At 45.1% G+C, this 71,513-nt stretch overlaps 1 protein-coding gene across 1 annotated transcript; it reads left to right on the forward strand.

The window, feature by feature from the left end:
* Positions 1-11,357: 11,357 nt before the first annotated feature.
* Kdr (kinase insert domain receptor) lies at positions 11,358-53,970 on the forward strand. Its single transcript, XM_048414882.3, has 30 exons — positions 11,358-11,700; positions 15,463-15,556; positions 17,432-17,628; positions 20,894-21,024; positions 21,254-21,422; positions 21,992-22,131; positions 23,047-23,224; positions 24,618-24,732; positions 24,819-24,982; positions 26,687-26,843; positions 27,772-27,883; positions 28,733-28,841; positions 29,652-29,993; positions 30,810-30,956; positions 31,540-31,671; positions 34,156-34,262; positions 34,687-34,822; positions 35,164-35,268; positions 36,728-36,841; positions 37,348-37,436; positions 38,009-38,162; positions 39,955-40,052; positions 42,419-42,541; positions 42,681-42,792; positions 43,069-43,168; positions 43,572-43,677; positions 45,029-45,180; positions 49,824-49,923; positions 50,387-50,472; positions 52,186-53,970. Exons 1-30 carry the CDS (start codon positions 11,634-11,636, stop codon positions 52,379-52,381), a joined length of 4,032 nt encoding a protein of 1,343 aa, XP_048270839.3. The 5' UTR covers positions 11,358-11,633; the 3' UTR covers positions 52,382-53,970.
* Positions 53,971-71,513: the final 17,543 nt, after the last annotated feature.

The following is a 71,513-nucleotide window of genomic DNA, read 5'->3' on the forward strand; positions in this document are numbered from 1 at the left end:
TACCAGGAACACCTACAATTTCCTAAGAAGATCTTTCAATTAAATGGCAGAACTCGTAAAAACTCAAGGGTAGTGTACCACATCAGTTTCAGCAGAAGTCCAAGACAGAGATATCTTTATCTCAAGGAGATTGACAGACGTGGATCTTGACTAACTGGGTGAAACCTCAAGAGGAATTATAGAATGACAGAGTTTTGCAAAGAATGATGTAGGCAGGAGTGTCACCAACCCTGACAGACAGCCAGTTAGTGTTTGGATTTCTCAGTTGCTCCACGCATTTTATTTCCACTTGAGGCTTGGGCTTGTGAATGCAAGAAAATGTGGGCTGCGATTCTGGTTCTTCCACCTACTAGCAAAGCTTCCTGTCAAGGATGCTTGAAGTTCTGAGCCCCACAGTGCTTTTGTGAGGAGAAATAAAAAATATATAAGAAATGAGTTTGTACCACAGGAGCATCGTGTTCTGGCTTTAGAAATTCATTAGTGTGGGCCAGGTGAGCTGAGCTGACACATGCCTTTAATCCCAGCACTTGGGAAGTAGCAACAGGAGGATCGTCACTAAATGTTCTAGGCCAGCCAAGGTAACATTGGAAGACACCGTCTTAGAGAGAGAGAGAGAGAGAGGGAGGGAAAAAAGGAGGGAGGGAGGAAGAAAGGAAAAGAAAGGGGGTGGGGAGTTGGGACTTCTTTGTGGTCATGATTAAGCTTTGTCAGAACCATAAATTCTATGGTAAAACCAAGAACATCCAACAGAACCGCGTCTAGACCCTTTGATGCTGTGTCTAGCCTAGTCTTTTAACACTGCAACATGACGTGAGTCATCCAGAAAGATTTTCTTGAGAACAATGTAATTTTCCAGTTACAGTGAAAATTGCAAAAAGAAAAAAAAACATAGTGTTGTTTATGAGCAAAGTTTATGATTTTTTTTTATGGACTACATGTGATGTGAGTGGTGGATTGGCCAAACACACCTGCAGAGGACAGGCAAGCTTGCCACTTCACACTCTCTCAGCACCCTGAGAAAATGAAAGGCTCACAAAGACACCTCCAGAGAGAAGTTGATGTCTTTTCGTGCCTTTTTTAAATTCAAGGTTTATCCTTACAAGTTTAACACATTATATTTTAAATTATCAATGAAAATATTTTAAAAATATAAAATAGTACAGATATTAAACAAAATCCTTTCTACTTTCTCATCTCCTATCCTGATTTTTAGGGGTAATTATATTTCATGATTGTTAAGATTTTCTCTCTGTTCTTACATATATTGAACATAAGTGATTCTTGCAAAAACTTTAAGCTGTTTATATTTTTTCACTGTTAGATTGGGATGGGTAAATATTTAGTGTGTAGTCTATACGCATTCAAACATAGACACTTTTCATCTTTTCAAATGCAAGCTCATTTTAGAGAGGGTTATAGTTTGGAGTCTTTATTGTAGACCCTGAAGAACCTTAACTACCTGTGAATGCTGCCTCCGCCTACTGCCCCCACTTGATTGGCATTTGACTCTGGAGGTTAAAAGCCAGAGAGGGCGGGACATGCACATCTTACACTGTGCTCAGCCCTGCCTGCGAATCAGAGAAACCAATTTCCATGATTTATCTTTCCCAAGACTCAGTTTTAGTGTCTTCCTCCCACGCCGCCTCTCAAGCAGTTCTTTCTGTCATAACAGAATTTAATAAGAAACATAGCAGGGAGAAAAAAAAAACCTAAAGAGTTACTTTTATAACCACCGAAGTCTTATCTCCTGTGTGAGGGAAGCTGTAATTTTCTATCAAGAATGTACTGGTGTTTCCAGACTGTTGATTTCCAACTTGTACTTCCTTAACATTTTTTTTTTAGTGGGAACTGGGAACATTCTGTGCTGTCAAATACTGAGCAGGAATGTGAAGCATTTGAAGATGCTTTCAGATCCGACTGCAGTGAGTTTTGCTGGAGAGCTGTCCTGAAGCCCGGCAGACACATTCAAATCCACTCGGGGCTGGACACTATTTAAAAGAGTCAATAATTTTGCCTGACTCAAAGAATAAATGATTTTGTTCTTATGAGTTACATTTGAAAAACATCTTACATTGTTTTTTGATGCTTATTAGAATGTTCTCTGAGCTTCTAGCACCAATGAATAAAACAATCCTGGAAGGCTTATGATTCCACACCCAAGTTTTAGAAGGATCATCCCGGGAACAAGAATTTTATGTGATGTCATAGAGTCACGTTAGAAAGCAAAGGGACAAACAAACCTCTCCAGCCGGCTTTCTTCCCGGACAGTTTAATTTAAATGTAGAAAGGTAACAGGAACAGGTGTTTTAAAAAAGTTCTACAGCCTAAGAAATCATGACATGTAGCCAGAATAGGGAAACTCGAATTAACATTAATAAATAGATCATCTAATAAATCATAAATAATTGAATACATTTAAAAAGAAATAACACAACAGCTATCTAATAAACTAATATAAAACCAGTAACAGTGTATCTAGTGCCTGAGTATTACTTTTAAAGCGTAAATTTCTGGTGTTTATGTAGATAAATCTCCAGTATCTTGCTGTCAAAAAGTAAACTAAGGCTGGGTGTGGTGACCTATGCCTTTAATCCCAGCACTCGGGAGGCAGAGGTAGGTGGACCTTTGTGAGTTTAAGGTCATCCTGGTCTACAGAGTGAGCTCCAGGACAGCCAGAACTACATGGTGAGACTCTGTCTCAAAACAAGCACAAAAAGTAAGTTAGGGGATGGTGTGGCCACTCTGTAGGGAAAGTCGCTTCCTCAGCAAGCCTGGCACCTAGAAGAACACCAAGCTGGAGAAGGGTGAAGGAAAAAGTGAAGGTAGGAAGAGCCAAAGAACTCTGCTTTGGACATTCTGGGTGTAAGCAACCGGAGAGAACCACCCACAAGGATGTCCAGAAAGGATCGGAGGTTAGAACTTGGAGCTATTGGAGGACTCAAGAGTTGGCCAGCTTCACTTATAGGCTATCTGCATACTGAAGATAAAGACACGGGATGTGGTCCCTGAAGAAGTTCTGAAGCCTAAGGTGGATGAACAAGATGTATCTGGTGAATCCTGTCCTTATGGTTGAGCTATAGAGTCAAAGCTAGTAAGGGGCACTGGCTGGATGGGTACATATACCTCAAGAAAAAAGAAAGAAAGAAAGAAAGAAAGAAAGAAAGGAAGGAAGGAAGGAAGGAAGGAAGGAAGGAAGGAAGGAAGGAAGGAAGGAAAAGAAAGAAAGAAAGAAAGAAGTTTATGCCCTGGCAATGCTGAAGCATACATGGGCGGCCTGTATATGGTGGTTCTGTTGAACTTGTCCACACTGGGTTTTATGGTCTAAGCTGATGAGGACGACTGACCAGGTCTCTTTCTTGCACGCACCTCAACTAAGGTGCAGTTCCAAGGCCGATAGACAGTGTGATGAATGCTGAGGCCACACTGGGCGGTGTGAAGACTGAGAAGAGGCAGCTACATTTGAGGAAAGAGGCTGAAGGATGACCTCTTCTCCTTCGGGAACCTTCCCCAGGCAGTGGGAAGCTTTCTGGAGAAGCAAGTCAAGTTTTGTTAGGAGGAGGAAACATGGGGGTGAAACGTACATGCCGAAGACCATTTTTCCCGTCCAGGACTTTTGATGCAGCGCTTTCCTACTAGGCTTGTGCACTCTGCATCTGGAACTTCTATTTATGTTATGTAGTCAGATGCGTGAAATGACTCCCCGGGGCTTTACATCTGCCGAGACCCAGCCTGACCTACTTCTGGCTGATTATCAACTACATCCAGAGCCGTGTTTTTCACTTTGAGCATGTCTCTCTGGGAGGCATTCCCCGATGAGTTGATTGGCTTATCACGTGCACGAAGGCAGTGAGACGTCAACAATGAATGTTCAGAGACACTGCGCAAAGAGAATTTTTATTTGTGCCTCAAGGGACCGTGCACCAACATTTTGGAAATTCTGGAGAGTAAGTAAATTTAGAGACAAGGAACATAAAACTTTCTGCTGCCATTGAGCAGCAAAGCAGGGGAAGCCACGTTACTGCAGAACAACATCTTTAGTCTGTAAAAACATAAATACTATTGCAAGGTAACAGAATGTCTTAGTTGCTTTATAAGTTGATGCATGTCCTTTACCTGACATTTTTGCATGTTCCTGCATGAACTTATGGGAGAAAAGGTTTATTGTGGCTTACAGTGCCGAGGAGATATAGTCCTTCATAGCAAGGGAGGCACGGTGGCAGGAGCATGACCCTGGCTGCATACATTGCATTTGGAAGAAAAGAATAGGAAATGGGGCCAGGCTGAGCTCCCAAGCTAATGATTTACTTTCTCTAGTGAGGCTCCACCTCCAACAGGCTCTACAATGTTCCCAAGTAGTGTCACCAGCTTAGGACCAAGTGTTCCAACACTTGAGCCTCAAGGGGGACATTTCACATTTAACTCACAGCGTGCAATTCATCTCTGAGTGTGTATGTTGCCTTATAAGGGATGTGAGCAAGATGGATGTGGCAAACCTTATCCTTACAGGTAACAGTGAGATGGAGGATGCTGGGGACAGTCTGGGCAGAGATTAATAACTGGTTGCTGCTTAGAATATAGAAGTTATCTCTGGGTATGTTTAGTCCTTTGAAGACCTGATAAGCTTTAAGAAGGCCGATGGGTAATACACTGGAAAACGGCTGCAGTCTGCAAATGGCAGAGACCTGAGATACAAATCGCATTTCTTATATAGTCCATATAAATACTACAATGCTGCTTTTTCTCATTTAAAATAAAAAGGCATTTCAACCTCCCCTTATTACTAATTACAAAGGCTCTTTATCTTTGTCGACATTGAACAGCTTCACATCCATCAACAGGTTGTTGTCATTAGAGACAGCTATGCTGGGCTCCAGAGGCATGTGATTTTGAGTGGCAGGAGACAGAGGAGAAACAAAGGGCGGCAGAAATGAAGGCGAGAACAAACACAGTCTCAGTGTTACTAATGCATCAAGAGGAATGGACCTGGCCTAAGCTCTGCTATTGAGAGAGAAAATTTCCCGAAACCTACAGCTGCATTACCACATATCATACAAGTGCTGGGTGTGTAGAAAAGGGACAGCCATCCCCTGGTTCTGTGACTAATAAAATGGTCTATATCAAGGTGTTTAAGATAAAGTAGAAACTCAGTACATGATTGGTTACACATGACTATCTTCTAAATGTGAATGCAAAGGTGACCATATGAAGTACATTTTACAAGACTATAACATATGATTTTAGACCCACAATGGCTTCATTTTTTTCTTTTACACATTTACTTATTCTATTTATTTTCAAAACTTTTTCAAGAAGCATGTTTAAGGTTTACTTATTTTATTTTATGTGTGAGTGCTTTGTCTAAATGTATGTAGTTCATCACATGCATGTCCGGTGCCCACAGAGATCAGAAGGGGACCTTGGAGTCGTGAGCCAGCTTGTGGATGCTGGGAACTGATCCTTGGTCCTCTCAAGAGCAACAAGTGCTCTTAACTGCTGAGACATCGCACCAGTCACTTCTCCCACTTTTGCATTTTATTTGCGTGTCCATACATGCATGCCCCCGTACATAGGTGGAGGTCAGGGACAGCTTGTAGGAGTCAGTTCCCTCCTTCTGCCGTGTGGCTCCCTGGGATCTAACTCAAACTGTTAGGTTTAATGGCAAATGCCTTTATTTGTTGAGCCATCTTGATAGCCCAAATTCCATAGTATCTTTATACCTCTGTTTAATTAGACATTTATAATAGGTTTTATAACATACAAAGGTAGATTTTATTAACATTCATTATTATGCCCTTTACCATTTTTTACTGTATATTAATAATCATCCTTTTAAATTTAATTACTTCCTTGGCTGATTTTATGGGAGAGTTCCAGGAAGACCGCTGGAGAGATGGTTCAACTGTTAAGAGCAACGGCTGCTCTTCCAGAGGGCCTAGGTTCCGTTCCTGGCACTTACAGGGTGCCTCACAACCATTTGTAACTCCAGTTCCAGGCGATCTGATGACTTCTTCTGACCTCTGAGAGCACCAAGAACGCATTCGGTCCGCAGATGTACATGCAGGTGAGTGGACTGATCCATACATATGAAGTAAGATAATAAGGTGTAAAAGAATGAGAAGAAGGAGGGAGGGAGGGAATAATTGAAAGAAAGAGGGGAGAGGGAAAGAGAGAGAGAGAGAGAGAGAGAGAGAGAGAGAGAGAGAGAGGAAGAAGAAGAAGGAGGAGGAGGAGGAGGAGGAGGAGGAGGAGGAGGAGAAGAAGAAGAAGAAGAAGAAGAAGAAGAAGAAGAAGAAGAAGAAGAAGAAGAAGAAGAAGAAGAAGAAGAAGAAGAAGAAGAAGAGAAAAGATAAGATAAGACAAGACATTACTTGGGTCTCACACTTCAGCTGGGTGTTAAAAGATGTCCAGGAGGACAAATGACGTTTTTGTCGTTGTTAATGTTTTTTTTTTTTTCAGAAAAGAAATGCACAAAGTTTGCTAGCGATTGCTCTTCTGTTACTGGGGAATACTGGTGATTTGAAGGCTAAGTGGGAGAGGAAGAGCTGACATGAATGTTTCCCTGGTGGAGGCAGCCTGAGACTTGCCTTTCTTTCTGGGTCCAGCATCTCAGAGTCCCTCTCCTAAGTCACTCTCGGCACACCATCTTTCTAGTAAAATGGATAGTTTTAAGGGAAGTAGTGGTTTGGACATGAATGTCCCCAATAGGCTCAGATAGTTGGATGCCTAGTCCACAGTGGGTGGAGGGAGGGTAGGAGGTGCAGCCTTGCTGGAGGAAGTGAGTTACCAGGGTGGGGCTGGGTGATTATAAAGCTTCACCTACCACCTCATTCTCCCTCTGTTTCCTGCTTGTGCTTGACCTGGTGAGCCCTCAGATTCCTGCTCCTGCCGTCAGGCCTGGCCACCATAGTAGATGCTCAACCCTCTGGAACAGTAAACTCAAAGTCTTTTCTGTAGGTTTCTTTGGTCATGGTGCTTTATTGCAGCAACAGAAAAGCTTACAGTCAGTCAGGTAAGAGGAAGTCAGAGGCACTGATTCAATCCACTTAGGCTTATCCTTGCGTGAGGTCAGTCATCTGTAAGAAACTATGAGCTTACAGGTCTTGAATGCTTAGCACCTATTTTAAAAAATCTTATTCAGCAACTTAGAACAGTGGAATATTGGAAAGCGACTTAAGTCTCCTAAATGCCTTCCCCCGTTCTATGAGATTATACGGTGCATTTTCTATTCGGTTAGTTTGAGCAGTAAACACGATCAATGAAGAAAAAATGCCGACCATGTCAAGAATGTTCCTAAATGCATTTATTTTGATATTGATTTTAAACGCACTGTATCTTGACTTTCATTGTTCTGATAGTGAGAAAAGAGGCTTGACGGAGCCGGGTAGATGGTTTAGTTGTTAAGGACACTTTTCCTTATGAAAGTCCTGGGTTCGGTTTCCAGCACCCACATGGCAGCTCACATCTGTAACTCTATAGTTCTAGGGTCTCCAACACCCTCTTCTGACCTCTGAGAACACCAGTCACATATGTACGTGAAGGCAAAATACACACTTAAAAATAAATCAATCTAAAACAGTTATTTGAAAAAATATATACACTTGATGTTAGAAGACTGGTGTGGCAATTCTTTCTTTTGCACAGCATTGAGAAGGGAGGGGGTCATGTTCTTACATCAATAATAATTTTTTCTTTTCCTCCATGATTGCTAATAGTGCTTGCTACCCTTGTGGACTATCCTAAGGATGAGGCAAGAATGAAGCTCAGCTTTCAGAACTATATCTGTCCAAATGCTGGCTACTTTTACATTTTCTGGCATACTTATCCGGTGCTATGTGGATTTTCAGTTGTTTAAGCTCCCCGTATCTTTTATATGCATTGTTAAAGAAACATTTATTTTATTATTTGTATTTGTATATGTGTGGGGGGGGCATGTATGTGTTTTTCCATGGAAACCAGGGCAACAAATTCCCTGGAGTTGCAGTTACACCTGGGCTGTGAGCTGCCTCTCTGGGAACAAAACTAGAGTCTCGTAGCAGAGCAGCAAGTAACCTGCATGCTGAGTCATCTCTCCATCTTTACTTTAAAATGTCTAATTTATCTTTATTCTTTTTGGAAAAGTTCCAAGTAACTATAAGAACGTGTTTGGTGGTAGGCACATGGGTGCATATGTCCCTAGTACCAACATTTTTCCTTTACAGGTAGCAAGTGATGAGACATTTTGTCTGTCCCACGAAAAGGATGGCAGGTCCTTAAAATGCTTGTTACACTGTAAGACATTACGAGTAGAATTGAGCTCTGATGAAACTTGTGAGGCAAGTAACTAAGTCTTCCTTTCCTCGAACATACAATGTATGCTTTAAGTGAAAAGTGGAAGCCTCTCAGGGAGTAAACTAGCTTGGGAAGAAAGAGAAGTCTGATAGTGAGAAGAAAACAGGGCTCGAGAACTTGCAGAGTGCAGCAGCTGCCAGCGTGGATAGGTTATAAACCGAGCCGGCAGCTGGCAAGGTGAAGTCCTATGCTCCGTTAAGTCCCAGCACACGAAAACATGGGAAAGTGATTAAACGAAGTAAACATAAGGAAGTGTCATGCAAATATGCAACTGACTAATGGCAATGCTTGAAACCACAGCAGACACAAGAAAAAAATAGCTTGTCACGTTTTAGTCGTGGAAGTGATTTCTTGGAAAAATATGCAAGAAGCAAATATTTCTTCTCTCCCACCTACCATTGCGGCAAGCACTTTCTAAATGTTGGAGTTTGTACAGTGTGATCTTTCTGGGTACTGCTTATGCTTATGATGTTTCCTGTTGTGCATCTATGTCTGCAGCCAAATAGGGAGTGTTATTGGACAATTGCTTGTGTGTGTGTGCGCGCGCGCTCTCTCGCGCGCGTGCACCGTGCGTGCGTGCACACCCACTCATGATGTGTGGAGACCCAGTGTTGATGGGGGTGGCTCATCCTACCATAGGTAAACTTTGACTATCATTTCTCAAGAGTTTCTGCTTTGAGACAGTGTCTCCCACTGGCCTGAGGGTCATCAGTTAATTCATCTAGTCTTGGGGTGGGGGATGAGAGGGTGGAGGGGGACTCGGGACTCCTGGTATTCCTGTTTCCTAGGCACTGGAATAGCAAGCTGGCACCATGCCCGCCTTTTTAAACATGAGTCTGGAAGCTCAAACTTGGGCTTTTATGCTTGCACAGCAACTCCAGAAAGGAACCATTCCCCTATCCTTCCCTCTGTGCTTTCCCCTTTCTTTCCTTCTTCCTTTTAAAACAGAACTTGTTCCTCTCTTTCTTTTCTTCTAACGAATGCAATACATTTCTCAGTGTGTGGGGGAGGGAATATGGTGGACTGACTTCACTCGGATTCTGTCAAATCTGGGTCCCATAGCCATCAAAGATGCCCCGTTTCCTCTAAGACTTCTAAAGGGGGCTATTGCCATGGGCCTGCGGGTTCTGGTTTGTATTAGAGGAGACACTATCTTCTTAAGTAAAACACGGAAGAGGAAGTATCCAGAATAGTAAATAAGGTTTCTAGAGAAGTCTTGTTTGGGGACCGTGATGGAGAAAGCCTACTTTGTCCAAGCCAGAATCCACCTTCACTTCCTTTACCCAAATCTGACACAGCCATTCCTTGATCATTTTCTGAGGTTTGCTTTAGTTCTTTTGCCTTACTGTCCAGGAAGAGAAGTTCCCTTCAGTGTTCTACCTTGTTCACAAATAAACGTGTCTCAGATAAAAGCACACCTGCACAGCAGAACACCATTAAGAAGAAAGGGCCAGAGCCTTGAACATGTTCTCCATGGGTGCCCTGTAAAGGGAAAGCAGGGAAGCCTCCAAACAGCCCTCAGATGGACTTTCCATTTGTGAACAAATAATGCAGTACATAGCCAACTCAACGTGCACAGAATTTGCATGTCTCCACCAAAGGAAGAAGCCCACACCAAGCATCTTCATGTTTTTCTAGCAGAATTCCACAATGAAGAACTAACTGTGTGTTGAAACATTTTTTTTTTACTGTGAACATGGGAAACAAAGAAACAGAAACAACAACAAAATCTCCCAGGCTTGGCACCTGCTTCTAGTATAATACTTCTGGCTAATGCACATTCATATAAAGGGGCAACGGTTTCTCCCCTCTTTAAAAAAGAAAAGTATCATGTTACATTAATTGTATATTTGTGCATTAATGTTACATTAATGTAGCTTGGATTAGATATAGAAATAATAATCTTATCTCTTTATTCTACCGAAGGACTGTCCTTTAGCCTGTCATTATAAAAGCATTTGGTTATAGTCAGGAATGAAAGATGTTATTGGATATTTCTTGTTACTTCCCAGGTGCGGAAGGAATGGGCAGAAAACTAGGCACGAATGTGGTCATGAGTGAACCGCAGCTCCTCTACAATCGCTACTTGAAGTCTACACAGATGGAGAAAGTAGGTTTGTTCTCCCAGGGACCGCTTGCCCCTTCGGTACTGCGGAGACACTCCAGCAGAGAAATGCCTGTTTCCCTTCCGCTACAAGGTATCTTGGCTGAAATATCAGCTCTGAAAAAGGCTCGGCCGAAGGTACCCTAGGGACCGTGGTCATGGAACCGGGTGGACCAAACAAAGTATTCTAGTAGCTGCAGAAGAAGGACTGGTGCTCATGGCTCTGCAACTGCCCGGAAGCCCTAGTCACTCCCAGTTCCCTGGGTCTTGCACTATAGGTTTTGTTTTGGACAGAGTCAGGCAGGAGTCCCCAGCCGAAATGCTTTCTAGAGATAAGCAGATAACTTCAGATTTGAAGTTGCCCGATGGGTGAGAAAACAGTAGGGGCGTTGGCAACCTGGATAAGCACCTATCTAATTAAGGCATTCGACGGAAATTTTAAAACTACGGCTCAGCTGGCCAATGCACCATAAAAACAAAACTCCCAAGTTCTGGCCAACTCCCTGCCAAGTTGGTGCCCTCAATATTTCTAGGTCCAATGTTCATATGCTCCAACCTGCCGCGGATTCTGGGTCCCGTGAGACGCTTAGCTACCGCGGCGATCTCAGTCCTGCTCTTGGAGGCGCCTAATGAGGGCTCAGTGGGCCTTGTGCTTCGGTGATGCTTCCCAGGTTCCTGGGGACAGCAAGTGTCCCAAAACCCGTTACTGGCGACATTTTACTTCCACCAGAAACCGAACTGCGTCCAGTTTTTCTCCCAACGGCGACTTGCCGACGGGCACAGTTCCGGGCTAGTGGGGGAGTGGGCGTGGGAAACCGGGAAATCCAAACCTGGTATCCAGGGAGGGGTGTGGCCGGACGCGGGGAGTCCCCGCCCCTCCCAGCAGTGGCCCCGCCCCTGTGTTCTAGTGTTTAGCCGGCGCTCGCGCTCTAGCCTGAGTCCTCGGGACCCCAAGAGAGTGTAGGTCGCGCAGGACGCTACCTGGCAGAACAGAAAGCTCAGATTGCGTCCCTCAGCCGGGATAACTTGGCTAGCCAGTGTCCACAGATACCGCTGCAGTTGTGGCCGGAGCCAGTGAGTCCCTGCCCCGCGCTCTCCCCGGTCCTGCGCTGCGGGGCGCGTATCGCTTCTTTGCGGGTCCAGGGATCGAGAAAGAGTTCGTGCTTGAGAACTGGGCTCTGTGCCCAGCGCGAGGTGCAGGATGGAGAGCAAAGCGCTGCTAGCTGTCGCTCTGTGGCTCTTCGTGGAGACCCAGGCCGCCTCTGTGGGTAAGGAGCCTGCTCTTTAAAAGTAAGGCGGCGAAGCAGGGTGCGGGCGGAAAGTGGGGATGTGAGACAAGAAGACCTAACTCGGGGAGAACTAGGGAGCTGCCCTTTGGTGTCCTTTCATTACCAACGAGAAAACAGGTTCAAAGACAGGCCCGAAAAGACCCAGCCAGTCGATAGTCTCCAGAGCTCTAGCCCCGAACTCTAATCCCCCCCGCCCCCCAGGACTTCGGTGGGAGCCTGTGACGTGGAGCCGACACAGCCTAGGGCGTTGGGGACGCGGGAATGGGAAGGCACTCTGAGCAGGGGTAAAAGATGCCCCCACAGGCAACTACAGGCAGTGAAACGCCTGCAAGCGAGCGCAAACGGGGCGCCCTGCGTGGCATTCTGCACTCCGGGCCCGGCGGAGCCTCCACGGAGTGGAGCGGGAACCCGCCCCCTGCTTTCTGGGCTTCAGCTCCCGCACTTGAGCGCACCGACTAAGAGAGGCGAGGTCTCTTCATAGGACAAAACTTTCTTCTCCCAGCTTTCTTTTGTGCAGAACATTACTTTCCTCGCAGGAACAAGAGGCGGCCCCCTCTTTTGTGACAGTTTCTCCGGGCATCTTAAAGTAACTATCCACTTAATACCCCAAAGCGTTTGGTCCAGGGGTAAACTCATAGTCAGAAACCGAACTTCAGAAATCTCTTGTGTTTGGCGCACTAAGCGCCACTTTTCATGCCACTTAATATTGCCCTCTGCTTCAAGGTTAGTAGCGCTCATGCTCTTGGGTTCTTGGTACAGCTTCTCTTCCCATCTATTCCCTTTCCTCCTCTCCTTTTCCCTCCCCTCCCATTCCCTTCCTTCCCACCCTTCTTCCTCTATTTCTGTCTCATTTCCTTCCTGTAGCTTCGTTCTGCAGTTTTCCCAGTCTCACCCGTTGGAGAACAGAGGGTCAGAAAATAAAAACTCAATTCTGTAAAAACATCCCTTGCATCAGAAGAGCATTGCATGCCTTAAAAACGCTGGCGCTGACATACAGTACCAAGATCATCTGTCTACAGTTATTGAATTTTCTTCATAATGACTCAGTTCATCAGACCGGCTCTGTCATGGGTGCTCATTTGTCCCTGACAAACCCTTCACTCTCCCCCTCTCTGGGAAGAGAAAGACAGTCTGGAACATGTGCTGGCCCTGTGTCCCACAAAGAAGTGAGCTGCTTTGAAGCCTGGGGTGTTCCTAGTGCAGCAGTTTAACAGCAGCCTGGCTCCCTGAATAAAACGGAGGCTGTCCTTTCGGATTGTGTGACTTGCTTAATTGGATTGGACTATAATTGGTGCCATCGAGTTCTAGAGACAGAGCTGCTGTTGTTTTTCCTTCTCGTCATTGAGCGGGAAGGATAACAGTGCACAAATTAATTAATGCTGGTTATGGGATTCGAACATAAAAGGGCTTTTATTGTGCAGTCGCATATGTACCTCTTCCAGTCAGAATGAACTTTCTAGGGGAGAGAAGCCAAACTTGCCAATAAAAATGAATGAGCTCCGATGGGGGGGGGGGTAATTAGTCATTGATGAAACTCTCCAATTATTATCGATAACCCTGTTGACTAGATTTGATTGTGGATAGATCCCTAGAATAGCGTGGGGTTGCCTTTGGCTTCTTATGAATGAGATGTCTTTTAAAGATGAACATAGCTAATATGCCCGCAGTCTAAGATAATCTCTGGCTGCACTTTACTATAGAGTCAATCAAGAGACTCTCATGGCTGGGGCATGTAGATCAGTGTAATGCTCAGCGTCCAGGTTTGCTTCCCAGCGCTGAAGAATAAAAGTCATTTACTGCAGAGGTGGGTGGATACATATTATCGAATGGCTAGTTATTTACTGCACGTTTTCCCTCATGCATCTGCCTAACTAATGGGTTCTATTTCATTTGCTCAACATGAGAACTGTATTCAGTTATTGTTTGGGGGCTAAGGTTTCTCAATCATGTTTAAAATCTACTTACCAAATAAACTGTTTTTATTTTCTGCTTCTCAAACAAAGTAGCATTCGATCATTGGAAGACTGGTTTATGAACATTTTAACTGCTTGCCTAGGTGAAGGGCAATGACACCTTCCGTACTGAAAAGTGTCGCACTGATGGGTTGAACGTTACTACCCCGTTCTGCAGTTGCCTCAGGGTGCTCCACAGAGCGCCCGTGACACAGTCATTTTAAATGTCATTTAAAATGCACGTTTGCAGATCTAGGACATCTGAACACTACGTAAAGTTCAGAACCATTGCCCAAATTCATGTCGTTAACACTGTCAACTAGCTTCTGAGATTTATTTATGTCATTTCATTTCCAATGTTTGAAAATATGTCATCAATCAATCCACCTAAAGTTATATCAGCAGCATGCATTGTACATCTGCTTAGGTTGGGTGTATGCGGGGTGCTTTGGCCATAGATTGTTTTGCACATCTGTGTATGTAGGTGTGCGAGAACCCGTGCTGTCGGTTAACTGCCTGCCTCCGGTTGTCCACATAGCGGCCACAGCGTCATGGCACTGGCTGTTTACCCTGGCTATTTGCCCGTGCTCTCTTTATTCACACGGCCTCGTATTTGTTCACGATCTCTTATTTGCCCAACAATGTCAATGCCAGCTGAGGCTTTAAGAGTCATCTGCTCTTGGTTGGTGTGAATCAGAAAGCCTGGATGGCTGCCTGGTATTAATTAGTTATTTTTTCTTTTCAGACAGCCGCACTATGTGGCCCACGCTAGCCTCAAACTTACGGTCCTCTTGTTTCGTTCCTCTGAAAGCTGGCCTTCCAGGTGTGCACCACCAGGCTAGGCAGGTCAGTTGCTTTTCACGCTGAGAGCTGGAAGATTTTGATGTCCCTTAACGTGGTGGGCAACTTTGCTTTTCCTCATGCTTTTAACGTGCCTGATGACACTTTACATCTAGGTGACTAAAAACGAGTTATCTTGCTGTGGAATGACCTGTAGAGATGTGTAGCTCTCATGATGTCTTTCTGCATTCTCATCTGTAGGTAGCATGTATCTTGTGTCTGGAGCTTTGTGCTGGGATGAGCTCAGAGCTTTAATTAATGAATTGAGAGCCCCCCCCATTGTAGCTCATTAGAGTTACACTATTCACAGTTTTGCTCAGAGAAAAATTATATTAATATGCATGTATACATGAACTTGAGAAACGTTTCTCTTCCTCAGTTTATTTTCCTTCATCTAAATGTGCTGTCTTTAGGAGCCGCCACCTCAGCGTTTGCAGCTCAGTCACCAAAGGAAATCTGCTACACAGCATGATAAAAGACAATGGGACAAGGTCACAGTGGCTCCTGTCCTTCTCGGGGGGTATGGGGATGAGCTGTGTAGACATCTCTCCGGGGAGTTTGCATTAATCAGCAATTTAGTCAGAGGTGTACATCCTATGCTTTACAAGAAATGTCAGCGGGTCCTTCCCCAAGGGCCTGAGATCATCAGATGGGGGTTCACCGGGTTTCAATGTCCCATATCCTTTTGTAAGACCTTGAAGTTGGCAGTGAGGGAAAACAGGAACTCCACCCTAGCGCCGTGCACTGCAGAACTGTTGTGTTGGTTTGTGACCATCTGCCCATTCTTCCTGTTATGACAGAGCTTGTGAACTTTTACTGGGAATGGGGCATGCAGCAAATTCCACTTTTATACAATGAATTGCTGAAGAGGCCATTTAAAACTTGGAGTGTGCATTGTTTATGGAAGGTGTTTCCTATTGGGTCCGACTCTTATCTAATTTGTTTCTAGTTTTGCCGGGCGATTCTCTCCATCCGCCGAAGCTCAGCACACAAAAGGACGTACTCACAATCTTGGCAAATAGAACCCTTCAGATTACTTGCAGGTAAGGATCCACTTTGGATTCAGATTTCCTGTGTGAAAGAACTCATTGTTTACTGAGGTCACAACAATTTCCATTACTGAAGAATTATAATAGTATTGTTGTAATTGTTTATAAGTCATGAGACTTCTAAGAACTCATGCAATAATGAAACAATGAGAAAGGTCTTTTCAAACTTTTGTACTATTTTGTTGGGCCTTTTCAACACGTACAAGCATTTTACGCAAATGCAACATGCACACACATACACACAAGCGTGCACACATGTAAATGTATGCCAAACTGACATGTGATAGACATTCACGACTATTGATCAATCCGTCACGTTAAGGACATATTGTTATGAAATAGAGTTGAAGTTTGAGCCATGTTCATATCAGTTAGAATGGCTTTTGGACATCTTTTTAGCCCTTTATAAGACCTGTATTCTATAAATGAAATTCTGTCTATAGTAGCAATTTAGTCTCTAGCCAATAATATTCCTGACCATATGTTCTGTTGAAAACATGAACTTCATACTCTGCCTTGATGTTCGGGGCCTCTTTTCCGCTTGCCAGCAAGAAGCCATGCTGCTGATCTGGATAAGCAGGGCAACAGCACTCTTTGACAAGAGGCCTTTGAAATTTGTGTTTCAACCAAGAGGCAAGAAAGGAAACCTAGAGGAGGTGTAGGTCTTTGTGGTCATGAGAGACCTGGAGGTCTCTGCAGAGCTGCCTGGTTTGGTGGAGATGGTGGTAGATACAGGCAATGGTGTCATCTAAGAAGAGTGCTTGGTGCCTCAAAGAGCCCTGGCGGCTTGTAGCCATTGCTTCATATTTGAAGAATACCAAGTGGTCCACAGAATAACTCAGGTCTGTTTTAGATTGTTGTATGTGGCCCAGGCCTCTTATCTAATGCCCAGTCTTTGGGGGTAAAGCAAAACCGAAAGTTGTAGCAGGAGCTGTTTACCTTCAATCAATCACGGCATTTCCAGAGATTTCCCTCTACCTAGTCTCAGACACAAAGGTTACTTAAGATCTGCAAAGGTTCCCGCCTCCCTTTGGAGATGGCAGAAACACTTCTTTTGTTCTGGGCAAACCCTAGAGCGAACAGGCAACGTCGTGAGTGTTCCAAGCTATTTGAACGAAGGCTCAGCGGGTCACGTTGTTTTATTCATATTGACTAGAAAGCAATAAAACTGTTGTCTATCTAATGCGACCCTTGCGAGGCACCACGAGTCTCTTCTCTCTGTGCCTCTCTTCTCACTTGCCCCCATACCTGCATGATGATTCTGTCTTCCCTGCTGTGTCCCCAACACTCCCGATGTGCACTGGTCCCTGTGCTCCGCATTTACTATTCTGCTTGAAATGCGGTTCCTGCTGATGTGCGTAGGACCAGCTTGGCCAAGTTCCTCCCTGGCCTTTGCTTCTTTCATATTTTTCTTCAAACACTAAATCACCACCTTTTATACAAGCACGTGTGCTCTCTTACTGTCTTTCTCCCCCGATTAGAGTGATGGTCCATAAAGGAACTGGTTGATTTCTCGCATTGGTGTGCCCTGGGCAAGTGCTCTAGCACTGAGCATCATCTCCCTGGTCCCTTAAAGCATCGGTTTTTGTCCTTAATGGTGCTCAGCAACCATCTATGCTTTAAAAATATTTACTGAAAGAATGAATGTGTGAACTAACAGAAAACACATGATCCTGTGGGTGACTTCTGAGATGGAGTGTGTGGTCTCTGGTGGCATGTCCATGCAGACTGTCTGTAATCGGTGTCTGTCAGCTGGAAAGTGTCTGGTGAGCGTTTATATACATGTGAGAACCAAACCTCCCGTTGTCTTCGACATAACCTGGAGCCACGGAGTGTCATATTAATACTTTCCTGGGATACTTTTCTCAGGGGAGAGAGGGACCTGGATTGGCTTTGGCCCAACAACCAGCGTGTTTCTGGGGAAAGGGTGTTGGTGACTGAGTGCAGCGACAGTATCTTCTGCAAGACACTCACAGTTCCAAAAATGGTCGGAAACGATACCGGAGCCTACAAGTGCCTCTACCGGGATGTCAACCTGGCCTCCGTTGTTTACGTCTACGTTCAAGGTAAGCAGTGGGCCGGAACATACTTCTCACGTCCACTCACCAGGTCTAAAACACAAGAGGCCCAAGAAAAGTTGAATCCAATAGGAGGCTTGTTGGAAAGGCTGCTTGCCAAGGAGTATAAAAGCTTCTCTCCCAGGCTTCCTCTGAGAAAGGACTCGCTGACAGTCTGGGCTTCGGTCTGAGCTGCGTTTCTCTTCTCCAGTTAGGTCCCTTTTCTGTGGGGCTCTGAGTTTCTCTGTGAGTCACCGTGGGCTATAGGGACTCAAAAAATGCCTTCAGCCATTGAGCCCCTGGGATCTTAGCGATGGAGGGAGATGGGAGGTGAATTATAGCAAGGTTTCTGTGACGAGATAGGTTATCTGTACCAAGGAGGAGCTTTCTGCAGGAATGCATCGCGCAATAGCCGAGGACTCTGGAGGCTGTTTTCCTTTTCCCCTCCCCCATAAGATCTTTCCTTTCCAGACTCACACTTTATAGAAAAAAATTCACATACCCATGTGCAAAGCCCAACACCCCCTCAAAGGAACCCTCGAGTACTGCATTTCTTGTCTTTGCTTGTGTGATCTGAGAGGACTTGGCTTTTGGAATCAGCTCCAGGGAGATACAAGAAGAGTCGTAGGGAGAGTCACTTCATAGTTAGAGCATGTGTTTTATGTGGGATTTTTTTGTATACTTCACCTTTGAGGGCTAATGATTTGGGACTGATTTATAAAAGCCCGCGTTTTATGTCGAAGGATTAACTTAGCTCTTGTCTCACTCACATCAAAGGGTTAGTTTAGCTCTGGGAGTAAGTTGTGTGACTTAACGCCTTTATAAGGAAAACTACAATGTAATATGTATTCAATATTTAGAGCATGAACTATGATCTCGTTTATATTTTATAAATGGCTTACCACCTTTTCTTGTGAAAATCCTGTCTTCACTTATGAGATGCCTGTAATATCATGCACTTCTCAGGAATATAAAGGTTGCATCTTGTATTATCTGTTTTTTTTTATTTTTGTGTGAATGAGAGTTGTGCATGTATGTATGTGTACGGTGTTTGTGTACTGTGTGAGTGCCTGCTGCCTGTGAAAGTCAGAAGAGGACATTGGATTCCACTGGAACTGGAGTTACAGATGGCTGTGAGCCACCGTGGGTGCTGGGAACTGAATGCAAATCCTCCACAGGAGCGGCCAGGGCACCTAACTGCTGGGCCACCTCTCCAAGTCTGGGTTGCATTGTGTTTGGCATGGGCAACCTGCGCTGTGTTTCTTGCAGAGAAGGATGAATCTTCAAAGGATTTATTTGTTCATCTGTATGCAACCTCCCTTCTCGGAGGATTTGAGACAGGTGAAAAATGACTTTGAAATTTTTTTCTGGAAACCACTATTACCAGACAGGAAGGTTCTTCATCAGGGTAGCACCCTTACAGATCTGCCCTTCCATTCCAGTAGGGACAGCCTATGGAAGAACACAGCCCATGACCCAGGGTACCCTGGGGATGTTCAGTGGTTGGGTATTCTTTTAGCCTAGGGTGAGGAAAGTCTAAAATGGAGTTCTTTGGCCTCCTCCTCACTCCACAGAGCTGAGGGAGACAAGGCTTGGATCTTGGGGGAATGTCTGGCTCCTTTTGATTTGGCAGTCTTGGGAGATGTGGCTCTCTCAGAAGACTGCAAGGATTTCCTGCTCTCGGCCTGTCTGGAAACGCTACAAGATGAGCCTCTCCCACAATATCTCGTTACTTCCTTCTCCCCACGTCAGGAAACCTGGAGACATGCAAAAAGTCATTTCATGGGTTACAGTAAATATTTTATTTTGAGAGGATGTGTGGTTGTTTAGTGTTCCTTTGTTTATTTCCCCTTTAGGGTTACTGAAATAGAATTGCGCGACCAAATAACTTTAGCCTTAAGTCAAGAGGTTAATTTAGATTCTCCAGGCTTGCCCTGAATGAAGCAAGTCATGTAATAGTCTGTCTGTTAACATGTGCAACGGGGTGGGGGTGGAGGGGCAGGCAATAGCAACAAGTGGTGGTCTCTAGCACTGATTGCCAGTGTACTCAGTGCCATTGGATGCACCGTGAAATTCTGTTCCCGCCTCAGCTTAGCCTTCTGTGTTGGGTAATCCAAGAGTTTGGTCATGAAGTTTAACAACAGGAAAGAAAGCATTGGATGTATTATTCCCTATGGACAGGTCCTTAATGTCCCCCTCTGATCCCCACCTCACTTCCTCCGTCCTCTGACCCATCTAGCGGTGGATGGAGCCAGGAGGTTGGCCTTGGCCTCGTACCATAATGGCTATGACATGTTGGGGGGCGGGTGGCAAAGCTGCGTGTCTATGCTCTCCAGCTGGGGAGGAAATCAGACCTTTGCTGTTGAAAGGAATTAGCTACTCTTCTACCCTTTGGTTTCATTAACTCTTTCTTCACCTCTGAAAAGGTTTGATCAGATGTGTGGGAGGCAGGAACTGAGTTGTTACCTCTGAGATTTGAAGTGATAACTCCAGGCCAGGTCCCCTGCCTCTGGGGGATGGAGAAAATTCCCAGCCGTGTACTGATGCTGTGTGAATACTCTCTGAAGGATAGCAAATCACTCTGGCTTTTGGCTCAATTGTTTGGCCTTGTGGTTTCCCAGATATTTATTGTCAGAGATGTTTGTAAGTTCTAAGTCTTGAACTAAATGCAGTGGCTATTAAACATTGGCACATAGCGACTCTTATCTTCGGAGCCTGCAGTCTCTAGGTATTACAGAACTCACTCTTTAGAATCGCTGGACCATCTAATTGTTCTTTTCTCTTAAAGATTCCAGTTTCTTCTCAGGTCATTTATATTATTTGCCTATTGAAAGAAATGAATTTTTGGCATCAGAAAACTCATAATTTCAGTGTATGGATTTAAAGTGTTTATTTTATAAAAATTATAATAATCTATTAAAGCATGGAATTTCTAAAATAGATTCTACTTATTAATGCTCCATGTGGAGAAGTTAAGATCATTATTGGAGTTTGCATTGAGATTTTCCTCTCTCTTTCTGTCTCTCTCTGTCTCTCTTTGTCTGTCTGTCTGTCTGTCTCTGCATGTGTGTCTGTGTGTATATGTTTCTCTCCCCTTCCTTGACCATAGCTTTGGAGCCAGATACCTACATGCAGACTCTAGTCAAAGATATGGGCATCTTTGCTCATGCCAATTGTCAATGACAATCATTCAGTCATTCAGTTAAGGTTCATGGACCCAGGAATTCCAACTGTCCTGCTAATAACTCACTGGGAGAATTCACTTTTCTTCCAGATTACAGATCACCATTCATCGCCTCTGTCAGTGATCAGCATGACATCGTGTACATCACCGACAACAAAAACAAGTCCGTTGTGGTTCCGTGCCGAGGGTCGATTTCAAATCTCAACGTGTCCCTCTGTGCAGTGAGTTGCCTCCTTTTCAGTCACCTCCTAAGTTTCCATGGTTGTAAGCCTCTTGGCCAATGTCCTTCCTGCTTCCGATGTATGTCAACAGTGAACTGCAAAGACCCTGTAGCGCGGGTCAACCGCACCATAAACAACTTACCTTCTTGAAAGTAAGATGGATCCTTCATGGGTCATCAAGTTCGGACGGCACTGGGTAAATGTTCATTGTTTCTTTGTTGTTATGCAGAGATATCCGGAAAGGAGGTTTGTCCCGGATGGAAACAGAATCTCCTGGGACAGTGAGACAGGCTTTACTATCCCCAGTTACATGATCAGCTACGCCGGTGTAGTCTTCTGCGAGGCAAAGATCAATGATGAAACCTATCAGTCTATCATGTACATAGTTGTGGTTGTAGGTAAGTGGGCATTTCCCTTCTGTTCCATTAGTACCGACTAATAAAAGCGGCTTTCTACATGAAGATCCTGGAGAGGAAGGTGTAGGGTGAAGGGCTAGGGATGTGGAAAAAGATGTTAGCTCAGGATGTGGTGCTGGTCAACTCATTACAAATGCTCTTCTCTACCAGACAAACCATTGCAGCAGGGGGACAGGGGGTATTCCTTCTTTCTTGCCAAGACCAAGAATGAAAAAATATCACCACCAAAGCTCATTTTATAAAAAATGCAATATTCAGATCACTGCTCTCTGCCAATTCCTTTAATTGTATCCATTAAATGGAAAGTTCAACAATTTACTCAAGTGGGCCCCATTGGCCTAGACTTTATTATTTGTCAGGTTCCATTGGCGAAAATGCTGGAGGTAGTGATTTGTGAGTCACCGTAAACCCTCTTCCTAAAAGCCATCTCGCAGCAGCGAGTCCCCCAAAGAGAAGTGATGTCACAGACTTCGCACCACTTTAAAGATGTGTGCCGAGCCCTAGATGTCTTTTCCATCTCACTTTCTGTTTTTATCATTTCCTTGTTCCAGGATATAAGATTTATGATGTGATGCTGAGCCCCCCTCATAGAATCGAGCTATCTGCGGGAGAGAAGCTTGTCTTAAATTGTACAGCAACAACTGAGCTCAACGTGGGGCTTCATTTCAACTGGCAGGTCCCTTCTTTGAAGGTAACACAAACCACGCAAAGCCAGACCTCTGAATACTTTGATTATAAGTCCTAATGAAGTTTGCTTAAGAGATATAGAGTCCCTTCTGGTCAGATAAATTATAAAGACTTTAAAACATATGTGCATGTGTGCATGCTCTCTCTCTCTCTCTCTCTCTCTCTCTCTCTCTCTCTCTCTCTCTCACACACACACACACACACACACACACACACACACAAAAAAAAAAAATGAACCCTGACTTTAATATAAAAAGCATGGCGGAATAAATAGCAACCATGAAAAGACACCTTACTAAGAATCCCAACCCACCCTTCTGCAGCTGGGTTGTGCAGATTGGTCTTCACTAAGTTATTAATCTTTTTTTTTTAAGATTTGTTTATTTATTATGTACACAGTATTCTCAGGATTTTGTCTGCATGTACGCCTGCAGGCCAGAAGAGGGCACCAGATCTCATTACAGATGGTTGTGAGCCACCATGTGGTTGCTGGGAATTGAACTCAGGACCTTTGGAAGAGCAGGCAGTGCTCTTAACCACTGAGCCATCTCTCCAGCCCCAGTTATTAATCTTTTGACATTACAGTCTTTCTCTGTTCTCTAAAGTCCTTGATCCGTTTGTCCCTTTAAGAGGTGAGCTGAGTTCCGTTTCTCTTTAAAGAGCTCTATTTGTATCCACACTCGACACACATCTCATTCTCGTTAGGTAAAGAAGGCTTCAAAATCCCCCCTCAGTTCCGTGTATTTCAACTTCCACTCATTTCTCCTGAATCCCAAAATATACGTTGATGTGGTGTTTAAATCCTCAATAGTAGGGTCCGCCAAGGGTCAGGACTGGATTCTGCAGGTCTCTAGGAGCTACTGGATAGTTAGTGTTCTACCGGGCTGTGAACTTTTACTAAAATCATTTTCTTTTTCAGCATCACCACAACAAGATTATAAACAGGGACGTGAAGCCCCTTCCTGGGATTGACTCGAAGAAATTTTTGAGCACCTTGATAATAGATAGTGTGACCAGGAATGACCAAGGGCTATACATCTGCATAGCATCCAGTGGGAAGATGACCAAGAAAAACAGCACATTTGTCCAAGTTCATAGTAAGCGACCTTTTCTTGCTAATACACTGTACCTGGGAGAGTCAGATGACGTACATCAATCTAGATTACCTTGTTCCTTCACAAGATACTTTTGAGTCCTTGTTAATGAGGACACAAGACCTAGAGGTCAGCAGCTTAGCTTTGGAGTCAGGGACTCGGGTTCAAAACCTCAACTTTGAAATGACCCATGATACATGCTCACTAGGCATTGCTCATTATAGCGGTTGCTGCGATTATTATTGTACGTAGAGTGTTAATATATATATATATATATATTATATAATATATATCTATATCTCTCTATATATACTAACCATTATATAATGGTCAAATGTTGTCAAAGATTTCAGTTTACTGCAAGGAAGGTTAAGGGCTTACTTGAATGAGCATGCACTTCTCCAACTGGGGAAACCCAGATTCAGTTACTTTCTGTGTGGTTTTAGGTAAATCATTTGAATGTTCAGTTGTGCCCTCGTATTTACATAGCTGTCTCAGTTTAGATCACTTGCAATACTAGAGCTCTCACTTATGCTTTTGCAGGGTTACTTTGTGGCTTACTGGGAATAGTTTGTTTGTGATATCAGGGGCTGGCAGGTGCTAGGCAAGTGATCTCTCATTATGTCCTTTAAAGGAAGTGAAGGCAGAAGTGTTGGGGGGGACACTTAGGAGTCTGATTGTTCAAATCCAGGTGAGAGATGGTAGAGGACTCAGGCTAGGGTATCTGTGGAGGAAGAAGAAGAAATGAGATCCTGAATCTATTCCTAAGACATAGTCAGTGTGACTTGTTGGTTGATTCGCTGTCAGTGATAATGACTTGAGCTTTCAACACAAAAGGATGGCTTGTACTTTACTATGAGCAATGAAGCAGTGGTGTTTCTAAGAGGACTGGGTGGGATAGGATTTGGAGAATGATGTTGAGTTCCTTTGGAGATGCCCATTAAACATCCCGGGAAAGATGTTTGATATGGAGACCTGGAACCCAGAGAAGTCAGGGCAGAGGTGGAAAATTTGTATGTATGGCAGATGTTTTGAATCTGAGAGTGGATTGAAGAGGGGACAGGTAAAGAGAGGAGGTCTGAGGAGTGAGTGCTGGGATGGTCAACTCTTGAGTGTGGGGAGAGGGTGTCACAGGAGCAGAGGATAAGGTGTGTCTGCTGCTCACTGGGGGATTTAGAGGAGGTTGTGTGGAGGAATGGATGCTCAAGGTTCATGAGAGTGCGAGTGAGGGGAGAATTCTGACAGCAGCGACAGGAGAGACAGTGTTGGACTCTTAGAATGGCGGTCTATCCATGTACCTCGACATTCAATTTTCACTTGACTAAAAATCCAAACCCAAAGGGTACTTATAGTAACTTGGCATTTATGAGAACTGTTGCTTTTTATTTTCTTCTAGCAAAACCGTTTATTGCTTTTGATAGCAGTATGGAATCCTTGGTGGAAGTCACAGTGGGCAGCCAAGTCCGAATCCCTGTCAAGCATCTTAGTTACCCGGCTCCTGATATCAAATGGTAACAACTGCGAATCAAAGCCTAACATTGGTCTGCTAGAAATAAAATCCCTAAGTTGTGGTAATTCCGGGGACTCTCTTCCATAGGTACAGAAATGGAAGACCCATTGAGTCCAATTACACAATGATAGTGGGCGACGAGCTCACAATCATGGAAGTGAGTGAACGAGATGCAGGAAACTACACAATTGTCCTTACCAATCCCATTTCAATGGAGAAACAGAGTCACGTGGTTTCTCTGGTCGTGAATGGTGAGTCCTTTCAGGGCCTCCTCTGGCCACAATTGACTAGGAAGGGAGAGAATGGGTCTTTCTTTGTCTCCCGGGCATCATTGCTTGTCTCCGGTTGCATCATCTGCATCAGTAACTGGGCCAACGCACGAAAAATGAAAAACGACCCAGGAAGGTGGATTTGGATTGAGATGTGGCATGGCATGCCCTGGCCACGCCTTCTTGATGAGTCAAGTGAATGTGCTGTTGGTGGTCGCATGCAAGGTCAAAGTTGATGGTACCCTCTAGACAAAGGCCTCTGGGGTCACTCTAAGCTTTGTGACTTCCCATTGCTCCTGCCCACAAAACAACACACTGAGCGAGGATTTGGGAGACTCGCTTTGTGTTTTGTGTGATGTTTTCGTCTGAAGCTTTAGCTTCTTTGCTCCCAATACATGGCAGAATCCACACAGGAGACCTAGGCTAGCGTCATTGGCTGAACTGCTGTCTGGTCAGAGGACATACTTTGAGTCTGTCCAGAAAAGATTATAAGCTTTTGATTTAAGAAGGATTCCATCTTTACTTTCCTAAAGTGAATGCTTTAATTAAGTATTTGGGGCTGGGGACAGAAAGGTACCATGGCCGGGTGAGTGCAGAAGGTACCATGCTATCTGCCAACTTGCTAAAGGACTTCTTAGAATCTTCACTATGCTCATGAATATGGCCTTCTCCAGTGGGAGAGAGAGAGTCCTGAGGGTTTAACTGGCTTATGTGACTAGAACACTCTTCCTCCCTCAGGAAACACATTAATATTTTGCTTCAAGCGCAGTTGCAGAAATGCTTCTAGGGTCATTTTTTGTGCTCCCTCCTGGCACCGGACATTAAAACTTCAAGATATTGTCTCACAACAGTAATGTACTTCCCACGTGTCTTGATCCTCCTCTGGGTGTCTGCCGAGCATGGCCTCGTTTCTTTTTTTTCTTTAGGGAGTATTTAAAAGATAACCGGTTCTGGGATGGTTGCTTAGAAGCAGCATGGGCAGAGGGGATTCGTGAGGGGAGTGGGGAAGACCAAAGGTGATAAGTACAATGAGAAGAAAATAATCAGACCACAAAAACAGAGAGACAGACGGAGTGCAACCCAATCGCTCGCTCCATGAGGTCACACACGCAGCGAACCTTAGCGTGTCCCTTGCTGTGTGCAGTAAACACAGACGTGAGGTCTGGATTCTGTTCAGAAGCAGAGTGTCTACCTTTGTCCTGGATTTTGCCATTGATTAACTGATGTCCTTGGGCAAGGCAAGTCTTTCAATGTTTGCCTCCTTTCTTCTCACGCCCATGGAATGAGAGCCAGAGCCATGGTTATGAGGACCGGCAATCAATGGAAATCATCTCAACAAGACATGGTGCACAAGAAATGTATTTGCTCTGTCATCCCGGTGGTTTTCTCTCTGTAGCCTCACCCCATTCTTGCTAGGCTGGAGGACATGGAGGGTAATATCGTTCATGCAGAGCGAGCGAGCGCCGCATGGGTGTGGGGAGTCTGCCTGAGTTCACCCAGCTTATCAGCGTTTAGTTTTATGATAGCATAAGAATTCAGGTTCTCTGTCTCCAAGTGTAGATGTTCCTTTGGAAAACAGGCAGAGGCGAAATCATCTGAGTACAAAGGGCAGAGCTGGACGCTGAAGTCCTCTCCTTGTTCCTCATAGCAATCGGGCAATTCACGGGTTGTCTTTTCTATGTCCAGTCCCACCCCAGATTGGGGAGAAAGCCTTGATCTCTCCCACGGATTTCTACCAGTATGGTACCATGCAGACGCTGACGTGTACAGTGTACGCCAACCCTCCCCTGCACCACATCCACTGGTACTGGCAGTTAGAAGAGGCGTGCTCCTACAAGCCCAGGTGAGCAGAGCCACGTGCTCCATTTTACTTGCCATCTTACATTCCTTCTGGCCAATCTATGCCATGATTCCATCTAAATCTACAAGGCTCTCTCCCAGGACATCACCCTTAAAACCGTACTTGGATTCTCCTCCCATTTTCCTCTGTGTCTTGAGTTTTAATAGGCACCTTGGCTTGGGGCATCCCCCTGTGTGGGTCAACTTTCTTCTTAGTTAGCCTTGATGCTGGCCTCTCCCAATGAACAATGGTTGCTTAGTTTTGCTAATTGCGGGTCTTTGGATCTTCATCTCTCTGTGAGCTGGGGGTACCACGTTGCTCCTCCTTATCTCTCAGAGGAAGTGCTGGTGGATGGGAGGCGGCGATAAACCTAGCCCAGGCCTCAGGAGCCTTAGGCCCAGCTTATCAAGTTCTACCACAAGTGCAGACATCCTTAATGAAAACAACAGCCCCCACCTTCAACCTACCACCCCAAACATTCGCCTTCCTGTTGTTGTTTTGAAACAGCAAGCACTAGTATTTTCCTCCGCTGCTGGCCGTTTCCTAAACAAAGGCCACAGCCCCAGAGAGATGGCTTTCAGGAGCCCATTGGCTTCCAAGTTTCCTTACCTTCCTTTGAACTGAATTAACTTGAATTGTCCTGTTGATCCGATTTATGAATGGAGACCTGAGTCGCTGATCCGATTTATGAATGGGGACTTGATCCCAAAATAGCTGCTTCCCTCCTGTCTCCGCAGTCAGCCAGCCACCTTGGGCCTTTCCACTGTCGTTGGCATCTATTTTTAATTGGCTCCAAGTCCTGTGAAGCGTTAACCTGTATCGAAAGTTATCCCTGAGAACATGATAGCCAAGGTCTGATCCTTTCCGGGGCTGTTGATTTGAATGGAAGAAAAGCCAAATCATGACACGCTATGCTTTCTCCCTCATACAGCCAAACAAACTCATATACTTGTAAAGAATGGAGGCATGTGAAGGATTTCCAGGGTGGAAATAAGATCGAAGTCACCAAAAACCAATATGCCCTAATTGAAGGGAAAAACAAAGTGAGTTTGATCTTCTTGATTTTGAATATCTTTCTTTCTAGTTCTCCCTTTGAATAGGAGGTGGTACAACATGCAAAGGTATGTTGGAGGTTATTAATCAAATAGTCTGCGTGATACCATCTATAATAGGCAAGTTATAGAATCATCCTGGTAGATAAAGAAGGTGTGGGTTTTACACACACACATACACACACACCACAAAGATTCATCCTTAAAGAAGAACAAATTATGCCATTTGCAGAAAGATGAGGATTATCACATTAAGCAAAATAAGTCAGACTTAGAAGTAGAAATATGTTTTCTCTCATATAAATCAAGATGAAAAAAAGACACAAAGTACTAGTACTAGAGTACTATTGGGAAGAGGAGAGGGGTCATTTGTATGAGGAGGGGGACCAGAGGAAGTAACTAGGAGCAAATTATGTACTGTACAAAAATGCCATGATGAAGCCTGTTACTTTGTACAACTGATACCTACTAATTTTTAAAAAGAAGAAAAAAGAACATAGTACTCGTAACTTACCCACAGTTTATTGAAGAGAAACAAAACCCACAATGCCATCCAGTGTACACACCCATTGAAAGGTAATTTTGATTCTGTACACGGGAAAAATGAAATATATGCATAACATTTCATTAAAGTGAATCCTTGAGGATTTCCAAAGCACGTCTGCATCCTATGTACAACTGCCTAGTTAGAGCTGCTTACCTCGGAAGGTGGGCAGCGTGCAGTATGAAAGGCAAAGGCAAGTCTTAGCGGCTGTGGGGACTGATGGATCCAGGCTCAGAGTGTGTGTGTGTGCATGTTCAGCCTGCATTGTTCATTTCTTAAAACTCATATGTCCACAGACTGTAAGCACTCTGGTCATCCAAGCCGCCAATGTGTCAGCACTGTACAAATGTGAAGCCGTCAATAGAGCTGGGCGGGGAGAGAGAGTGATCTCCTTCCATGTGATCAGTGAGTAGACCCTTTAGAGGGCAGTGGGGGGAGGGGAGTCCCTCGGGAAGTGGGTGCTGTGCTGTGGGGCCCTCTGTTGTCCTTGGGGTTTGTGTAGGTAGCCTGGTGTGTAGTTAGGACTTGAAGGAGACAGAAATCGAGACTGTTCAGGTGGCCTCCGGGCTTGCATCAGAGTTCACGCGCCTCCTCTGGCCTGAGAATGGAATGCTTCCACGTGCTTTAAGTCTCTAGCGCGATGCTGTGTGGGACTTGTCTTGCTCCCCAGTTAGTGTGACTCATGACTCACTGGAGTTCGTGATGTTATCTGTGGGTTTGTTAGAGAACAGCAGCGGGGCTGAGCCTTCTGGGGAAAGTGGAACGGCGTGAGAGCACTGTCCTCTGCCTTCCGATGATCCTGGTTTTGTCTATGTAGCCTGGTTTTGTGGGTAAACTTGAACTAATTGTGCTGGCTTAGATATTTTAGTGTGAGATAATTAGTCGTAATAAATGTAGTTTTACTGCCATGTGTTAATAAGAGGGCATTGTTAAAGTTTCTACATGATGATTAAATGCTTTGCCTTGGGTTTTAATGTTTTCAACTTGGAAACCATATCCAGAACTCAAAGTGGAGTGCAGTAAATACTTGGGGAAAATTAATTCTCACTTCTAATGAATAAGTTTTGGGAACTAAATTGTCTTGTTTGGCTCTGACCTTGTAGAAATGGCTGGGCAGTGCAAGACCTCTCCCTAACTTCTTCATAGCAGCAAAAAGACAGTGACGTCATGTACCAACTTAAGTCACCATCCTCAAACTATGGCTTTCCTTTTCAGAGGGTCCAGAAATTACTGTGCAACCTGCTTCCCAGCCAACTGAGCAGGAGAATGTGTCTCTGTTGTGCACTGCAGATAGAAATACATTTGAGAACCTCACATGGTACAAGCTTGGCTCACGGGCAACATCGGTCCACATGGGCGAACCACTCACACCAGTTTGCAAGAACTTGGATGCTCTTTGGAAAATGAATGCCACCATGTTTTCTAATAGCACAAGTGACATCTTGGTTGTAGCATTCCAGAATGCATCCCTGCAGGACCAAGGAGACTATGTCTGTTCTGCTCAAGACAGAAAGACCAAGAAAAGACATTGCCTAGTCAAACAGCTCATCATTCTAGGTATGTAGGCATTCTTGGACAATGGGTGGCAATGCCTTAAACACAATGTATTCAGGTGTTGTGTTGATAGTGCCAGATTCTGGGAACTTTTGTATTAGACGGGCTCACTTCCAGAAGCAAAACAAAGCTAATAATGGTGAGGTGATGCATTAAAATTAGAAGACAGCTAGGCTCTTTCTAGCCTTTTGATGAAGTCACTACCAGTGTCTTCAAGAGATTAGTTCAGACTAGGAAACTTCCTATGGCATCTTTGGGTATTCAATGATTAAAATCAGAATGTTTGTGTAATATGGTGGGCAAGAACACGCCAGAAGCTCATAGTGTGGCCCTAGAAGGACAGGAGGAGACCATAGGCAAACACTAGGTGGTCATACCATTGTGAGGTCTCCAAATCATAAGGACAAAAATTGGTCTCTGTTTGTTTGTTGTTGTGACGTTAGCCATAGATGCTCAGTGTGATACCTGCTTCACAAACAGTGAGGTGAGGAGTTACCCTTTGGGAAAGCCTTGTGTGATTAAGGGGGAAAAAACTATAACCTGAAAAAAGCCATCTCCAAAGAGTCCCAAATCTTTATTTTGTGACTTGCGTGTAGGGTGGCTAATGTGGACACGGAAAGACTGCCATGGTCTGTCAGAACTGCCCCTCCTTAGTTCACAAAACGCATCCACCAGCAATTCTCGTGTCTGTGCGGTTTCGGCCTACTTCATCGATGGGCTACTGCTTCTTAAGTTTAGACTGTCCGATAGTGACAGGACACTAAAGCTGTTCGCATAGTTGGAACCGTGGGCACTATGGCTTTCTTTTTATGTGCATAGAGCGCATGGCACCCATGATCCTGGGAAATCTGGAGAATCAGACGACAATGATTGGTGAAACCATTGAAGTTGCGTGCCCGGCATCTGGAAACCCTACTCCACACATTACGTGGTTCAAAGACAATGAGACACTCGTGGAAGATTCAGGTGAGTGAAACTTGTCTATTTCTCTAGTGGTAGAGTTTTTTTTCAAGGATGCCACGTAAGACTGGCTGTCATTTCTTGGTTTATTTCAAAGTAGACAGAAAGCAGTATTTATGAGACAGATCAGTCAGTGAAATGCTTGCCAACAAGCATGAGGGCCTGTGCTCACATCCCTAGAATCCATGTGGAAAGCTAGATGCAGCATCCTTCTGTAATACCAGTGCTAAGGGGCAGGGTGTGAGGGTGGGGGTGGAAGACAAGTGCATCCTTGGAGCTCATTTGGCTGCCTGGCTAGCTGGATCATTGAGCTCCAGATTCAGGGAGAGACCCTGTCTCAAAAGAATGAGGTAGAAAAGAAGAAGACACCCAACATTGACCTCTGACTTCTATGCACATTGGCATGTCCCTTCCCCCACATGAACACACAAAACGGTACAGGATCCATCTGGCTCTGAAATGAGCCGTCCACCTCTTTAGAGTTGGATCCTAGCCCACAACGAAGGACAGCAACTCTTCTAAACATTTTCTTGGATAAAGCACAGATCGCACCATCAAAAATAAAGCAAACATTTCCTTCCACTTGTAGGCATTGTACTGAAAGATGGGAACCGGAATCTAACCATCCGAAGGGTGAGGAAGGAGGATGAAGGCCTCTACACCTGCCAGGCCTGCAATGTCCTGGGCTGTGCCAGGGCGGAGACACTCTTCATAATAGAAGGTCAGAGTGGTGTCACGGAACCACGGCGTGTGGGTGGCTATGCTCTTCACGGTGGTCAAGGGTCTCATATCTAAATTATTGGGGAATAGATGTAGTCCAGGGGTTAGAATATTTTCACAAGTTTAGTAGGTATTTTAAGGAGAGGATCTACATCTAAATATAAAACTTATTTAGGTATCATGTAAGCCTAAACACATAACCTGAAGGTCATTTCATGCAATGTTTTCAGTGCACCTGCTCTTTGCCTGTGGCTTGTCACTTGCAGGAAGAAATGAGCCCTCAGCACTCAGAAAGTTTCAGATCGTTGTCCTCTGGGAGTTCTGAGTTAGGGGTTCTCCACCTCTTCTTCATAATCTGTCTTCAGTGTGTTCTTTTAACCAGAAAGTAAAGTTAGCGGCATGCGTCAGCTTGTACCGTATTTCCTCTCCCCACGCTTCTCACTGTGAGAAAACGTTTAGCCAGGAGTGATGAGTATCTTCCTGTCCCTAGTTCTCACTTTGTTTTAATGGCCAAGTTAACTTACAGAAATGACATTCCAATATCTACTTGGAAAATAATACTAGATTTGGTGTTGACATTGCTATTCAATTAGTGACAGGGGTTCAGAATTTTCACTAGAGCCAAGACAAGATTCGCTCATAAACAAAAGATGATTGCTTTTGTAACATGGAAAATTGAGGGTTATTATTGAAAAATGGAAGGAAACCTCTTTCCCTCTATTGTGTGTGTATATATGTATGTGTGTATGCGCGCACACGCGCATGCTGGATTGATGTGAAATCTGCCTATTTTTCAGTCAGCAAACAATGACAGAATATTTTAGCTTATGCAGAGCATGACTGAGTCCTTTTCTGATTTTCCTTGTAATCCCCTAAGAGAACAAGGCTATTGTGTGACTGAACGTGTGGTGTGCAGGGGGTGACTGAGGGAGGTTAGGAGGTAGGTTTGGCAGATTTCTAACATCTTACGGTGCAGATGTGGGTTCCTTTAATCTGCCAACTCATGCCGTCGAATGTTGCATCTGGAACTAGCGTGCTCTCAAATCTGTAAGAATGTTAGGATTCCGTTAACTTCAGCGGCTAGTGAAGATGCCAGAGGGCATGGCAGTTCTGTTACTTCCAAAGGCATCGTGTCTTAGTGCCAATCCAGGGAGGATGCTCCCTTCAGCTCTCTCCAGTACTCTACCTCCCCTCCATTAGCCTTCTGCGTTAGGTTACCTAAGTGGGCACAGTGGCAGGGGTATCGTGGAGACTTACCTGCGGACAATAGCACCACGTTCAGCTCTCAGGTGTTACTATGAGAATATTCATACATAAACTGATAGAGGCAGTTGAACCTTTGGCCTTTCTTCTGTCTGTGTGGGTAAGCATTTAGATCTTTACATTCAGATAGAGAATTGCTTCCCTGGGAACAGCAGAGAAACCGAATCCACTTATAGACACACTCAGAGCTGGTCTCCCAACTGGTAACTCTTATTTTGCCAGCTAATGAACTGCTTGTCTTCTGGCATCTGGGCCATCCCCCCAACTCTGGACTTCTTTCAACTCACACTGCACAGTATGAGTGGAGAGAGAGAGACCCCAAGTGATAACTGTATCCTAATCTCCTCCTTCCTAATCCTGATTAGCACATGGTGCTGAGAGCCTTCTGCCTGTAATTCTCCACTTGGAACACACCCTGGAGAGGAGTCCACCACTTTCCTTGCCCTGCTTAGCTCTGCCTTTCCTCTCTCCTTTCACAGTCAGTGCTCTCTCTCTCTCTCTCTCTCTCTCTCTCTCTCTCTCTCTCTCTTCTCTCTCTCTCTCTCCTCCTTTCTCCTTTCTTCTCCTCTCTCAGACTTCTGCCACACAGGAACAGGATGAAGTATTGGTCAGCTCGATTTGCACAGACCCGGCATAGCCCTTGAACAACCCACCGACTTCCTGTGTCTCTCAGACAAGTGGCTCAATCTTTCAAATCTTCCTTTTTCAAGCTGAAAACTGAAAACTTACTGAAACAGTGAAGGAGGGTGACTTATTTAAAGCAGCAAGCTCATAGTAGGTGTGTGGTCACAAGCAGCTGTCTGGGCAAAGGGCCTCCCTTCTTTCCTTGTGTAGTTTCCTAAATAATCACTTTTCCCACGCCTCGCAAGGGAAGACATGGACTATCGGCACCAAATCAGATGATATTACCCACAAATAGAAAGAACATTTTCTTTCCTCCAAAGAGGCCTCTTGCCAAACACATCCTGTGTGCATCTCTGAAGACACTTACACCTATGGTTCGTTGTTTGGGAATTATTGCCGGATGTTTCCCTGACTGGTATGCTGCTGTTGTTCTTTAAGAGTGTGGTGGACTCTGTTAGACTGAAGGAATCTGTGGCTGTTGGTCCCTCGGAGTCTTGAAAGTGGATGAGCCTGAGGCCCTGCTTTGCATGTCACACTTAGCGCCTTCTACCAAAGGCTGTGGGTTCCCAGTTGGTGATCACTCGGCTGTGTCTTCCAGGTGCGCAGGAAAAGACCAACCTGGAAGTCATCATTCTTGTGGGCACTGCCGTGATTGCCATGTTCTTCTGGCTGCTTCTTGTCATTGTTCTGCGGACCGTTAAGCGGGTAACAACATAATGTCCCTCCTGTCCCTTGCATGCTGGTTTTGTGATTAATGGGACCTGACTGGGCTTCTTTCAGCTGCTTCTTCCCATTGTTAGTGGCTCAGTGGGCACATTTTTACTTCAGCACAATAACATTCTTGTCCATTTTCTTCGGCTGAACTATGGGCATTAATTGATGGAAGCCACTAGAGGGGTCAAGGGTTTGGACTGTCCACTGTAATTAAGATTTAGAAACTTTATTCTGAACTCATTTTGGAAACTAAAGAGGCACTAAAATCTGGGTTATAATAGGACTTCTCTCGAACTTTGGGAGTTTTATTGGGAAATGAGACACTATCAATGGGTACCCTATTAAACAGCAACAAGTACACAAAACAACAACCAAACAACAGGATTGTGTAACTGGGAGGGTTTATGCTTTCCAGGCCAATGAAGGGGAACTGAAGACGGGCTACTTGTCCATTGTCATGGATCCAGATGAACTGCCCTTGGATGAGCGCTGTGAACGCTTGCCTTATGATGCCAGCAAATGGGAGTTCCCCAGGGACCGGCTGAAACTAGGTGAGCCGTCAACTGCTATTAACTTGATATTTGTTTTACCAGCCCACCTAACTCTCCTTTAAGACAATGACTTGTCTTGACTATTCAGATGATGTTTTCTTATTCGTAAATATTAATCGTATCTCCCGATTTTGGGTAATCACCCAGATAGCCTTTTAGTATTGAGGAACCTGTACAACCATCCAAAGGAAGGCACTTTGGAAGCCAGAATGAGGGAGTAAAGTGGAATGTGGGTCTAAATGGAATACAACATCCCTTTAATCAATCAGAATCTTCACATAGCCCTCAGATCGTGTGATGAGACAACTAAATTTTGTAATTGCCATTATCATTGGTTCCAGGGAAGCCTCTTGGCCGTGGTGCCTTTGGCCAAGTGATTGAGGCAGATGCCTTTGGAATTGACAAGACAGCAACCTGCAAAACAGTGGCCGTCAAAATGTTGAAAGGTAAAAAAGCAAAGTGACATTGTGATGTGGTTCTCTTTATTTCGTCCTTCATTAAGCATGGTATGAGGCTTGCATCGCTGGCTCTATGCATAGGTGGGACAGAAAGCCCCTGGCCAAATTAGAGACAGACTCCTCCTTCGGAGCCTCATGCAAGGGCACATGACTGGGGAGCAAGGATTAGCTTACACAGTTCTGTTGCGTGGTCCTGGTTATCTGAGGGGAAACTATCTGGTTCTATTAAAATTGTCCCTCAAAGTATTATGATACAAACTGATTATAAACACTTTAGAAAAGAAGAAAGAAGTTTGCTATTAGTAAAAATAGTATAATGCAAAACCATCATGTTTTTTAGAATTAGAACATTCCAAAGAACTTTCTGAAGGGGCACTGCAAAGTAAGAGCAGCTGTGCAGACAGAAGAGGGTGTGGGTTTTCTTTTAGACACCAGCATCTTTCCATAGTAAAGGACCTGCCGCCTGGACATTCTGATGAGGGGAGGGGAGGGTTGCTTCTGCTCAATTTGTGACTGTTTCCATGGAGGGAGATGTTGCTGCTTGCCTTTGCTAGAAGGGTCTTGTGCCTTTCAAAGGCCCCTTCCTCCATTTGAACTTTTTATCTAGAGGCTTAGGGTGTGTGTGTGTGTGTGTGTGTGTGTGTGTGTGTAGAGATGGGTCATCAGGCCCTGAGATGGAACCCATGTCTGTGGATGAGGGAGAAGTGTAGCAGTCCATACAGCACCAAATGCAGTCGTGGCCCCATTAGACCCATGTGCAAATGGCTTTGCTGTGTCCTGGTCTTGTTAACTTATTTATTTGGTGCATATCAACTGGAATATCAATATGGACCTGAGCTAATTTAAGCACATTCATTTATGTGTGTGTGGAGATAAGGGAGAAGGTGGAGAGAGAGAGAGAGAGAGAGAGAGAGAGAGAGAGAGAGAGAGAGAGAGAGAGAGAGAGAATATGAGTTGTCAGAGGACAAATTGCAAGAGTTAGTTCTTTCCTTCCACCGTGTAGGACCCAGGGTTTGAACTCAGGTCATTAGGGTCAGTGGCAAGGGCCTTTACCCACCCAGCCAACTCACTGGTCTCTAGATGAGAATATTTAATGTGCTTCCCTACGAGGAGGCATTGAAATGACCAGGCCCTAAGCAGCCTACTAAACCTGAAATAGAAAATTCCAGTTTTGTATTGAAAGAGAATCTAGATGTGATTCTGTTGCGGATATGTTCCTAACTTTACAAGAAACCTTGCCTTAGATTTCTCTAAATACCAATCATTCAGGGTTTGCTTAGAGTAAAGCCTTGCTTCCTGATTAGAAAACAGAGTTTGCACTTGACAGTTGCTCTGTTAGTTAGCGGTAACTGTGCTCCGCCGAGAGTGAAAATCGCACAGCTCAGTGTCCATCATCCTTCGGCAATGGCCATACCTATCAGTGTCCGTCTTTGTTCTGAATTTGTAGAAGGAGCAACACACAGCGAGCACCGAGCCCTCATGTCTGAGCTCAAGATCCTCATCCACATTGGCCACCATCTCAATGTGGTCAACCTTCTGGGCGCCTGCACCAAGCCAGGAGGTGAGTAACTGCTGTGCCTCTGCCCCTTGCGTGGGACTAACAGCTCTGGCGGTGTTCGAGGGAGCGGTCCTTTGCAGAGCCCCAAATGTACTAGGCTCCAGAGAAATTCAGTGGACTCTCTAATCAAAGGATTCTGTAGCATCCTTTGGATTGAAGAATGTTCTCCTCACGGGGAGACAGTTGCTACTTGTACAGTAAGTGTTAGATGGGCAAGAAAAGCACCCCAGACCTCGAGAGAAAAGAACCTCGAGCCAGCTCCCTTTTCTCCCACTCTGACGTCATCTCAGCTGATTGCTGCTGCTTCGATTATGTCTGTAGAATCAGCGTGAAAAAGAAAAGTTACAATAGGAGGGATTGGGGTCAGCTGATTCCTGCCACTCTGTTCCCAGGAAAAGCTATCTGAGACTTCTTCCAGGGCAGTTTTGAGCTTATCAGCATGCTAAGTTCTTAGCAAGACGTGTTCGTGAAGTGCATTTTCCTGTCGTAACTGGCTGTATCATTTGCAGGGCCTCTCATGGTGATTGTGGAATTCTGCAAGTTTGGAAACCTATCGACTTACTTACGGGGCAAGAGAAATGAATTTGTTCCCTATAAGGTATGTTGCCGTCTACCTGAGCATGGTCACACATGTATGTTGCCGCCTACCTGAGCATGATCATACGTGAAAGCCGAGCAAACCTCAAAGTGGCTTTGCATGTGTCTTTTCGTTGAAATTCTTTGCATGTTACCCCGGTAATCTTAACATCCACTTAAGGGGGTTGTGTGCTTCTCATATTTTATTTTTAGGACTTTAATCTCCTGAGCCATTATGATGGTGCTAGATTTGATTAAAGAAAGGGTAGGGCAGAGAGAGCATTGGCTCTGGATGATAGTCTGTCACCTGAGCCATATTTGGCTCCATGGAGGGTGCGTCCCCCTGTCAAGGGGGCACTAATGACAATGTGTCTGAGTACGTTTGGAAATGCAGCACTTACCCCTTGACACCGAAGAGAAGGGGCGTGGCGTTAGAGAAGGAATGCTGTTAAAACTTGCCCCGCGTTTCAGCTCTGTGGGATCCTAGACTTGACTCTCCTGTTTGCTTTTAATAGTCTCAACTGTGTGTGAACTCGCCATGCATGAGAGATCCATCTTGTATTCGAGGAATTTGCACAGTCTCTTCTTTTCCAGAGCAAAGGTGCGCGGTTCCGCCAGGGGAAAGACTACGTCGGGGAGCTCTCTGTGGATCTGAAGCGTCGCTTGGACAGCATCACCAGCAGCCAGAGCTCTGCCAGCTCGGGATTTGTTGAGGAGAAATCCCTCAGTGATGTGGAGGAAGAAGAAGGTACCTGCCCTTGCAACCTGTGCCTAAAGCACATTCTTGTAGAAAGGGTTGGTGACATGATATTCCAGCCACGGGGGAAAGCTAAATCTAAATTCCTAGGTAGTGTCCAGTCAAGCTTAACTAAAGTATGGAAGCCCTAGACAGACAATGAACTCTACTGGGAGTGAAAGCAGGGTTATCCTGAGAAGTCTAGGTAACTCAGTGGGCTAAACTGTCACTAACAATCAAATCAACACTCTGATCCAATACTGGATGAGAAATGATTGGCAGTAGAGGTTCAGTGCCATGTTTGGAAAGGGGAAGGGAGTTTTCTGGTGTCTGGCTAGCCTTCGTTACCATACGTGGCTCAGATCCAATAGGTAGCATGCTCAGCAGCACACAGAGGCCCTTTTGGTCATCTCTTCCCGACCTTCTCCAAGATGGGTGAGGACACGGCCATCGTTTTCACATCACCCAGCTGGCTTCTCAATCTCCTGTCACATGCCTTAGTCTTGCCTCACTTGGTTGTGATCCCAGTGATGCTTTAGTGGTATGTATGGGTGGAGCTGAACCTCAGCCTCTCTGCAGTCAGCTCCGGGACACACTGTATGTCTGCCTTTATCAGAAGGAGCAGGCACCACTGTGTGATGAAAGAGACAAGGATGCCCAATGCCTGGTGCTCTTGGGGTGTGAGTGTAGACAAGCCCACCCCCACTTCTGTTTCCTCTGCCACAGGTCGACTGATAGAACCTGATCCAATTTCTTTCTCTTGGAAACCATATAGGCATCTGGTGGTTAGGACTTGGGCTAGAGGGCATGGGGAAGTTGCTAGGCCTGTCCTCATGAGGTCTACAAGTAAGTGGGTCAGGCACCCTCTTGCTCATAGTTGGTAGCCAGTAAGCTGGAAATGCAAGGAGCTAGGGGTGGAGGGCTGAGGTGTAAATGGCTTGGAATTGCAGGCCAGGACTTCGCCTCTATTTCTTTATCTGGAGAATGAAGAGAGTTTCACTGTTCCTGGCCATTAGCATAAGAAGTCATGGAGAAAGAAGTCTCAGCTTTCTTAATACTAACAAGTCTGTTACGGTAATTGAGTTTGTGTTTACTCTGGTCTTGTGTCCAGGAAAGAGACGGTAGCCATATCTTATCTGATAAGTTAGGAGAGCATTTCAAAACATCCAGGAGCACCTCAGTGTTTCTGTGTATCGGTTGCTCTGTAATAAACGCTACCAGCTTATGTAGATTCATCTTTCTTCCACGCCTGTGGTCACTCACTCCTCTCCGTGGAGGAAAGTCTCCTTTCCAGGCCAGACTTAACATGCTCGCTGCACGTCTTCAGTTTGAAAGTGAGAGAAATAAATCTTTCTGTTATTTTTGGTTATCTGTTGTGGACCGCAGTTTGAACTTTGGTCTTTGTCCCAGGAGACAAAAGCCCGGAGAGAAAAGATTCGATGACCCTCAATATTGTTGTTTTATTTTTAGAGTTTCTTCATAGGACCTATTGTTTTCCCCTCTGAATTCATGGGAAAACAACGACAGCTTGAGACAGCAGACTTTAAAAGGTCCTTTTTCTCTTCTTATTGTCTGCGCCGATTTCTTCTCTCTTCTCCCTTCTGAGTTTAGTGACTCAGTTTGACAAAAATGGAGAAAGCAGTCTTTTCCCCCAAGGAGGATGATGAAGGCTGATAATTTGGGGTTTCGCAAATGGGCAGGTCCTCTGCTTCTGTCTCCTGAAACTGACTCTCGCGTCTTGAAGAGATCACAGGGCTCCTGGCTGATGGGAGCACTCAGCTGTGTCCTCTTGTCTCTTCTCCAGCTTCTGAAGACTTGTACAAGGACTTCCTGACCTTGGAGCATCTCATCTGCTACAGCTTCCAAGTGGCTAAGGGCATGGAGTTCCTGGCATCAAGGAAGGTATGACAGGTCAAGGGGACAGCAAGCTTTGTGTTCAGATCCCAGGCTTGGAAATGAGACAGCGCTTGCTCGGGTTGGAAAAGTCGTCACTTTAAGGATTCTTAAATGTGTTCCTCTGGGGAGGCTTGTTTTGTGTGTGCATGTGTGTGTGTGTGAATAAAAGGTGGCTAGAACTTTCATGAAATTAATTCATATCATTAATACTCATTGACCAATTGCTAAGTGCCAGCTTTTGTTTTTAATCTTTTTTTTGGGGGGGGGGGTTTCTAAGAAAGGGTTTCTCTGTGTAGCATTGGCTGTCCTGGAACTTCCTCTGGTAACCAGACTGGCTGGAACTCCCAGAGATCTGCCTGCTTCTGCCTGAGATTAGAGGTGTGCTCCAACACCTCCTGGCTATCTAGATCGACTTCTAAGTGCCACTGTAGTGAATCAACCAAGACAGCTCTGCAACTTCCTGGGGTTTCCAACACTTGTAGATGATGAAACAGCCAATAACCAAGCAGCCCATGAGGAAGGTTGGGAACAGATGTTGTGGGATGAAGTAAGGCGGGAAGAGACAGAGTATATGAAAATGCTGTGTGTGCACGTGCACATGCTAACGCACATGTACTTCAATGTTATGCAAGCTAAATGAGGAACTCTTTACAAAGGATGTGATCTGTGCGCTTAGAAGATGTGGGGAGTAGACTTCTGTAGATATCTTGGAGTAGTGGGGTCTATTTTTAATTTATTTTACATTCACCACCATCCATCAAAAAGTTATTTGTTATTTGTATAATTAGAAACCAGGAAGGCCAGGCTTCAGATGAGGACGATTAAAACAGCTAAAATTAGAAAGTAGGCCAAACAAAGGCAGAGGTGGGACGTGACAAGTGACAAATATTCCAAAGGTTGTAAACAGCACTGAGGTGGGCGGGAGACTGGGGGAAGTCATCGGTGACCTTGGGAAGGGGGACACGCGTAGTCTCACATTGGTAAGAAAGGTTCACATTATTCAGGAAAAGCTCTCTGTGGGTGAAGTGTATTTGCTGCAGGTTCCCGAGGGAACAAAAGGCCTTAATAATTCGTTTGTTTTCTTTATCGTTGTAAGGTCCCTTGCCCCTCTCCCCACTGAAGTTTAAAGTCTTGGGATCTTAGGTAGTTCTGCTGAGTATTTCTTGTATTCTCTTTCCCAATGAGAAGGGAGCAAACCAGGGTCCTTCAGTATCGTCCCAAAGGGAAGGACTTTGAGTCTTTTTCAAGGGTTATTATTTTTGTAAAGGCCAGAACTCATTCTTGAGCCAAGTAATTTCTTTTGTCAACTAGAAGAAAGAATTGATAGAGTGATTGGTGAGTGGGGGAGTCAGAATCCTTTCTTTTCTCTTGTAACGACGAGGTAATTTGTTGGTTTGTTTGTATGTTATGTATGTATGGTTATCCAGCTGGGCAAGGAAGCTCTTTGGTTGAGAGCAAGTAGGGATGCTGTCTGTTACGTGGACTTTCCAGTTTTACTATCCCACTCTAGACAATGCACTCCTGAGTATTCTGGTGCAAGGGAGACTGCCCTTATTGACCTGGGGTGCTGGGCAGGGGAGAGGCAGTGATTCCCAGCCCCCACGGTCACTCCTGTGTTGATTGGGTCTTTCACGTAAGCCTTTCATTCACGTCAAAAGTTCTTTGAGGTTCTTCTTCCCTCTCAGGTGCTTAGGTGCTTGCTGAGGGCTGTGAGCATAGAGTGACAGGGCCGCTGAAGAGCTGAAAGTCAGATCAAGTTGACAGAAAGGAGAGACCAGTGTAGGAACTGAAAATCCCGAGGCTTAAAGCTGAGCTCTGGGAAACTTTCTCCAGAGTCCAGTCCACTCGCACTGGCCAACCCTGCCGGGGTTGACCTTTTCTATCATATCAAACACTTTGAAGCAGGATGAGTACCTGTGTGCTGCCTCTGGATCCAGTCCAGCTTCAGTACCAAATGAAAGAGAGAGCCAACCAAGCACACCCAACCAATGAGAACCCTCGCCTCTCCTTTCTACACAGCCATTCAAAGCAAATCTATTCTGGGATCTCCTTAGAATAACCCAGTTCAAGGCACAGAGGCTGCCAAGCAAAAGGATGTATGGATGTGATCCGAGACACATTTTTAAACCGTGTCCACCATCAGACTGTAACCTAATCATCTAACTCCAAAGGACAGGACTGTTTATGGAGTAAGCAGATGTGTCTCGATGAAACACACAGGCCCCTTTCCTGACCGGTTGCTCTAAAACTCTACCCCACTTCTTGCTAATCAGATGGTTCTCCGATGTTGGATTTTTTAAAGCATGAGGTCACAACAGATGTAAAAGCAATTAGCTGTGTGGAGACTTATCACAATACTGTTTCTTTCACAGTGCATCCACCGGGACCTGGCAGCGCGGAACATTCTCCTCTCAGAGAAGAATGTGGTGAAAATCTGTGACTTTGGCCTGGCCCGGGATATTTATAAAGACCCGGATTATGTCAGGAAAGGAGATGTAAGTATCTAAAGACGAACCTGGTGTTCCATTCGAACTCACAATTCAAACTTTGTGGATCTGTGTTGGGAAGTGAAGGAAGTGTTTTCCTCAGAAATCTGCTAACTTGGGTTCTGATGCTTTGCTGTCACCCACTTAGGCCCGACTCCCTTTGAAGTGGATGGCCCCAGAAACGATTTTTGACAGAGTATACACAATTCAGAGCGATGTGTGGTCTTTCGGCGTTTTGCTCTGGGAAATATTTTCTTTAGGTGAGTCGCTTCTCTTTGACCCTCTTCTGGGTTGGGGAGTTCAGGAGCAGAGAAGGTGATAATAGTGGACAAACCCAATAAGGCCTTGCCTCCTCTGCATTTTACCTTCTGTCAAATAGAATTTCTTAGAAGATTTAGATAGTAAAATCAAGAAGAAAACAAACAAACAAACAAACAAAAAAGTTCCGTAGGCCATAAGAATGTGCTAGAATCAGGCTTAAGGGCTTTTTACGGTGAATGCGAAGCTCACAGTGCTCCTTTCCTGTCTTATGCTAGGTGCTTCCCCGTATCCTGGGGTCAAGATTGACGAAGACTTCTGTAGGAGACTGAAAGAAGGAACTAGAATGCGGGCTCCTGACTACACCACCCCAGAAATGTAAGACTCTGGAGAGCCCCCCTCTTTCTTTTCACACCAATTCTTCCCACTAAGAAGGCGAGAAAGCCTTCCATTGTGAGCATCTACGTCATGGCCTAGTTTGTGTGCGGCCCTTTCTCTGATGCCTTTCTTGGTTACCTCAAGCAGTGGCATCACGTTATTGTATTATCTATACCAGAGAACTTTTATTAAAGGTTGATAGAGATGTGTGTTAAAGAAAACCCTTTTATAGACAGCTGGACATATGAGTACTGACATCTGTGTCTCCAATAGTTTCATATCCCTAGTTAGTATCTCAGCTCCTGATAGCTCTTTACAAACGCTTTCCATTTGAGTATTATTTTGACTGCTAGCTCTTGGAAGAATGGCACGCTTTAATGAAACCAGTGTCTTGCTCGTCTAGGTACCAGACCATGTTGGACTGCTGGCATGAGGACCCCAATCAGAGACCCTCGTTCTCAGAGTTGGTGGAACATTTGGGAAATCTCCTGCAAGCGAATGCTCAACAGGTTTGTAACCCTCTGCTCTAGAAGTTTCTACAAAGAACCTTCAGGTTGAGGGTCTGTGATCTAACAGTCTACTGCCTGAATATTCACGAGGCACCGTGTGATTCTCTGGGTCACTTAAAAAGGATCCTCTGCCTTCCAGTTTTGAGCAGTAATGCTTGCTGAAAGTAATAATTGCTCTTTAGACTGATAGGACCCTAATTCATAGCTTGAGAATAGGCAACTCTAGGCTATTCATAAGTTGCGGGAACTTATGAATATCCTTCCTCTATCATGTGGGCCTAGGAGCTCGAACTCAAGTCATAAGGCTTGGCTGAAGATGCCATTACTCTTTGAGTCATCTTGTTGGTCCACACCTGCTTGTTTTTGTGTTATGTCTTCAAATGTTCTTCTAAAGGTTAAAAAAAAAATCTGCTGAGGGTGATAGTGCATGTCTGTAATCCCAGAATTCTTAAGGCTGGAACAAGAGAATCATAAGTTTGAGGCCTGCTTGGGCAGCATAGCAAGACTCCCTCAAAAAACAAAACAAAACAAACAAACAAACAAACAAAACCTAAGTCTGATTGACTTACTGATGATCAGAATGGAAGGAATTTCAAGCCATTTTTAGTAAATTCTGCAGGCAAGGCCAAAACAAAACAAATATGCAAATTCTGCAAAGCCACGACTCTGGCCCTTCTTGGTGAAATGTCAGGCTGTCACGACAGTTCCACAATGGGATTGCACCCCCTTTTTTGTTGTTGCTAGAGAGTTTGCTGCTGCTTGGTGCCCCCTATTCCAGTGGGAGCCAGTTGCTTCCTTTTTCCTTCTGAATACTTGAGGGTCACATCTGTTTTTACCAAAGAAACCTTCCAAACATTTCAGTGTATCGGATCACCTTGTCTTTTCTTCCTCTTGAGAAATAACAGCAGACTGCACTATTAGGAATTCCTCTGCTCCTGCTGTCCTAGGCTTTTCTCTTCCCTGCCTTCAGGTTTTCTATTGCCTTGGGATATAGAGGCTGGACTTGAGGCTGTTCACTTTGAAGGTCCGGCTCCTGCAGAAGTCTTTGTGGAGAATTGATTCCTTGGCTCCTTCCTCGCTCATCTCCTCCACAGCCATTGCCGGCTTTGTCTTCATGGCAACCGTGGCCTCCCGTCCCTTCACTAATCCGGTTTTAGTAACCTTCTTCCACACACCCCTTTCAAGTGGCCTTTTGTTTCTGGCAACCCTTTTCCAATACAGTCTTGAAGTCTTCGGTTCAGATATGAAAGCGGCACGCACAGCCAAGACGCCCCCCTGCCCTTTGTTTCTCATGAAAAGGCCCTTGAAGGACAGCAGCCATAACAATAGCATGCTGTGTTTATTGTTTCAGGATGGCAAAGACTACATTGTTCTTCCAATGTCAGAGACACTGAGCATGGAAGAGGACTCTGGACTCTCCCTGCCCACCTCACCTGTTTCCTGTATGGAGGAAGAGGAAGTGTGCGACCCCAAATTCCATTATGACAACACAGCAGGAATCAGGTATATGGTCAGCATCCCCTCAGGGGGGCTTCGAGGCCAGCTCGGGAGGTGAGGGCGGGAGGAAGACATTTGCTTAGGCTGTCGGTCACTTCTTCTAGTTAACTGGAGTTCTGACATTCACGAGGGCCGCGCTCCCCGAAGGAGGTCTGGAGAGTTGAACAGCCTCCCATCTGTGGCCCATATTGCTGGCACAACTCTGCCGTTAAGAATTCTAAGCCTTGTGGGAGCAAATAGCTAAAATACCACAGTTTGTTAATCTCCAGAAAAAAAAAAAGAGAGAGCCATGGTACGGAGACGTGGAGACATCTGTATTAAAATCGTCCCCGTGTACACTTTTATTAAGGTGAATTAAATGGCTTAGGAAAGACTCAGGAAGGAAGGAGTCTGTGCAAATCTGAAACATACCGAGGGCTCTCTGGTGAGGAGAGGGCACACCACAGGCTGTGTCCTGAAATAGGGCTGCACTCTAGAGAAATCTGTCCTCAGTCTGAGTTTCAGCATTCTATTTACTTACTGGGGTGCCTAAGTTTATTCAAAACAAATGCCAAGCAGTCCAGTCTTGGTCTGTGCAGCGTACTGAGACAGCTTTTGCTGGGCTCAGGTAATACCTGTGCATGAGGAAAATGCTGGTGGGGCATCCCACAATACGACCTTAGCATCGCCTTCCCTAAGCCCAAGACAGCTTGACTTTGCTTTGGGTATTATTGTGCTTCTACGAGCAGACCCCCTGACAACATGGGTGTTGCTTGTCTTCTTGAGTGAGCCCAAGCTGTAGAAGGAATTGGGCAGCAGTCTCCCATGGGAGGCACCGGCCCAGTGGCCATGGTGCAAGGAGGTTAAAGAGGCCTAGGAATGATGTTTGGCCCTGAGGAATCCTGAGTGGGGAAAGGGAGCAGGGGGGAAAGTTAGATATCAACCAACACACTACCATTGCTTTTATAACAAGAGCAGTCAGTATTCCCTGAAGAATTTTTTCCTGTATATTATCAGATTTCTGTCTATGCGAGAACTCTAGATTTAGACCAGATGGCAAGTATTATCTAGGTACAGGTCTTAGCTCTACCCACATGAAGCAGTGCAAAAATATGATTAAAGATGTAGACGTGAGAGCTTGGTAGAACCAGACGCGATGCCTGGGTCTGCCTTTTAGTAGCCCCGAACAAGTCCCATATCGTTTGCCCCTCCCCCAACCCAGTCTCTGTGTGAAGAAAGGCAGGGCCACTGTTTGCGAATGGCCACTTGGAGGATTGCATGCTGTCATGGCTATAACGTATTTCTAAGTGCCTGACACTTGAAGGGACTTCATAAAGGACAGCTGTTAAGAGAGCGGCTTCCCATCCTGCCCCAGAGATGAATCCATCTCCTCTGATTCCAGCCATAGGGCCATTTTCCCACCTTCCAAGGAGAGGTTCTCAGAGAGGAAGAGTCATGAAGAGAAACTTGCATGGATGCAAAGTCCTAGTCCATTTTGGCTTGCCCATTGTTCCTGCCACGCTGTCTTGCTTCTCCTTAGTCCAAGAGCCATCTGATGGCTCACTGTCCTCTTCATGTCCTGTGACAAGAGTTCAGAGCTGGGCCATTTGGCTTGCTGGGTTCCTGGAATGTGGTGCTCAGCAGGAGATGGAGTCCTGTTTGGGAGACAGACGTGCCTGTGTGAGGCCAGGGCTAAAACATTTATCCCCAGGAGTGGGGACAAATGCTACACCATGCTTTTCAGCCCAGCCAGGCTTGGCTCAGATTTTCTGTCTCTGAGTTTTGAAGGAGCCTTCCCAGACTAGATTCTCTTTTAGCTATCCATGAACTGAAAAATCAAAGAGAAATTGGAAGTTTTTTGTTTACATCCCCTCTCAGCTCCGCTATTTTTTCTTTTTACAAACAACAAAGCCCTCCTTCACCTTACGGTGATGTAAATGAAGTCAGTGTGGATTAGAGGTGCGAGCCCACTGCCTTCCATAGCGGTAGAGGTAGTGCAGAGGTCTTGCATGGCTCTGCTTCTCTGGGGGAGTGTACTGAGGCTAAGGCACCTCCCCAGGCATGTTCTATCTCTTCTCCTGCTTCCAGGCAAGCAGAAAAGCTGAGTCTTCCTAGCTTTGCTTCCTCCTTATATGTTTCAACTCCATTGCATTATAAATAGAGCTGGGCACCAGCATCACTGTGGGAGACAGCCTCTTGATCTGTTGCCTCTTTAAACTACTTTTTAAAATACTTGTTCAACAGTTCTGTGGAGAAGAGGCAGAGGGGTGGGGGCGGGGAGGGCCACTGATGTCTAGACTTAGCTTTGTTGCCTTTTTCCCCCATGAATCCTCTGTGGCCCCGAGTGTGTACGCTTCCCCTAAGAAAACCCATATTTGCTGGTCTCGTCTCTCCTAGAGGGCAGCCTGTGGACTGGACCGTCTATGGCTGCTTTGTTCATTTTCCCTGGGAGTTCCACCTCCCGTTCCCAGCAGTTTAACAGAGATGTCTTTGCAGTCTTCTTCCCCAGAGGAAGGCTTTGGTACACGCTCTTCTTTTCACTCTGATTAATTGTGAGTGGTAATTAAACATCCAAGGTGGGCTGGTCCCTGAGACCTGCTAGCTGCCTAGCTTTGTCTTGGTTTGGCCATCACTGCTTGAAATGGGATTCTTCTTTCTCCACCTTCCATCTACATAAAACTCCCTACTGACTCAACCCACCCACTCATCACAGGGTCCATGCACACATGGGAGCCAGAGCAAGGCTGTGACCTCAGTAGGTGCTTAATAAAGACCCGAGTAAGATGTCTGTGGCTCTCTTGCTTCTTTTCCATCCTGCTACCCATAGGGTGAGGAGAAACAACCGCACGTGGGCTTTGGAGCCTGCAAACATGAGTGGGAACCCTGGTTCTACCCTTCAACTGCCATTTTCTCACTGAGCCTTGGCTTCTTCATCTCCAATGGGAAATAATGAGAGATCTGTTTGGGAGCGGCAAGGAGCAGATGCAAGGAAACCTTGGAAAATGCTTTGTCGTTTGTGAAGGGCCATACCATTTTGAAATTAGAAGTCAGGGATCTGAGTCTCTGGAGGTGGCTATGTGCTATCCACGCCCCCTTACTCTGCTGGGTTGTGTGGAATGCAGGCACTGCTTTAAACCTCCTGCGCATTCCCCTTCTTTAATCAGATTCCCTGCTTTCCTGCTAGATAAGTGTGAAGTCTCCTAACTGGCTGTGTTACTGCCTCTGGCCTTATCCTTCTCAATCACAGCCAACTCTCTCAAAAGCCTATCTGGTCATGCCAATCCTATGTTCAAAATTTTCAGTGGCCCTCACAACTATAGTCTGAGATTCTAGTTGTGTGATTTTGGACCAGTGGATTTTGGAGAGGTTACCATGAAGACGCCGTGCAGCGATGTCTGAAGAGCATTCAGCTCAATTCCTGACCTGCGGTAGAACCCCAAAGGTCTTCCTGACTGAGCGAATAGCTGTGATCCCAGCCTTCGCTGACAGTCACGACTTTCAAGGAAGGACCAGAGTCAGCAGGAAACGGGCTTTGCTTGTCCCTTGTATTGCATGTCCTCTTTCCTGTGAAGTCTCCTGAGGGAGGGTGTCACTGGGAACCTCATTCTGTCCTCTGTGTGGGGAGGAAACGACCTCTTGGAGAGGAGAAGAGGCACTCAGCTTCTAGTCCTCAACTCTGACCCGACAATGCCCTGCGCCAGCAGTCTGCTTGTCTCCATGGGCACGTCCCATAAAAAGGACTTCTCTTATCTCCCTTTGGGCTGTAAGAGGTTTGGATAGGATTTTTTGGACTCCCCCAGTGGCAAGTGGCAAGGAAGAGCAGCATCCAGGGACAAGTGATGCGTTGTCTGTCAAGTCTTATTCTTTGAAGGTCTTTGGAATCCAAAAGAGGAAAATAAAAGCGAGTTGATAGAGTTCTGTGCGTCCTCAGAACACCAAACTTGATGTTTGCTGTGCTGTTCACCTTCCCGACAACCTTGCAAGCTAGAAAGAATAGCTATCATTACCTATGCCTGTCTAAAACGGAGCAACAGAGCCATGCTCCCATTTCTACAGTCAGAGTTAGACTCAAAATTAAGCAGAGTGTCCTCAGCCTCTGAAGGATGGCTGAGTAAGACCCAGCCCACCTCCCTCTGTGCCCTAGATCTCTATTTCATGGTGAAGGAAGAAGTTGACTTGAGATCACTGCCTAGCACAGTGATCCTTTAGAGAAGTTAAAGGTGTTTCCTCTGCCCAGACTGTCAATATGGTGTAGGACCCCTTTCTTTGGAGATGGCCAGAAAAATAGAAAGCCCAGAGCACTATATCCGGAGCTTACTGGAGGAATCCCATCCAGGCAGGGCCCATCAGAAGGCAGCTGCTGTTGAGTCAGCTTCCATTGACCTGAGTTCAGCCCTGGGCCTCAGAAGCATGAGTCAAAGGCTCAGGGTCTCCCTTACTCTTTTCAGTTGTATTTTACTTTTAAATGGATTTCCACAGGAAATTAAACCTTCTGTGTGTGCTAGCAAAGGAAGACTTTGTTTTTCTTTTTCTTCCCCCCCCCCAAAGGCTGTTTTGAAGGTTGCTATTAAACTTGTGGTTGGAAGATAACGGACGTGGGTATCACTTGAGGCGCCCGCAGCCAAATATACCAACCACTCCAACGCAGACAAATGTTTGTTCTCTTGCAGTCAGTATCTGCAGAACTGCAAGCGAAAGAGCCGGCCAGTGAGTGTGAAAACATTTGAAGATATCCCACTGGAAGAACCAGAAGTAAAAGTAATCCCAGATGTAAGTCCATCTTTTCTAAATAGTTGTAGAAATAAATTCTCAGGGTGAAATGCTAGCTAGATAAATATTAGCTCAAGCGCTTGAGTCTTGGAACCTCATGAAGGTTGTCCTTGAGGGTATGTGCCATGGGGTCGTTGTAGAGATGGATTTTTGGTTTCACCATAGGAAAGGCATCTGGACCAAGGGTCAAGATAGTCCGTGTGCCCGGTTTCATTCAAGGGCCCACAGTGTCACTGTGCAGATAGCAGGAGACCCACCCCAGCATCCTTGGTCGTGTCTCCCTGGCCTAAATCTACTTCCTGGGAGCATTTGCTTCCTTTGTGACTTGCACAGTCTCTGGCTGCCATGCCCTTACCCTCCTTGGCGGGACACTGAATCGTATTGTCTGCTAGGTGGATTGGAAATGGGTTTAAAGGAGCTGGCCCTGTGCGTACTCACTGTCCTCTCATTGTCTCCTAAAAAGGACAGCCAGACAGACAGTGGTATGGTCCTGGCATCAGAAGAGCTGAAAACCCTGGAAGACAGGAATAAATTATCTCCATCTTTTGGGTAAGACTCAGCCAAATAAGAAAGACCTTTTTCAACAGGGATTTTTGAAAGGACCTAATAAATACCTTCAGTGTAGATGAAGTTTCACTTTTTGGTGCCTTTGAAGGTTGATGACATTAATATCCCAAATAAGCAATTTGATAAAGAACTGAAATAAACCCAACAATGAAATTGATAGGTCTGAAAAAAGAATCTGAAGTGAGTTAGAGGGTTTGGTCAATTTCTAATGACCCAACTTTTGAAGGCTCTGGAGTGCCTGAGCATGTGATACAAATCGGCATATCGACTGTGATTGGTAGTGTATGTGGCCCTGGCCAAACAGCAACATCAGCAGATGCCATGATCCTGAAGAGTTAAGAGTTTGCAGTCTGAAGAATTGTCAAACCTGTTCTTAATTAACTTTATCTGTAATTAAGAAAGATGATATGTAAATAAATACAAAGTCACTGAGTTAGTGTATTTAAATATCATTTGAATCCTTCTCAATTGTGGGAAAGTATTAAATTTGATCTCGAGTCATTCGTCCCTCATGGCTCAGCAGCAACATGTAGTTGCTTTGAATAAGTACTCCTGATTTCAATATAAGAATTTATGAAATTCTATAGTTAAAAGAATAATGGGATAATAGTAGTTATTTATTTGCTGGGAGGTTCATTCTAGGTAGGAATACAAAAGATGCGATCCACATATGACGGGACCACTGTGTGAGATGGGAATCCCCAGGTGTTTCTGAGTTATGCTTGGCAACACTAACAACGGCGACAGTCAATTTTGCTGTTTCCTGTAAAGTCCAGCAGGCAACCGTGAGCGCCAATCATATGCTTCTTTCTTTGACTCAAACCATATTTATCCAGAACTATTAAGTGGCCAACATCATGCCATTGTTTGAAACACGAATTGGTTTTGGCCTGGAAAGGGAGGAGAGGATTGAAAGGGGAAAAATGTATTTCTAGCTCTTTGAGAACCTACTTTAAACCATATCTTAACACAGAATAAATAAACTCTTTTCTGTGCGGTTTTTATTATGAATAATGAGGCTACGGCCCCTGAAAGGGCAAACCCTGAGCTTTTCAGTCCACACAGCCTACATTTGCTAGTTTTGACATGATTACTGTGTCATTGAAAACATTCTCCAGTTGCTGCTGAGTGACTGAATCCCCAATTTGTCCAAAGAATGTGGTTTTGATGAGTAAAAAGCAGTTTTTGACATGTCTGGCTTGCCTGCACACACTCTCCCAGGTTTTTTTTTTTTCTCTACAAATTTATTCACATCTTTCATAAGCCACGTAGTCCCTTAAATGACCGAACAGGAAAACCGCAAAGGAACTTTTAGACCATCCCAATTTTCTTCAGTATCATGAAAGAGACCCCTTGGCTCCAACCATTGTATACAAACTTGTCAATCATCAAGGCTGTAAAATGTTCCACTGGTTGGGGCTCTGCATACCTCAGCAGAATTGCCTTTTATCTCATCTCGGGCTTGAAAGACTTGGACCTGAATGAGAGGACTTATCTGCCACTAGGAACTCAGGCTAGTACCTGAGAGTAGACCTTGTCTGAGTGAGCCTGATAGTCTGATTAGGGCAGGGAGATATAGGGGCTGGTGCCTCCACAGGAGATCCCACCGCCTTGGAGCTGGGGACCGGGTGAAGGTGAAGAGCCAAGGGGCCATCTCCTCCTTCTCAACTCATCGGGTTGCCATTTTTTCCACAGTGGGATGATGCCCGGCAAGAGCAGAGAGTCTGTGGCCTCGGAAGGCTCCAACCAGACCAGCGGCTACCAGTCTGGGTACCACTCCGATGACACCGACACCACTGTGTACTCCAGCGAGGAGGCGGAGCTTTTAAAACTGATGGAGGCTGCAGACCACACCGACTCTGGGACCGCGTTGTGCTCACCTCCCGTTTAAAAGGAGGTGCTCTCACCCCGCTCCCTAACTCCCGGGAATCACGTGAGAGGTGCTGCTTAGATTTTCAAGTGCTGTTCTTTCTCCCACCTGGAAGTAGCCGCATTTGATTTTCATTTCAGAGGAAGGACCTCAGACTGCAAGGAGCTAGTCCTCCGGGCATCTCCCAAGAAGATGGCCCATGACCCAAGAATGTGTTGACTGTTCTCTCTTTTCCATTCATTTTAAATTGTGTATAATGTGCCCTGCTGTGAGTCTCACAATCAGCTGAAACAAAAGACATTCAGACAATGACTCTATGCTCCAAGAAGTAGCCATACCAGGGCAATGGACCCCTCTGTAAAATTGGGTGAAATGGGCAATGGTAGGACTTTGTGTGTTGAAGATGGGTGAGACGCCTAAGGACTGAGTCTACCTAAATGGCTTCGTTGAGGATGTGGGCTCTGAGCCAAGTGTTAAGTGTGGGCTGTGGACTGGTAGGAAGGAAGGCGCAAGCTTGCCTGGAGAGCGGCTGGAGCCTGCGGATGCATTGTGCTGGCTCTGGCGGAGGCGGGCATGTGGGCTGTCAGGAAACGCAAAGGCGACCGGCAAGGTTTCTGGTTTTAGAAGGTTGCATGCTCTCTGCAGTTGGGCTACAGGCGAGTTCCCTGTGCTGTTTCCTCCTCCTAATGAGAGTTCCTTCCGGACTCTTACGTGTCTCCTGGCCTGGCCCCAGGAAGGAAATGATGCAGCTTGCTCCTCATCTCCCAGGCTGTGCCTTGATTCGGAACACCGAAAGAGAGGACATTCGGGAGAGGCTCCCTTTCTTGTGGAAGCGCACAACGCGACTCAGGGTTCTGCTGGATGGACACCCACATGTCTGCCCTGGTGGCAGTGTCTGGGGCCACGGACCGAGGGTTCTATGTCAAGTTGTGGTGGTAACGGCTCAGACAGGATGTACCTACTTGTTCTCCCTTCAAACCCACTCCACTCTCACACCCCAGGATTTTAGCTTTGTGGCCTCTTTCTGGCAGAAACGCTGAACTGGTTTGTTCACTCTCCAGATAAATAAACACTAGCCAGATTTCAAAATTACCTTATAGCCAAGGTTATAGCCACATCTACTGTATCACTTAGAGTTTTAACAGAGAAAGCTGTGTCCACTGGCTTTTGCCCCTGTGCCTGCGTTTTTCAGAAAAGAAGCTGTCCTTTCTTTCCATCTGGTACCATAGTGTGAAAGCTGGGAACAATGGCTGTAGAACATGCTATGGACGCATATTTATAGTCTGTTATGTAGAACAAATGTAATATATTAAAACTTTATATTATATATAATGAACTTTGTACTATTCACGTTTTGTATCAGTATTATGTAGCATGACAAAGGTTATGATGCTTTCATTCGCTAATGTTGTTTTATTAAAAACATGGAGAAGCTCGAAGGAATCCTTTCCCAGGGGATATGCAGCTATGCCTGTCATTTCTCTCTCCTCGAACAGAGTGGGGGGCAGCAGATAAAATGTGAGTGTGTTCTCTATTCTTATAAAATTGACTATTTTCATCAAATGTTTATAATGCTTTATAAACCAATAAATGTATTCCGAGTAAAAAGATCCGGTGGCATCATATTATCACAGCTATTCCGTGGCCTTTTCTCTCTTCATCTTCATTACAATCATAATCCATACAGAAACATGTCCTTGCCACATCCTGGGCACTGGTGACATTGTTAACACATGGACTGAGACAAGCAGTTCTTCGGCTTCCGGGTGAACCTCGGAACTCAGGGGTGAGAGATCCCGAGACCGAGCTGGAGGCAGCAAGCAGATGCTTGGCTGGTTGTAAGGTGAAAGTGTAAGATCCATTGCTAACATTATTGAATGACTGCTTTTGCCTGAATTCAGAGAGCAAAGCAAATCCCCGGCCCCAGAGCTACCTTCAGTAACCCTGAATGCTGTTGTTTGCTTGTGTTTTGTGGTAACAGGGTCTGTTAGCCCAGGCTAGCCTCCAGCTAACTATGCAGCCAAGGATGGTTTAGAACTTATGATTCTACCCCCCTCCACTTCCACAGAGCTGGGATTCCAGGCATGCACCACCATATCTAGATTTTATCAATGTGTTTTTGTAAACAGAAGGTTTTGAAATATTTATCTAATCAAACATGGTTATCTTTTTTTTTAGATGGCTTTTGGGTTTTTTTTTGTTTGTTTGTTTGTTTTATCTTAAGCACTCTTCCTTAAATCTAAAGTGACACCAAAATTCATGGTTTTTTTTTTTCCTCATTAATTACATTTTTATTTACCAGAGGCTTCTTTTCATACCTGGAATGAAGCGAGGTCTAAGTTTGGCGTTTTTTACAAGCAGATTGTCAAACATAGCGGTGTGCTTTATGAAGTATAACCCTCACCTCCTGAAGCTGGAGGAATGTCTTGATTGCATGGCTCTTCAGCCCCTACCATCTTCTCCCCAGGTTTTGGATGAAGGAAGCGCCTGTGCACGTGTGTGCTCCTGCCAGCCAGGGGCATGGGCTGGGATCGGTGCACCAGGGCCCTGTGGGGAGTTCCTCTCCCTCCCCATAATCTAGCCTCTTCCAGTAAAGGAATGGAAAGAGAACCTAGACTAGCCAGGGCCGAGAGACCGCAGAGAAAACCAGAGCTTTCTTCCCTGTGGAGGGGAAAAGGTTTCATTTCACACAGGTGGCTCCTGGCACGGTGTCTGATGTCAGGAGTTTGGATTCCAGTGGAACTCCACACTCTGTGGAGAGCGCTCCCCCCGCCCCCCGCCCTGCGCAGGATGATTAGAGGCAGGCAGAGCTGTGGCCTCTGCTTCCTCGTGTTCTGTCTCAGCTGCTCTCTCTCCTCTCCTGTCCTGCTATTAAAGAAATCGCAGTCATGTTTTAGAGTGTTTCTCGCGTGGTCTTAGGTTCCAGACTTTAATTGGAGACATTTGGTATGTTGAAATGAGACTCTGCCCATACCTCCAGGGGCTTCTGCCCTCCTTCCTTCATGTCCTCACAAGGTCCCCTGTGTGCTCACCTTCCGTTCCTCTGCCCGCCAGCCCCCTTCTTGCCTGTACTCCTCCTGCAGCTAAGTACTTGACAACATCACAGGAGAAGAGAGAGAGTGGGAGGTTCATTTCTGATCCCTGTCTGGGCTTCCCCACCAACACACATTATTTTGCCCTTTGTAATGAAAAGAGAAAGATCAGAGCCATAGCTGACTACCTCTAAGCAGCTAACTTAGCCCAACTTTCCCATCTCTTAGCATCTCCCTTTCTGCCTCCAAGTCAGACACATATCCTCTGGTGGTAAAATGTTGGCAAACTCAGAACATCTTTGGGAAAAAAAGGCACTTCCCTTCCAGAGCTGTCCACACTCAGGAGTGATGGGCATGTCTGCCTTCTTGGATGGGCACTGAGCTCAGCTCAAAAGGGCTTGGAGTCTGCTTTTATAAAATCATGCTTTTAGCCTGGAGGGACACCTACCTGGTGGCTGAGAGGACTGCCGATCTCCCAAATGACCCAACATCTAAGGACACAGCATCCGTGTCTGATAACTTCAGCTCCCAGATAGACACGTGATGGCTTCTGGCCTCTGAGGACACCTGAACACACACGGCATATACCTATGCCTACACACACACACACACACACACACACACACATACACACATACATACACACACACACAAATACATGCATACACACATATACACACAAACACCCACATACACATATACACACAAACACACATATAAACACATACACACAAACACACACACATACACACAAATACACACATACACATAGACACACAAACACATATACACACATAAACACATATACACACATAAACACACACACAAACACACACACATACACACTAAAATTGCACTTTTAAATGAATCTCTTCCTTGTAAAGGAGGTATGTGTGTGTGTATTTGTAGAGCAACTTGAAGTCTTATTCTGGAAAAAGTTGGAGAATATTCTAATATGGCAAAGAAATTAACAGGGTGAAATAAAATTGTTTACTTTGTTTTTGGAAGTGGTAGAATCCGGGAGGACCAGCAAGGGCTTTTTCCCAACCAAGTCATCCTGAGGTTCTGGAGCTGACGTGGTAGACACATAATTACCAACCAGGGAGAAGCCTAACTTAGAGATAAGGGCATGGAGTTTGGAGAAAGTGTTCACGCCAGAACTACTGATAACACAAAGGTTGCAGTAAACTGCCAGCAACAGCAAGTAAATACCCTTAGAAGACGCTGAGTGACAGCTGAGGTCCCTCTCTGTGGGATGGAACCTTGAACGTCTTTGCGCCCCAAAGCATCAACCTCGGCAGTGTCACTGGGTTTTGTTATTGAAGTTTAAACATAAAGGGATACAGAGACAATGTGTCTCTTAATGTTTAATTCCAACTTACTTCTTTTATAAAAAGTACTTTATAGCACCAGATGGGTGAACTTGATGATGACAGTGTCCTCTTAGATGTTATTTGTGTGATTGTTCAAAATCTAGACACTCTGGCACTCTGGCAAAAAAAAAAAAAGAAAAAAAGAAAAGAAAAAAGGTAGACAACAAGAAAACTAGCCTCTTCTCTAGGTTTGCTCCAATTTTATTGTCTTTTCCTTTTTTCTAGTAGATGATACGTTAGAGGACCTCCCTTCTGTCTTCTGTTCCTACTGCTGAATTCCACAGACAACACGGTTTACAAGAGGCATTTACTCTGTTCATGATGCAGGGGCTGGAAAGCCTAGCAGCAAAGCGCTGCCTTCTGGTGACGGCCTTGTTGCCGCACGCTAAGGTCATGGAGGGGGAAAGTTCCCAGGCAGGGGAAAGCAAATATGCTGGCCCACACCTTTCTCCCACCTCCTGCTAATCCAGAAACGCCACCTGGTAGCCCAAATCTCAGGATTCCACCTAATTCCAATTGCCTCTGAATGTCTCACCTCCAATTTTCACCACCCCACGTGACTTTGGGGATTGAGTGTTATTTATTCATTGTTTTTAACACATGAGCTTAAAGAGACCGTACTAACCATAGTAGGGAAATGAATGAATCCAGGAAGGTGGGCAGCATTTGTCTGTTGGAGATTTCCTTGCCGTGTGGAGTTTGGTGGCCCACGCCTTAAATCCCAGCACTCAGGATGCAGAGGCGGTGGATCTCTATGAGTTCAAGGACAGCCTGATCTACGTAGCCAGTTCCAGGTCAGCCAAGGTTAAGTGAGACCCTGCTCAAAGAATCCAAAGACAAACAAACAGACAGACAACAGCAATGTTGAATCTGGGGCTGTGTGTAGCTCATAGAACATGAAACAGACTCAGAGCTCGGGAGTCCTCTGAACCGACAGGGGCAGCAGAAGTGTAACAGGATCCTGGTGCTGTGTGGGAGCTCTCTCTAAGCCGAAATCTCTTATCCTGATAAAGGGGATTGAAGGCATTCCACACTGCATGGGGAAAATATAACTGAGAATGAAAACCCAAGTACAAGCCTAGATCAAAGGGAAGCCGAGACAAGGCTAGATAGAGGAGAAGCAGTAAGAACCCACAGTATTTCCCAGGTTAACAAGGATACTGTCAATAGTATCCTGGAGCATCTTTTGATGAAAAAGAAGGTTCCTTAATGAAATAAAAAGGCTCCAAACTCAGCCCTTAACATTAAACTTTAAATGAGTGATCTTTTGTTGGCTTGCTTATATTTAACTCTATCTATGCAATGCTTACAGCATACTGGATAGTCTTTGCAAATGTTTGTAATCTCATTAAAGTAACAGCTCCTTGTATCGGTTAATTTACACGCTGCTGTGACAAAATACCTGGGAAGAAGAAAGTTGAGGGGGGAAGTGGGATTTGGTTCGGGGTTTGATGATACAGCCCTCAGGAAGGGGAGCGTGAAGCAGCTGGTCACATTGGCTCTGCAGCCGGGAAGCAGAGAAGGATGAACACTGGTGCTCAGCTCACTTTCTCCTTCTCATCCAGTCTGGGACCTCCTGGATGGTGCTGCTCACATTCAAGATGGGCCCTTCTCTAGGAAGACCTTTCCCAGAGGTTGGTCTCCTGGGTGATTCTAAAATCCACCAGTGAGAAGACTAGCCATCACGGTTCCCTAACATCACAGTGTAGATCAGGAGGATAAGCTGGGGCAGGATACACAGAGGACCCTCATGAAAGGTTTCCACAGTGTTTACCAAGGAACAACTGTGCAAGCAGATAGTCTGCAGGAGGGGAGGGGCATGGTTTTTCGTAAGATGCATGAGTTAGGGCTTACGAACAACATTACAGAAAACTCCGGTTTAATTCAAGAACTCTGTGTAGCTTGTGTGTCATTGTCGGCTCAACCATTCTCCGTTCTCATTTTAAACTGAGCTCAGGAGTTTCTTAAGGGCTGTAATTTAGTTACTGCAGCTGCCCTGAGTTGATTTTAGAGTCAGGAAACAAAGGTAAGAAATTTCTCACTGAAGGCTGAGAAAACTGGGTTTCCTCTTGCCTGGTTCACCTTCTGCTACAAATTTGCATTACGCTTGTAAAGCAAGATGACCCTGTAAGAATTCCATGTTGGCAGAGTAGCAACCCAGTAGGAGTTGTTGATATTAGGATAAGGCAGCACTGCCCTTTTACACTGTCTGTATTCAAAGCCCTTCCAGAAGATGAAAACCCAGAATACAGAGAAAATAGGTTCTACTGCTGCTATTAGTTTTGCTAGGAACTTGATGGGCGAGGTCTCAAATGATAATTTCTCCTTGGATGCTTCAAAGTATTTTATCAGGGAGCATGCAACATTCTCTACATTCATCTATGCCAAATGAAGCACATTTCTGTAATACTGCTTTGGAGTCCTTTAGGCAATAGGTACCTGGGGTCCTTAGTGGGCTTGAACTTGCTTCAGTTCAAATGTTATAGATTCTACCACATCTGCCATTTCTAATGTAGTTGAGCAAATTACCTTGAGGATCTGAAAGAGGAGAGAGAAAGAGAGAGAGAGAGAGAGAAATAAAGAATGTTCCTTTTGTCTCTTACCACACAGTTGATTAGCAAATGTGAGCCCTCTGCCTAGCATCTGTGACTGTAGCCTTTTGTACCAGCAAAGAGCTCAGAGGATCAAGATAAAGGTGTCACACCAGAATCCATTCTTAAATAAGACCTTACAGAATTTGTTAATAATGCTCACATGAAGAGTTACAGCAAAGTGGTCCAGTGATTGCCCAGCAAGTAAAACCAATGACCTTGGATTCCATCCTTGTGGCCACGTGTTGGAAGGAGAGAACTGACTCTCACAAACTGACTTCCACACCCATGACACACACATGCACACAGAAAATAAATAAATAAATAGAAATGCAATAGTCTGTTAGTATTAACTTTGACTGAGCATATATGTTAGAGAAAATTTGTGATGTGATGAAATTTTTGAATAACTGTAGATCATGGATATAACTTCCATTATGTGTAAGCAGTTATGCAGACACTCAAACTTGAGCAGTCCCAAAGGCAAAGAACTAATGTTGATCATTGACCATATGCCAGGAATTGAGCCTCGTGTATGAGCTCATTAAATCCTGGCTATGAGCCCTTACATTAGGTATGCATATCATCAGGTTACAAATGAAGATTGACAGTTAAGACTTAAGCCTCAGTAGGCAAAGCCATACTAGGAATCCAGTCTACTGAAGACCTCAGAGACACATGAAGAACCAGGATGGGATCTTTGCTCGTAGTGGAAAATGGCAAGCTCACTTATCCTATAACGATGAATCAACTAACCATATGGAAGGTATGTGTCAAAATGTCCTGTCACCATGCGGTGTCTTGTTAGTAAGTGTTGGCTTCAACATCACTGTCTTGAAGTTAGCTTTATCTGTAAGATAAATCCACTGAAGTGTGACTAAGCCTGGGTGCTCAGCACAGCATTGTAACAAACATCTAATGTCTGAGAAAGACTGTGTGCTGCTCGCCAGATGTGTGGTCTTGAATAAATTTCTTTACCTCTTTGAGTCTAAACTTCTGGGAGGGGTTAGATGGGATTCCCATAGAGCCTGCAGTACAGCACTAGTGCATGGAAGTTGCCTCGTAAGAATGATGTCATTTTCAGGAAAATGGATGAAACTGGAGTTCATCAGATTAAGAAACGGAATCTAGACTCAGAGAGAGAGAAGAAGCACGTTTTACACTCATAGGCAGAATCTAGACTTAAAAATACAACCTAGGACTCAAGAGTAGAAGGGACACTGTTTGTGAGAAGGAAAGATACTCTAGAAAAGGGAGAGGACATGAGAAGGCAAGGGGGGATGGAATATGAGCCAAGTCCACAGCATATACATGTGAACGTGGTAACAAACCCACTGTTTTGTGTGCCAACTAGGAAATGCTAGATATTCTTGTATTCCTTTTTCTATATTTTATTCTATATCTTAATTTTATATGTGTGGGTGCTTTGCTTGCATGTGTGACTGTGTACCATGTCTGTTGGTGTCATCCTTGTTCAGACGACATGTTGATAAGACTTCATAGGTGGGACTTCTCTGAAGTTTCTTGGAGATACAATCTCACAGCCAACCCTTTCAATTTCTGTTCCCTCTTCCAAAATGATCCCCAAGCCTTAGGTGCTGGGGTCGTGTTGCAAATGTATCAGTTGGGTGGGGCTAGGCATCCCAAACTCACTGGTTTTTCTGCATTTTGATTAATTGGGGTTTTTTTTGCAATGGTCTCCAAATGTTACAAGAAGTTGGTTTTGTGTTTGTTTTTGATAAGGTATGAAACCTATACCCACCTCTGGTTATAATGATAAACATTTGGAATGTAGCTAGGAATCATGATGGCTTAGTAAAGAGGTGGTTGCAGGTTCTTTTCCAAGGTCCCATGACTTCTCTAGCCCCAAGTAGTTGGCTAGATTTCCACTACCAGCCATAGTTTCTATTTCGTTCTGTAGGCCTTAGGTCCAATTAGAGAACTGTTGGTTATTACCAAGACCTGCATGCCACTGCCGCACCCTTTATATTGTGCTATGCTAGTTGTTTATAGGCATCATAGTTGGGTGTGGCTGTTGGTTAATTCCCTGCCTGGGAAACACATGCGTCGCTTTCTGGTGTAATGAGAGCTAGTTCTCAGGGAGGTTTATGAAAGACTGAATTTTTGTTCTTTTCCATAGCACAGTTTTATGACAGACGCAGCTTCTCAAAGGATGAGGGAAGGATTTACATCTCCTATAAATATAGTTAATCATTTTAATGAGTCACTGAAATACAGTTTTAGCAGAAGATTACAATAGATATTTTTCATTAACTTTAAAATTCCGTGGAAAGCCCAAACTAATCACATCAATATTAAAGTTTATTTCTTTTTTACCAGTTTCTAGAAATGCCAAATTGATGCTTATGTGGTACCCGACACATCTTGAAAGAATGCCCCAGTGCCCAAACACTGAAGCATTCAAACTAGCAGTAAGAAGGACTGTGCTGTTCTCAGAAGTGGCTGCACCATTTCCACCACTGCAGGAGGCTTTTGCCTGTTTCGATCGGGGGTTTTCTCCCTGCCACCTAACACAGTGTGTGACAATAATAAACACCCAACAAATATCTACAGGAATCAGTGACAGAATCAGTCCTTTGGTAAATCGAATTGGAGACAACTGGCCCTCATCACATTGGTTTCTGTCACTTCAATCTGCTGTCCTTGGCATTGGCAAGTACAAGAAATCTCTAGAGCAGTTTTTGTCCCTTGTATTTAGGGTATGGCTGTCATTATGGCTTTTCCTAGGGAGCGGGGAAACTTTTAAGCTATGTGTATTAGTCACTTTCCCCATTTCGATGACAAAATCTTTGACAACTTAAGGGAGGGCTGACTTACCTGTGCTCATGGATGAGGGGTCCATCATGGTGGGGAAGGCATGGCAGTGGGAACAATGCATGCTGTTGCAGTAGAGTATGGAGTTGCTTGTTCCCACCTTGGCAGACCAGGAAGGAGAGAAAAGGGCAGAAGCAAAACCAGGTTGTAAATCGATACGCTGAGCCCCAGGGTCCTATTTTCTTCTACTAAGCTCCACCTTCTAAAGGTCTATAATCTTCCAAAACAGAGCCACCAGCTGGAACCACATGTTCCAACACAAGAGCCAGGGAGTCACCTTCAAATCACACTGTATCACCCGATGGGCATGTGGAGAGAGGCAGGAGCTGTCCTACTGTCTCTAAAGCTGATTAGACCCACTTGGACTGTGACTGTGACTCTCAGTAACTGTACCCACGTTAAAGAATTAGTAAAAGCTGCAGTCCAAAGGCAGAGAGGGCTAGCGGGGTCTTGGAATATAACAAATGACTGAGAAACTAGAGATAGACCAGGGTAGATCTGAGGGCCCTGCAGGGACCCTCATTTAATATTTGAAGAGCTTCTATAGAACTCTTTTAGATTTCTTTTGCCTTGTCAAATGGCAAAACCAGATAATAGAAGCCATGACGGAGGCGGCGCCTGGGCCATCTGACTCCCTTGTGCCTTCCAGGTTGTCCACTCCCTGGAGTAAAAGGTGACTTCAGGAATGCTGTTGGAGAGGAGTTAGGAAGAAGAGTTGGATGAGGAGACCTCCAAGCTGCCTCTTTAGCGCAACATCTCAGACACCAAAGAATCTGCCTTGAGGGAGACCAACCTGTGTTTGCATCCTGGCTCCATGGTTTACTAGCTGTGTAATCACGTGCAAATTCTCTTAGCTTCAGCTTCCTCATTCATAAAGTGGAGGTCATAGAGGCACGCCTCTCCTAAGGCTATTGTGAGGATCAAAGGGGGGACGGGCACATTTCAGTGTTTACTACAGGGCATCAAGCTTAATAAGCACTCAATGTGCACATCAATGAAAAGGAATCATGCCATGTTTACCTGTCGTCTCTCAGTGCCTGATAACCAAGATTTCCACCTCAGACGGTCAAAGTGCATGCTTGGAAGAGAGCTCGGAGTTCTTCTGAGGGCAGGGAAGTCAGGGTTTGTTTTCAAAATAGCTGTTTCCCCGCATGACGCCCAACTATGTACACAGCACTTGAGTCTTCACAGTGGACTCCAGACTGTTGGCTTTGTTTGGGGGTCAGGGTGGAATGGAGACAGGAAGAGGAGTTGAGACGCCCTGGCCAAGAGCTGAATCCAGGCTGTGGAGAGCAGGAAAGTGGGCCTGTGAGTCATACACAGGCTGGAAGGCCCCAGTGGCCATGTCCCTCGGATCCAGACTCCTCACACAGGGGGACATTTCCTGCTCTTTGCACCCTGCCTCCACCCCAGGAGTCTCTTAAAGCTAGTGTCTTGGCTGAATTGCTAGAATCCAAGGGAAAGAGGACTTTAGTGACTGCCAAGGCTGGGGAACTCCCAGCCCTTGAGAAAAATGTATGAGGTGAGCTGCTTCACCAGCCAACATGGCAAAAAAAGGGGGGGGGGGCGTCTGGTAACATGGATTCATTTCTTTCTGGGTAGAAAGGCATAGCTGACTTGTGTCAAAAAACCAAAGCTACCTTCTTCCAACACAAGGGCTACCAGACTCCTTCCACCGAGTCCCTGGAAAAGCAAAGACCTCGCTTTGTTTTGGTGTGCCGTACTCCCATTGGAGCTCCATGGTGAAGAAGGTTGGCCCAGGTAGAGCTGGCCACTTGGGGGAAGAGCTGATGTGTGGTCCTCCGCTCTGACAGGTTTATGGCGGACAGAAGGCAGGGAATATCTCCCCGTCTTGGCTGTGACCTCATTCCTTCATTTCAGGTGGGGACCCCTGTTTAGGTCCTCCAGTCTGGAGACAGATTAGGCTCCAGGAGCCCTTCCTGGGGTCATTGGGAACCTGGCCAGGCCTTGGAACATATGGCGCCGATAACAATCTCGCTCGCCAAGATAAGGAGCCATTTCAGGGACTCTGAGGAAGCCCGGGTTTGTTTCCATAGCGCTGGACAATGTAAAGTGTAATCCCTACACAGATGTAATTAGCTGTTAAGCATATTAAGCCGTGAGGAAGGGGTGTTCTGGTTGTCTCATAAATTACCGTGAGTCTGCCCAGGGGCACCAAGTGGAGGGCAGGTATCTTTTCCTGCTAGATTGTTAGAGTGGCACCCGATGATGGATTAGGCAGCTGATGCTGCAGCGGTTCCAGCAAACACTGAGCTCTCAAGGAAGCAGGGACTGGGGCGGGGGTACAGCTGTGAAGGACCCAAGCTGTGTTTGGACCTTTTGTTTCCATGGTGAGAGAGGCTTTGGCAGTATGTATTATGCCTAAATATGGTGAGGGGCTCTATGCCTTTTCTGTGGACTTCAGATTATGATATGGGTTTTTGGGGAGGGCCAGGGGAGTCTGGCCCTTCTTAAAAACTGCCAAGTGGGTGCTAAGCAGGTCAGTTAAAGGCGTAGTTTCACAAGCCAATTAAAGTCTGCCAGAGGGATGGATACTCAAAGACCCTCCCTCATCTTACATGCCGGTGGTGCTCTGAAATCGCTTCCATTAATTTTATATTAATAACAAGGACCATCAGTATTGTTAGTGGTCACTCTGTTCTAGGACTAGAACTAAGCCTCCCGGGTAGTGCTCAGTCCTGAGTACTAAGGGTCATACAGGTGATCGTTGATGTAAGAACTCTATAAACTTGGCTATTGCCATGTACAGATAGGGAAACGGAGGTTTAGGCGGGTTCATTATTCATCCAAAGTTGGAGTTTCTAGGTATTGGATGCAGTTTAGACTCTAGATGTCGATTCTAGAATTTATGCTCACCAAACTAACTGAGCTCTTATCAGTCACGTCTCTCACTCCTCAGGCTCACACTGGCATCAGGATCCACAAGAATCAACTGCGAAGACTATTTGGCAGAGATTTCAAAAAAATAATCTAATTACTCTCTTGCTTGATTTTTGAAACTCACTGGAGAATCTATCTATCTATCTATCTATCTATCTATCTATCTATCTATCTATCTATCTATCTATCTATATGTATGTATCAAAGGTAAATAGCTAGCTTGGGAGCCTTAAAAATTGTTTACTTTTATTTTATTTATGTGTATGAGTGTTCTGCCTGCATGTATATCTGTGTATCATGTGCATGCAGTGCCCAGGGAGGCCAGAAGAGGATGTCTGAAGCTACGGAACCACAGTCACAGATGTTTATTAGCCACCTTGTGATTGCTGGGAACCAAACCTAGGTCCTCTGGCAGGACAGCAGTGCTCTTAACCGCTGAACTATCTCTTCAACCCTGCCTGGGAACTGTTTGAAAGGGAAAACAACAACAACAAACAAACAAATAATACCCAGAACTGGTGACTGGCGGTAAAAGCCACTTGTAATCTGATCTTTGGATTTATTTTATAAAGTATCCCCTTTCCTTTCTCTTACCAGGTCAGGACAGAATGTATGTATTTACATATTAATAAATGATGGGCCTCACTGTGACATTTTCACATATGTATATAACGATGTTTAATGATATCCCCATTCCCCTTTCTCTCCCAACCTCCCTCTGGCCCCCATCAACAGTTAAAATGATGGGGATGTTTGACTCCCTTCTTTTGATGGCTCTTCCTTTGGCATGAGCCAGCGCGTCCGTCAGTAGAAAGGCTGACCATGCAAACTTGCCCAGCGCAGTGCGTTTCCGCGTGGCCAGCCAGCACACTAACTTTGTTCCAGCTGACATTTTCTTTCTCTTCTGGACCCCTTCTGGCATCCTCTAATCAGAAATATGAACACTGAAAAGGACCACTCTTCACTTTTGGCTTGCCTGTACTGCAGATGAAAACGGAGACATCATAGTTTGTTTTCAGGGGCCAGTTAAAACTGTCATTGGTATGCGACAGAAAACTTGGACAACCTGAATCATTCTAAGAAGCAGTTTTAATGACTTCTCTTAAACTACAGAGATTCTCCCACGGGATAATTAAAAGTTCCTGCCAGGCTCCTGATGGCCTCTAAAACATGCTGAGGTTGTCAACCCGTGAGAATTAGGCACCAAATCATATGGCTTTGGGTCTGCACAAAGGTGCAGCATGGCCATCTTGATCTAACACATAGGATGATGATGTTTAGTGCAGCCAATGGAGGACTGTAGGAAAAGAAGAGACCAGCAGAGAGCAGGCAGGGCTGGAGCAGGTGGTACCCAACTCAGCCAGGCTGTGTTGGAGAAAGGCAGCTAGCTCCATATCTTATCATTTGTCATTTTGTGTGATGTAAGACAGCCCAGCATTAAAATTTTAAAAACATGTGTGGGCGTGGTGTGGGGCACGCATGGACAGAAGTCTAAATGCCACGGCACTCATATCCAGAGCCCTCAAGAGATGTCCCCGTAGAAGCTGTGTGAGGCACTTAGGGGTGGCTTTCCACTCAGCAGAACAAAGTCCCCAAGAGATCTTTGCATTTCCCGATGAAGGCTCCCTGTTGCCTACTGGCAGAAGCTGATGAACACTTCAGTGGAGTTAAGCACCCAAGGCAGCAGGGGCCGCTGAGATAAACCATTGCAGTTATTAACCTACTGACTGCCTAAGGGCACGGAAGGCGTCAGGACTGTGGCTGCTCGGCCGCCTTCCCACAGCAATCCTGCACTTTTCAGGGACAGTGTGTTATGTTTTATTGGCAGCTGACAGCAAGTATCAGTCGTCAAAGCTGTGGCTAGGAAGGGCTTGTGTCTGGCAGGCGCTCGGTCATCTTCCTACCCCACTGTACTTCTTCAGAGGTGGCTGGAGACAGTGGTAGGGTCAGTGAACCTTGTCATTCTTATTTGGGGCTCTTGGAGCAGCAAAGGTATGGTGTTCTCCAACTTTTCAGACAACCTAGTCAACAAACGTGCAGGCAGAACCAGATACCCCGCTGCAGAAGAGTCGACAGAGACTGAGTCTACCATTGCATGCAAACCTATTCCAAGTGGATAAAACTTGTTATCCTAAAAACAGAGACACCAAAACTTTCAAAAGCATAGGAGTATGCCTGAGGTTATCGGACAAGAGTTCCTGAATAGGACCCCAACAGCACAGGGCACAGTCTCAAGAAACAATAAGCAGGACAATTGAATTGAAAAATTCCTGCAAAATAGGGGCAACTACCAGCAGAGTGGGCAAATGCCCCCCAGACGGGGAGAGCATCTTTGCCAGCTGGCCCCCAGATGGGATATGATAGCGAAAACAAATTAGAAACTGCAAAAATTAAATACCAAGATCATAAAATTACTGATCAATGAATAAATTGATGAAATGACTAGACAAGTCTTAGAAGATATACAAATGGCCAGTTAACGTTTTCTTAAATGTTGCAAATCACCAGCCTGTAGAGGGTGTCCGCTTGTTCGTTTCTTTGGCTGCCCAGACTTTCAAAATAATCACACAGGAATCTGTATTAATTGCAATACTGTTTTTCCAATAGCTTAAGTGTATTTCTGGTTAACTCTTATATCCTAAACTAACGCATCTCCATTAATCTGTGTATTGCCTCGTGGCTGAGGCTTACCAGGTAAAGTTCTATCTGGCATCTGTCTCCGGTGGCGCTACATGACTTCTCTTGACTCCACCTTCTTTCTCCCAGCATTCAGCTTAGTTTTCCCCACCAGCTCTGTTCTGCCCTGCCATAGGCCCAAAACAGTTTCTTTATTCATCAATGACAATCACAGCATACAGAGGGAAATCCCACATCTCCAGCCGTCAGGGAAGTGTAAATTAAAACTACTTAGAGAGTCTCTTCTGTCTCATTCTGTCTCATCCCAGTTGGAATAGCTGTCACAAGATAACAAACCACATTGAACGCTAGTGAGGTGGTGGGGGAGGGAGGAGCCCTTGTCCATAGATCTGCCCAGGGAAACCCAAGACCAAACCAGAGCAAATACCCATCAATATCTTTTGAGATTGGGGCATAAAGATGGGAATGAACTTTGCAGTTGTTATTTTGGCTGTACATATTGATCTTTGTGTTGTTCAAGTTAAGATATATCTCATTTGAAAAAGATCATACAGAGGAATTTTTACCAATTGTATGTGTACTGATGTAACATGTGGCAGCTGGAGTGGAAGCCTAGTTTATCATGCTTGAAAGTCTACCTGTAGCAGCTTCCCTTCATCAGGCCCGTGCATTGGTAGCTGTGATCTAAGCAAGGATCTATTTGGATGGGAAGTTTTTGATATGAGGAGGAGGGACACCGAGGAGAAAACTGTGGACTGTACTGCAGACGGGTTTCAGGTCACCCCTGAACCTTAGGAAAAGCCTCCTCCTAGGCCTGTGGTCCCTATGTCCTCACATTGGTGTTATTCTTGGGCCGTTGTTTAGGGACGGTCATGATCAGGGCAGGGACACTGATGTCCACTGTTTAAAAACAACTTCCTTGGGAAGAGGAACAGTCTGGAGAGCCCACTGAGGAAGGGCATGGAGCAACAAACTCCAGGAGGGATGGTCTCATCGTAGAGGTATCTAAACAATAAAGCAAAAAAACAAACAGCCGCGAAACTGACTGAGTGGAATAATAATAATAATCCTGGGGTCACTATTTCTTCTAGAAGAAGAAAGGGCCTTTGGATTGGGAAGGGCTTGTATTGACGAGAGGGTAGGAAGGGGGAGGCCAGGGGTCAGAGAGGATGTGCTTCCTTCCTCCTGGTAATTGTTCGGACAGTCGCTGCACATGCTCACACACCAAAGCCCAGGAGGTGGCTGCCAAGAGTAGCCTCACCATATATGCACTTAGGGGAAAGCTACCTATCTTGAGAACAGCTTTTCTGAACTTATTAGGTGTCGCCCGCCACGGTGTAATGTACCTTCTGCTCTGCTACGTGTTTGCGGCACACAGGTTTTGGAGTCAATCAGTTTATAACAGGACTTCCTCTGGGGAAGCATCCTGGCTGAGCATTGGTTGTCCCATCTTACCCTTTGTACCTTTGTACCTTTATACCTGCTTGGGGGCATTTCAGGGATTGGTAACAAGAGTCTCAGCATTGGCCCTAGATGAATAAGTGATTCCTTACCAAATGGCGGTAGCAGTAGCAATTGTTATTCTTTTTGTGTGTCCTAGTAGGAAAAAACACTAACCATTTAGAGGAATAATGGAGATTCCTTTACTTAATAAAAGCCTACATAGGAAGTGTTACTATCCATCCAGAGTAGAAAGGATGGGGGTAGATCATGTAGCTAAAAATTACTATTTATTTTATAGAGGGGTTTACCATACATTTATTTATTTGCCCCCCCCCCCAAATGCTTTACAGGGCTTTGATTTGTGCTAGACGCGGAACTACATACTCAGATAAAATGGGGACCAGCACAAACGCGTGGGCAGAATTCTGACTTCATGAAACTTATAATTCGAAACTTAGAGTTTGCGATGGCTCCCTTGAGCCCCCAAGGCTTTGCAGGCAACTCTGCTTGGACTCTTTCAGCACAGAAAGCTCCTTTCAGAGGTCCGTTTGCAGACCTTGTCATCTCCGGATGGCTCCCATCTCAGGTGTTTTGGGAAGCGAATGCTCACTGTATTTGGGACGAGGGGCGGGTGTCTCTAGTTCAGTTCTAAATAAGCCACTAGCGGCAAACAGGTCGTGGCAAATTTAGGCAAGGAAGCCTCCTGCACCTTCAGGATCCTGGACATTTCCGATGTATTCTGGAAGGATCGGGAACCACTTAATATAGATATCCTGTAAATTCCACTCTCCTAGCATTTGTGTTTACTCAATTGTTATGGAAGCATGTTCTTCTTTCTATAAAGCGAGACTCAGAGAAGGAAAGGGAGCTGCTCTCCCGGCTCCTCCCACCTACCCATTCCTTCTGCCTCAGAAACCCCCACCTCACCCCCAAGCTACCCATTCCATTTACCCTCACCCCTCTCTCCTAGATAATCTTTGGTTTAAAACTGTTTTTAGAATTTAAATATGAAAAGGTTCAAGCTGCGGTGTAGTTGAGACTTTTCCAGTGGACACCCGTGTACCTCCCGAGTGTCTCTCTGTTGCCGGTAGGCGGTCAACCCTCTACCCATCCACTGACCTTTTCCTCGTTGCTTTATAAGCTAGTTTGTGCTTGTTGGACCCAAATCACTTTTAAGATAACAGGGTGGCCCTGCACAGCTCAGAGAGTTGTTTATGCCCTCCCCATCAATCTCTGCCAGTTCCCTAACTCACCAAAAGCAGCCTTATTATTCCTGTTTTCCACTGTGGATTGGTTTTCCTGGTTCTAGAATCCTGAGTGATATTGTAATACGTTCTCTCCCTATGGAGCCTGTTAAAAAATCAAATATTATGTTTTTAAAGTCTCTCTCTAGCGGGGCTGGAGGGATGGCATGACAGGAGCACTTGCTGCTCTTGCAGAGGACCTGTATTTGGTTTTCAACACCCACGTGGTGGCTCACAACCATCTATAACTAGATATCTACAACTATAATCATCTAGGTCCATGGGATCTGATGCTCTTTTTGGACCTCCAAGGATATCTGGAAAATATGTGATGCATATACATACATGTAGGTAAATCATCCATACACATAAAATAAATATTTTTAAAAAAAATGAAAGAATTTGGAGTTGCTCTATATTATTGACTGTTTCAGTTTATTTGGATTGCCTGGCTTATTCCATATTGTGACTATGATGTACTTTGTTTCTCTATAATTTGTTTCTCCATTTTCCTATTGAGGAACACCCAGACTCTGTCATCCAGGGGTTAATGTAAATAAAACCACACAAGCCTTCTTATCTGTGTCTTCGGTAAATAAATGTTTTCATTTCTTTGGGTAAATACTGAGGACTGGAATTGTTATGTAAAACATAGCTGCAAGCCTAGCTTTCTGAAATACAGCCAAACTGCATGTCCCACTTCCACTCCCTCAGCAAACGAAAGAGAGCTGCAGTTGCCCTGGAGCGGGGCTTGGTAAACGCTGCAGGAGAAATACTTAGACTCTGCCAAATGATGTGCTGTAAAAATTTCAAAGTTATTAATCTTTCCGGAGAATCATAATTTGACTTTCTCAATTTTTTACATGTTAACATCTATTTCTATCTCCTTAAATTTCCACACACCTCTATTTTTATTCTATTTAATTTGAATTTAATTTTGTCTTCTTTGTCATCCTAATTACACCACCTCACTTAGTTTGACCTCTAAATTTGTCTTGTAACATGAGGGCTTGTATTGAGTTATATATTTTTCTCTCCCCTCCCATGATCCCTGTGCTCCAAATTTACTTAGGATATTTTGTCTTTTTCTTCTTCTA

This window comes from Myodes glareolus, chromosome 8 (genome assembly GCF_982192425.1).
Source record: "Myodes glareolus chromosome 8, mMyoGla1.1, whole genome shotgun sequence".
Lineage (NCBI taxonomy): Eukaryota > Metazoa > Chordata > Mammalia > Rodentia > Cricetidae > Myodes > Myodes glareolus.

Bases quoted from the DNA above. Each gene is read 5' to 3' on its own strand.
- Kdr (XM_048414882.3), top strand. From the start codon at position 11,634: ATGGAGAGCAAAGCGCTGCTAGCTGTCGCTCTGTGGCTCTTCGTGGAG. The intron at 21,423-21,991 runs GTAAGTGGGCAT...TCCTTGTTCCAG, and splicing joins GTACATAGTTGTGGTTGTAG to GATATAAGATTTATGATGTG. The intron at 22,132-23,046 runs GTAACACAAACC...TTTCTTTTTCAG, and splicing joins GGCAGGTCCCTTCTTTGAAG to CATCACCACAACAAGATTAT.